At 43.7% G+C, this 72089-nt stretch overlaps 3 protein-coding genes and 1 non-coding gene across 7 annotated transcripts; 2 read left to right on the top strand and 2 right to left on the bottom strand.

Moving 5' to 3' along the window:
* Positions 1 to 13582: 13582 nt before the first annotated feature.
* On the top strand, positions 13583 to 13692 carry LOC136490383 (small nucleolar RNA R71). Its single transcript, XR_010767675.1, has one exon. It is a non-coding gene; the product is annotated as a small nucleolar RNA R71 (small nucleolar RNA).
* A 16373-nt stretch (positions 13693 to 30065) lies between these two features.
* On the top strand, positions 30066 to 30863 carry LOC136488837 (uncharacterized). Its single transcript, XM_066485640.1, has one exon. It carries the CDS (start codon positions 30066 to 30068, stop codon positions 30861 to 30863), a length of 798 nt encoding a protein of 265 aa, XP_066341737.1.
* Positions 30864 to 40820: 9957 nt separating this feature from the next.
* On the bottom strand, positions 40821 to 44378 carry LOC136488836 (uncharacterized). The gene is made up of 4 exons (XM_066485639.1): positions 41860 to 44378; positions 41685 to 41772; positions 41565 to 41597; positions 40821 to 41171 (listed from the first exon to the last, which is right to left on the bottom strand). Exons 1-4 carry the CDS (start codon positions 44376 to 44378, stop codon positions 40821 to 40823), a joined length of 2991 nt encoding a protein of 996 aa, XP_066341736.1.
* Positions 44379 to 47840: 3462 nt separating this feature from the next.
* On the bottom strand, positions 47841 to 54096 carry LOC136486736 (receptor protein-tyrosine kinase CEPR2-like). Of its 4 annotated transcripts, none has more exons than XM_066483705.1 (3): positions 53670 to 54096; positions 48516 to 51161; positions 47841 to 48435 (listed from the first exon to the last, which is right to left on the bottom strand). In XM_066483705.1, exons 2-3 carry the CDS (start codon positions 51073 to 51075, stop codon positions 48059 to 48061), a joined length of 2937 nt encoding a protein of 978 aa, XP_066339802.1. In that variant the 5' UTR covers positions 51076 to 51161; positions 53670 to 54096; the 3' UTR covers positions 47841 to 48058. The 4 variants fall into 4 exon arrangements, with proteins under 4 accessions (XP_066339802.1, XP_066339804.1, XP_066339803.1 ...); XM_066483707.1 differs by lacking the exon at positions 53670 to 54096 and adding an exon at positions 53441 to 53519; XM_066483706.1 differs by lacking the exon at positions 53670 to 54096 and adding an exon at positions 51417 to 51969.
* Between the last annotated feature and the right edge of the window lie 17993 nt (positions 54097 to 72089).

Raw genomic sequence — 72089 nt, 5'->3', positions numbered from 1 at the left:
CTTATCTACATGTAAGATCAAAGCTGCATTGTGTTGCAAGTATATGTTGTTACTGAATTCTAGGGGCATCGACGTACTAGGACTACAACTGGGTGGTAGCCACCGATTCTGATATGGCTGAAGAAATTAAGCCTGAGACAAGCATCATTTTATTGTTATAATAACAAAAGAGGACTGAGTAGCATCATTACCCACTAAAATATTCCAGAGATCTGCTAAGAAGCTTCGTGTACTGAAACTTTGCCTCTGTACTTTTAGCTTTTCTTCACCACGGGTGGCCAACGCTGCTGCTTGTGGGGGGGGAGGGGGGCGGCGTGGCTGCTTGTGAGGGTGGGCGGCGCTGCTGCTGGTGGGGGGGAGGGGGCCGATGAGAGCAGGTGGCGTGCCCGGCCAGGCTCCAGCTGGGGTGGATGGCTAGGCTCCACCATGGGTGGCCGGCACAACACTAGCAAGGGGGCCAGCGTGTCTCCACTCTCCAATAGGGGTCGCTGATGTAGGCTTCATTCTCCAGCATGGGTGGCCAGCGTGGCCCAAGCGAGGGAGCAGCTGTGGTCACTGGCCAGGCTGCCTCTGGGGGCGCCGAGGCTGCTGATGGGGGGGAGGGGGCCGGCGCTACTACAGGTGGCTTGGACAGCCAGGCTCCAGCTAATGAGCCTTGAGTGCCATGTGGTCCAAAGTTTCAATGACATGAGGGCCCAGCATGCTCATTAGCCTCCCATGTGGTGCAAACATCAATTCTTTTTTTGATCTATGGCAAAAACTTCTAACAAGTTTTTCTCCCACATACTAGCTCCAAATCTGATGTTTTTTTCCTAAATTTTTCTAAAATCATGAATCTATCAATGTATAGCATTGATTTTGGCTCCATCATCATGTGTCAAAGTTTGAACAAATCAAAATTTGAATATAAAAAAATTACAACTTTACACCACATTTTGAAACTCCAAATGATTTCAGCTAAAAAATCACAAACATCAAAGTTGAACAACTCATCAAGACCTGCATTTTTTGTATTGGTCATTTGTTCATCCGAGAAAGTGGTAGTAACTTAGTTCATAAATTTTACATTCTCTCTTAGAGTTTCATGAACTATAAGTGATAGATGTAATTTCTGTGAACAAAGTTACTGTCACTTTGTCAGATGAACAAATGACCAAAACAAAAATTGTAGGTCTTGATGACTTGTGCAACCTTTGTGTTCATCACTTTTTAATTTGAAATTATTTAGTACCCCAATTTTTGTTAGAAGTTTGAATATTTTGAAATTCAAATTTCAAACTATCGAAACAAAGTCATACGAAGAAATAACCAAAACCAAATTGGTAGATCTCGACGCGTTGTACAACTTTGTTTTAGAAATTGTTTCCATTTTCAATCGTTTATTAGCCAAAAAATCCATTTGAAGTCCTAATACTACTAAAACGGTCACTGACATAGTGGACCCACTGTGCAAGACAAAAATGTGGCCAATTTTTCAAAGCTGCACCTCACACTCTCCCGCGTTGATTCGCTCGCCAACACATGGGCCCCACCTCGCCTCCCGCTCAAGGCATCCAAGTCCCCCCCCCCCCGCGGCCTTATCCTCTTGCCCGCGGGTCAGACCAAGGGGAAATCCCCAATCTCCTTCTCCTCCCTCCACTCGCTGCCACACCGCTCGCCACCACTCCGCTCACCACTCACCTCCCGCCGCCACTCCGCTACCACCACCCCGCCCGCCGCAACTCTATCACCACCACCCCGCCCGCCACTCACCACCAACCGCCACTCCGCTGCCACCACCTCGCCCACCACTCACCGCTACCGCCACACCTCCCGCTGCCACTCCTACGCCACCCATCCCGGCGCCACACCTCCGCCATGGCCGGATCTACCCATCTCGTGGCCAACGCTTCCGCCGTGGTCGATAAGTAAATGACATTATTTCTTTGCCTTAGGGTTAGGGATGCAGTAAGATTTAGGGATTTTGATTTCTAGGGTCTGGATTTGTGGAAGAATAGAGGCTTCCTCTGGTTCGTCGTCTTCTCATGTGCTCGATTTGATTTTCTAGCCACGGCGCCTCCACTGTGTGGCGCAGCCACACGAGCAGGCCCACGGCGCCTCCTCTTTAACCAGTGCCAAATCTCTATTGGGTTCTTTTTCAAAAGGAAAAGAAGTGTATCTCAAGGTACCTTATAGTTTGCAGCCAACGCTTCCTTCTCCCCTAACTTGTAGCTCCTGTTACCTTTTGGCCTTGCTGTGTTATAGATGGTAAAATGTAAACAATCATTTAAATTTTACGTGTATGACAACACCAGTTGTTAAGCATTAGTGTAGGACTGCTGGTTAGTGCACTGTCGTTTCATACTTGTTTTATTCACCCCGACATGCTAAACAAAAGAATTATGAATTTGTGACATGTTTATTGAAATATGATATTAGCTGCATCTACAGCCCGTAGAAAAAGGCACCCCGACATGCTCTTTGTATCAAGATACACAAAGTAGTAGGATATTAGCTCCATTTTGTTTCATTTACAATTTCAATGGTTTGACAACTATTAGACTGCTCCTTTTGGTTCGTTTACAATTTCTCTACTGATTTGTTAGGTTTTTTTCAACTCTTTTACAGAAACTGAATCTAGTTTCTACCCTTTCTACGTTTGGTCATAATAAGTAATACAAGAAATGACAAAAACCAAGTACGAGCAGGAGACGGATGTGAATGTAAAGGCAGTTTAGGAAGTTTTTAAGTCTTTCGGTATTCCGGTGTTAGCTCAGACTATTAGTGATGTTTTTTCAAAATAGAAAGGGGGCAAAGGGAAGAGACTAGTATCTGACAATCCAGAATCTGACACTGAGTATGATCCTTCATCTAACATTGATAACCAATCTAACAGCGATGATAATTCTGATGATGACCTCAATAATGAGGTCAATACTGAGGTGAGATGGATTACTTGGACAATTAACAAGTTTCTAGGTCTCTCCATTTGAAACATATATACTTCATTGTAGTTAATTAATCTACTTGACACTTCTTTCATAATTAATAAGATGCATTTTCTCTTGCTAGGAAAGACCAATGGTTCTAGGAACTCGCCCGCAGCAGAAGAAGCAAAAGGTGGCAACAATGGCGGCTACGAACCAGCAGCAACCGCGCACTGCCAACTAGAATCACTAGGCAAAGTGCAGCCATGCCTTCACCTGCAGGCCGTCCACCGCCTAGGCCAAGACATCCCTTGCCTCCTAAGAATACTTTGAAAGCCAACCCAAAATCAAATGCCATTTCCAGTAGCAGCCAACTGCAAGGCCACCTCACTACAAGCAGCAGCCACACCACAGAAACTACTAACATAGTGCCTACTCCTCCAAGAGTCACCAGGACCAGTCTAGCCATGTCTTCACCTATTCCAAACACACAGCCTAGTCCTCCTAGATACACCAGGAAAAGTGTAGCCACGTCTATGCCTAGTGCAAACACAGGTACCTAGTCCTCCTAGATTCACCAGGACCAGTGCAGCCATGTTTACGCCTGGTGCAAACACAATACCTAGTGCTCCTAGATTCACTAGGTCCAGTGCAACCATGTCTTCGCCTGGTGCAAACACTGAGCATAGTACTCCTAGAGCCACTGCTACCCTATCTTAGCAACCTACTCCCACAACTAGTGTTAACCAAGCAGTTCCTGTAGACACCTCACCAGGTGGACAGAGCTCTAGGCAAAGCAATGACATCAATGAGTCAGCTGAGCAATTTGATGCCGCTAATTCAGAGGGTCATACATATGAAGGAGAACCAAGAGATGACTTAGTTCTAGGTAAACAATATGAGTTTCTAAGCATTTGTTTCTCCATTCATTATCTACAATTGTTACTGCTTTAATAACACATTTTGATCATTATTTGCTAATGTAGCGCCCCCAAAGAATGTCCTGCAAGAAAACCATGGGTCATGGCTTAGAGAAGATGCTAAATAGAGGAAAGAAGCTGGCTATCCAAGTGGCTAAAGGGAAGAAAAGACCTAATGTCCCACTTCAGGCAGCGAAGCTAGGCATCAGAAACTAGTGTTGCCCTTAGAGATAACATGCCCATCTACACATCATGGAAGCTTTATGACAATGATGCAGGAAAGGCAGAAGTAAAAAAAGTGCTTGACAAAGTGGTGGTGAGACAGCTATTTCACTCCTCCAAATACTCTCTTGCATTACTCTACTCCCATGTGAAAAAATTGTATCTAATAAATGATTTGTGTGGCTTCAATCAAGGTTGGATGTGGATGTTAAGAATGAGGCACCAAGTAAAGCTGCATGTACTGATATCATTGAGAGGGGAGTAAGGTAGACGAGGTATCATCTGAAAAAGAAGTACTTCGATGAGTCACTGATAGAAGAACAGCTACTGGCCAAGCAACCTCCACCTAAAATGAAGAAAGAGGAATGGACCAAGCTGGTAGAGTACTGGTGTGACCCAAAGAATCAGGTCCATGCCTAAATTATCTGCTTTTGTTAATATGCAATGCAAACTGTGCATGTGAATGACAACTCTGTATTGCATGTGGTGCAGGAAAAATGTGCTAAGAATAAAGTAAACCGAGCCCAAGTGTAGCTTCATCAACGGACTGGAGCTAGGTCCTATATTGCCCATCGATATAGCCTAGTATGAATACTATGTCTTTTGTACATTTGTAGCTTAGTAATTACCATGTGCTTTTGAACTGTCAAGTAAGCACGTGCTCCAATTATTTCTGAGATGAGCTCCCATGTTCATAATATTTGTGCGTGTGCCGAGTGAGCTATAATCAATAGGTGTTTAGGCTCCAATTCTTTTATGGTGACCATTTGAAACTGAAATCTACAAGAGGAATTGCTATGTCATCAGAGATGATCATCATCAGTAGTAGGTGTTGTTTAGGCCAAGTTATTATTCTTGATCTATCCAGGTTGCATTGATGCATGTTCCTGTGTTGTTTTTCTTAAACTATCAGTAATTAGTTGACTTTGCTAGTGATTGTATTTGTTGTTGGCATAAAAAATCTAGAGGCAAATACTTGTATGATCTAGTAGTGCATACATATTTTGGCATCTTGTTGTTGGCATGTACAAATAATCTATGGCTAATCTTATATCCCAAGTTTTTAACATGCTACAGAGGACTAAGTACAACAACATGGAGCCTATATGCTATTGATTTCTTTGGGGAATGTATGAGTAGTCCCCAAAATGGTCAGTACTCCTCTTGCAAATGAAATATATGTAAGTTACAAAATCAATGGATACATGCATGTACTGCACTCAAGTAAATGTCTGGTTCAACACTATTGTATGGCCTTGTTATTAAGTGGATTCATTTTATGTAGGAACAAATAGTTGCAGAGAAGGAAAGAGAGCCAGAAGAAGGAGAAGAACAAAAGTCTCCCTCCAAGATTGTTGCTGACTGTCTCAGCCAGATCAGTCGTGCTTCCACCTTCCTTTCCTAACATTGGTGTCCCTCGGCCATCGAAGACTAGCCGGACCACATTGACAGCCGCACAAGCACGCCTGCAAGCTCAGTTTGAGGAAACACTCCAAGCAGAAAGAGAGGAAGCTACTAGGAAGCAGGAAGAGTTGCAAGCACAGCTTCAAGCTCAACAGGCCGCACTTGAAGAAAACCAAAGTTTGCTGCGTCAGACCCAAGAGGAAATGAAGGGGATGCATACCAAGTTTGAAGAGACTAATGCACTGCTACGAGTTGTCCTGAAACTTTAGAAAGATTGAGGTAGGTATGAATGTAGTGCCTGAAGATGATGCCTTTGCCTAAGCTTTTGTTGCCTTGCTAGAACTTAATCTGTGGTTGGAACTTTGTCAGAACTATGTGCAATCTGTTTGTATGTTTGAACCTTTGTGGTGGAACCTCTGTATGTTTGAACCTCTTGTGGTGGAACATGCCTGATGGAACCTAGAACTATGTGGTGGAACAAGTGTGCTGGAACATGTTGACCACTGTCTTCTGGTCTTGAATTTATGTGTATGCATGATGGCTTGACTGAATTGTGTATGATTTATGACTTGTGATGAGAATGTTGTGGATGATGGCTTGGCTGATATATATGTGTATTATGCTTTTATGAGCTGTGATGAAAGATTAGTGTGTCGTCACTGAATATGGCTGCCACTGCTCGTCATGAATGAGAGGACAATTTGTGACACCATACAGTCATCTCAAAATGTCTCTAACTACCATACAAAACAAGACAAAATCTAGGCATCACAAAATCCACATACTTATATATGACTGTTTCTGTGTCGTCAAAAAAACTTATCTGAGACTGTCCTCGCACGTACCATTTATGGCGTTTTGTACATTAGGTGACGCGTTGACTGACCAATATGTGACAGTTACAGTTGTCATAAAATATAACAATATGTGATGGAAAGACACAACCGTCATAAAAGGTCGTAACTATTTTGTGACGGTTCTCAATATTATCAGTCACAAGGTACATTATGTGACGGTCATTATATGACGACTGGCATGACGCTACTTTTTTGTCATAAGACACTTTTTATGACCAATTTTGTACTTACCATGATAAGTGTGCTTATGTCATACAAACCAATTTTTTTGTAGTGTCTTTTTTGAAACTTGGAAATAACTTTGTAAGAAAACATGGGCTATTTTATTCATCTTTTCTTTTTTTAGGCGAGCATCGGAGTACCCTATTGTTTTATATATTTCAGGACACTTGTCCATTTTTTTAAAACTTTTTTTCATGAATAACTTTTGCATAGCCTCATGCTTCTTTTCTGCAACAAAACTTTTGAGAGATAGGAACAAGAACTTTAGAACATTTATTTGGGGATATCCTATAGTGTATATTTTTTGTGTTTACTCCCAGTGAAGGAGTAAAACATTTTTAGGTGGATCTAGATGGAATGGCATGTTTTTGCGCCTACCCCCTAGTGTAGGTGTAGTGCATATGTGGGATGGTGTGTACTGTGATCTTGATTTTAAGAGCATGACAAACCTCTCATAAGGTATCAACAAAGCTTGACTGAACTCAATGCAATGTCAAGTAGCATATATGAGTGGAAGTTTTCCTTGTCTAAATATCATTTATGGCTCTAGGTAGGAATTCAAGCTTTGTCATACAAGGAACTCATCATGAAGCATTTTTATATTTTTTCAAAAAATAAATCTCCAAAACTCTAATATCACTAGGAATAAGATAAACAGTAGCTCAGACCTTCTTATATCGTATCCATCAATTACCTAGACTTAGATCAAGCATATGTTACCCACTGAGTTTCAAGTTTATAGCAAATATTTATATCAAAATAGTCGTATCCAAAACTCAGGAGAATTTAAGGCTGAAAACTAGATACTCGAAAGGAGTTACGATAGAGCAACTATTCATCATTTTCATTGCAAGAGATTATTTCCAGAGTCCTTTTATTTAGCTCTTAAAACTTAAACTTAAAGAAAACTAAACACACCTTTTTCTTTTGTTTTCAAGATTTAAGATCACACCTTACTAATATATATATATATATATATATATATATATATATATATATATATATATATATATATATAACTATCTAAGGTAAATTTTCATTTCATTTTAGTTTGTTATACATCTTTTTATTTTATTATATCTAGCATAAAGCAAACTCAAAATAGTAAAACTAAAGGAAAGAAATACTTAGCTAGATACACAGGGGATGCTCCTCCCCCAAGTTGGATGTTGCTGTGGTCGATTATTGAATGTTGAGTGATCCTTCTCGGAGCGGGTTTGCCAGCTGATGCCCATCTCATTCATCCAAAAGTTGGGTTCCTTATGTGTAGCGAGTACAGCAGTGGTTCTGGAAGATGTACTTTGGGTGGATGAAGATAGCCGGGTAAACTTGCTCTTGATCTTGTGTGTCATCCTACAAAATACACCAATAAGAACACGAAAACCCGTGGCACTGATTTAAGATAAGGGGTTAGCGGTCAGCCATTCAAAGATTTGTTGTCCTTGTGGGTTTAGATAGATTTTCTTTTGGCAGAATTTTAGCAAGATGTCCATTTATGTCACACCCCAAAATTTCTAATTTTGGGTTGTGCATAGAAAACACTAAATAAAATAAATTATTTTAATATTTGGATAAAATTACCAAGTTTAGTTGGAGCTAGCGCAAATTTAGCTATAGAAAAAATATGAATTTTCAAAGTTTTCTAATTTTGACAATTTTGACGGGCGTTTGGATGATGTGATGTTGGCTTGTTGCTTCTTTGTGTGTTGAGAGTGAGCAAAGTCTTTAAAATGCGTTAGTAGGTCGATTTTTCTTCTTCAGCACGCCTTTATCTTTTTTTACAATCAAATTCTTTGTTTTTTGGCTCAAGTTTTCGTTGGGAGCTTTCCTAAAATCTTTTCTTTATAACGCAAATCACTCCTTTCAGTCCCTCGTCCGTCAATCAATCTCTACAAACTTCTCATGGAATTTTTCTAGCTTTTTCTAGAACTTGTTCCTACTTGTCTGTGAGCATAATTTAATTTTTAGATGCTCCAAATTATCTTATCATGGGATCCAAATACTTTATTTGGGTTCCTCATGTTCCATAATATCTCTGAGAATTTTCCCTAAATTTTTAGAGCTTTCGGAGTATTTTTCGTGGCTTAAATAATAATTCTAGCCTTTCAGGAAATATTTTATCCACGAAATTAATTAATTCCTAAAAATAATAAATCTCTCATTTTTTTCCAACTGCTCAAAGCCCATGTGCAATAATCCTAATAAATCTCAAAGGCCCATGCATTTATTTACCTAATGGGCTTTAATGATTATTTAGGCCCATTAGTAAATGTGGAGGGTGCAACATTAATTAGTACCATATTGCTAGTTGATGTAGATGTGGGGAGTTTTTCTCCCTATAAATATGTACCAACCCCTTTAGCAAAGCATAATAAAACTACCATAAGGGGAGCCCCTAGTTTAGGAAATCCTTCGTGTAGTAAATTAGATTTTTTCTCCTCCTTCTCTTGCTGTCGCTTGTCGCCGCCACGCTGCCCAGCCTGGCCATCCTATCCTTCATGCAACTAAGTCGAGCCCACCCCTACACAGCTGTTGTTGCCATGGCATGTGGTGGCTATACAGGAGGCCAAAGGATGAAGATGAGGTAATTACAAAATTACCACCAGTTCGTAATATCATTGTCGTATATTCAGTTTTAAGTCTGTTTCGAGTCGTTCCAATTACGTTAGATTCATATCGATGTGATCTACATACTAGTGTCGTCGTTTTTCATGTCAAGTGACTTATATATATATGCTTAAATATTAATTTGATTAATACTGCATGCAACTAGTTTTTATAAATAAAAGCAACATAATTATATACAATGTACTTTTGCAAATAAGTTTTAACATGACTAGTTGCTAACATAAATATGTTTCTAAATTATAATATGTTTAGTCTAAACGCACATATCAAATTTGATTAGATGTTCTCACATGTCAGTTTGTATTTGCAAGTTAAAGTTGAATTGGCATAAATGATATCAAAATATTTATAAATAAAATATGATTAGCTTCAACTCAGTTTTTAAGTATAAATATGATTTGTTTAATCTAAATTAATGCTACTCACATAGTTTTTCCTAATTAACATAAATCAAGCTTATAGTCTTCTCTTTTCTTTTATAATATAAAACCCTATAGTCGTTTCTTTACAATCAGTAGTTCTGATTAGCGTACTTTTTGTGTCTATGTATTCATAGCGACGTGTAGAACATCTTTAAAAACATTTTTACTTGTTGTTTCATATGTTTGCTTGTACTGTTCTAATTTAGTTCTATTGTTTGCTTCGTGTATGATTGCATGGATGCTTGTGTGGTGCTTTATGATCTTGTCCAGTCGGTGAGTTATACGTGGTGAATCAAGAAGCAGATCTTTGAAGTTTTAGACTTGAAGAAGGATCTAAGTTTAAGGCAAGTATAGCACTGGGACCATCCTTGTTATCTATTCACCTTTAATCATTTAATTCATGCTGCATGTGTCTGCCTTGACTACCACTAAGGATATCCTAGTCTTTTATACTTGTACCTTGATACCTATGGGGTATTGCATTGAGTAGTATGATGCTAGTGCTCAACTACAACCATGATCTTGTAACTTGACTAATGGTATATTCAATAAACTCTAAAAGATGCTTTTTAGCAACATGGAACAAGAGGGCTAGAGCATTGGGTTGTTTTATGGTGCTCTAGATTCCACTCCCTAAGGACTTATCTATAAGTGATCATCCGAGACTTACAGTACAACTGTGAGGGCTATATGGCTCTGGCTTTACCTCAATATGAGGACCTTTTTTAGCTTGTTAGTGGTTACCTATATTGACGTAAGAATGGCTTGCCAAATCGGATATAGTGCGGCCTCTATCCCCTTGTGTATAGGCTACGCGTCATTGTGCCATCGGGAAGGGAGGCTCTACATCTATTTGGCGAGTGAATCTAATGGCCCTAAATTGTTAGACAAACCTTTGAAAGGCTTCATAGTGAACCCTACCGACCTTCCTTGGTAGTGGGTCAAGAGGCTGATCACCTCGGGCGAAAGGGTAAATCACAACTCACAGTGAAAGTATACAACCTTTGTAGAGAGTAAAACTGGTATATCAGCCATGCTCACGGTCATGAGCGGCCAACATTTATAGAATAGATGATGAACACTGATGATATAGATGATGAAGATGCTCATTAATAATTATTGTTTATGCTATTCATTATTCATGTTTACCTGATCATGTGTTTATATGGGCTTGCGATAAACTTGTTGCTACTCCTATGCTAAAAGAAGACTCATTAAAAGCTAATTGCAGTTAAACCAGTCTCAGCCTTTTGAGCCTTATGAATCTCATGTTATATTTGTTGAGTACGACATGTACTTATGCTTGTTTTATTTTTTAATTATTTGGATAAAAATCCTGGATGGGTACTAGATTGCTAGAGTTTGGAGGAATTAGGCTTATGATCAACCAGTTAGTTGTCCTTGTGGAATTGGAGTCTTCATCCTGAAGATTGGAGTTGTCTTTCCGCTATTTGCTATCTAAGGTTATATTCTTTATACTAAGTATGTTATATATTGAGCATTGTCTATTGATATTACCCTTATTTGTAGCTATATGTGAGATTTGACTTCCTAGGCTCACATATGGTGTGTTATCTGGTTTTGTTCTTAAAACCTGGGTGCTACAATTTAATATTTTTTTACAACAGTAGAACAAAAAATATGCACACTCAGTATTTTTATTTTTATGCCACCACAGTGAATACTTCCGTAGGTGTTTACACACCGTAGATTTATTCACATAGGGCTTTAAGATTTTATATGCAGTAATGAAACTTTTTCTTTTATTAGTGCAAGGCAAATACAGAAAAGTAAATATGCTAAAGTGAAAAATAATTTATGCAATGCTAGAAAGTAAATATAGATAACTACCAGTTATTACCTCACTGGTGAGGGTTTTGGATTTTTAAGTCCTTCAGGACAAGGACTTGGACTGGAGAGAAGTCCTTCATTCCTTGGGTGCATTCATCCGATCTCAACGGTGGAGACCCAGATGGCTTGCACATCTTGTGATGGTGACTTTGATGATGATGTCACCTTTTCTTTCCACACCTTCCTGGACTGTGGACTTGCCTTAGGCGGAGTAGGTTCATCTCTCATAGGCGCTTTAGGTTCTTCATCTTCCCATTCATTCCATTAGGGTTGGTTCCTTTGACATTGGGATGATCGACATCTCCTCCTAGGAGTGGCTCTTCTTTAGCTATTCATAAGTAGTATAACTATTAAAATAATAGCATACCTTTTCTCTAAGGAATTGGAAGTGAACTTGTCCAGATCCGACGTAGATGATCATGTTGGTGGTGTTGAGGAACGGTCTTCCAAGGATGATGGGGTATCATCTTCTTCTTCTCCCATGTCTAGGACCATGAAATCAGTAGGGGCATAGTGATCTTGTATTCTTACCATAACGCCTTTAGCTATCCCCTTCGGAAATTGGATTGATTGGTCTGCCATCTGTAATTGCATGTACATAGGGAACAAAGGCTCATTACTGAATAAATATTCATATGTTACCTTGGACACTTATATTGATGCTCGATCCAATATCGCCAAAGGTCTTGTGGAAGATTCCTTTTCCAATGGTACACTCAATCGTCGATACGCCAGCATCATCCTTCTTAGCTAGGAATGGTGAAGCGAGAAGGTGGTCGTACTCAGATCAGAGTGTGTTGATCATGTTGACCATTTCTTCTTGTGGCTGACTAGTCTTGTTCTTCCTCCTTCTTTAGTTATTCTTCTTCTTGGTCACTGTTATCTCTTTAGACAGGTATGCCTTTTGTGGATGACTAGGAGATTGTAAGATGCGGTTCTTGAAAGAGAACTTCTCCTTCTTATCCTTGATTGTGAAATAGATCTTTCCACTATCCATGTAGATGATGGCTTTTGCGGTGCTCAAGAAAGGTCAGCCTAGGATAATGGGTGCCCTTTCATCTCCACCTAGTTTCCAACACCATAAAGTCTACAGGAAAATATGATTGTCCCACTCTGATGATGGCATCTTCAAGAACTCCCTTGGGGTAGCAGAGTGACTGATCTGCAAGCTACAAACGCATATTTGTGTATAAAAAAGTATCTCCATTAATTTTATCATAGATTATCCTTAGGCATGATGTTGACACTTGCTCCGAAGTCATAGACAGATTCTTGGAATATGTGAGGTCCAATGGCGATAGGGATGACAGGTCTCCCTAGATCACCTTTCTTGTCGGGTAGGGCTGTAATCTATCCACCTTCCCTCTGATGGTTGAGTGTAGTAGACAGATGCATTGTGAATATCGACAAGATTTATAGTTTCTAAATCTTTCCGGCTGCCCTGGAATCTTACCTTTGTCGGACAGAGGAACACTAGCCGCTAGCTGAGCTATTTGTGATTCTATCATTTTATTAAAGCTATACTGGTTCTTAATGGTAGAAGCAAAGCTATCCATTCTGTTACTTATATTTTCTAGAATTTTATCATTGGTAGCTACCTTCTTAGATAATCCTTTCATAAGTCTAGATTGGCTAGCAACTAATTCTCTCAAGGGTGGTTGATTAAAATTATTGACATTATTACCTTGAGGATTACCTTGGTAGTTTCGGCCTCTATTGTTGGTTCCATCCTTGATTCTATTGAGGATGATAGTAGCTGTCGTTGACAAAGTTCACATCCTCTTAAATTTTAGGGCAACTATTCCCTAAATGCCTAGTGTTTCCACACTCTTCACATGTCATGCGAGAATCATGAATGTGCATGACTTCTTTCTTCTCATTAACTCGGTCTTCGAGCTTCTTCATTAGTAGGTCCTATCTTGGTAGATAGCATGTCTACCTCCTTGAGTTGATGCATACCTCCACCTCTCTTGTGGGTCTGAACACATTCTTCATTCCTAGCCTTGGTTGGAGGCCATCTTTTCCACAAGAGTGGTCACAGCTAGAAGTGTAAGTGACAAGAATGCACCTCTAGTAGCAGCAGCCATGGTCTCACGGGTATTGTTGGTCAACCCTGTGGTAGAAGCATCTGCATGAGTAGCCAATTCTCCATCCAATGATGAGGACATTTTGATATATAGTCTTGAAAGCAGTTCCCATGCCTCAGGGATAGATTCATCATGTTGCTGCTGAAAACTTGAAATTCTCCCATGCATAGCATTGGTCTTGCCCATGGGAAAAAACTTTGCTAGGAAGGTAGTGGAGCAGTTATCCCATGTAGTGTTTCTATCTTTGTTGGCGTAGAACCACTGCTTTGCCTTCCCCAAAAGTGAAAATGGGAAGAGGTGAAAGTGCTGCAGATCTCTAGGAAGTGTTGGAGATGAGCACTAGCATCTTCATGTGCCTTTCCACAAAATTGGCTCAGCTTGCACCATGTTGATGAGAGCCGGCTTGAGCTCAAATCCATTGTCTCCCACATTGATTGTGGGCCTAGTTCGGATGTTGGCAGTGGTTGGAGCAGAGAATTCATGAAGAGTCCTGTCAGCCATGGCTTCAAATTTTGGTATTAAGCTTCATCTTATATGGTTGTCTTCCGACTCTAAAGCTGAAATTTTTTTGAGTTTAGCCTTAGTCCCCTTAAGTAGTGCTTCTGGATCATCAACGTAGTTTGGTCGAAAGGTCAAAACCGGTCATACATTACCCTACATAAGATACACAAGTAAACAAAACAAGGGTAAGCCTGTTTGAGCAGGGGTCAATGGTTATTTCGATCACATCAATAAGTATAAGTTTATCAATACTTCATTTGTCTAGCTACCTTCCCTAATAACAGCACCAAAAATGCTTGTTAACATTTCTTAGCGTCGCTACTAAGAACATAGTTTTAAATCTAGTCCCTAGCAACAGTGCCAGAAAAGCTTGTTGGTATTTATTAATGTGTCACTTGTTTTTAAATAGCCACCTATTATAAACCTATATCTCCTAACTTTACTAGGTTGTCATCCCTAGTGATGATATCAGAGATACTTGTTGGTACTACATAGCATTACTACTAGAATAATACTAAGCAATTCTTTATTAATTATGTGACTAGGAAGAATAAATAAATATATGAATGAAAAGGAATCAGCAAGCGCACAGATAATATACCATTGTAGCATTTTACCCGAGAGTATTCCAAGTATCCTTATTTATATTTTTACCATAGGGAAGGTCTAGCATGGACATGGATTGATAACTTATACTATTGATGGAGAAGTAAACCATAATCAATATTCTACATATAACAGGGGTAAGTCATAAGATAAGATATATATATATGATAAGTATTGATCAATGATAATGATAAATCACTCAGAGTACTCCTTTCTATGGAATTAGCATGGTCAGGTAGAATATTAGAGGAATAATTCCTAAGTCATTCTTAATTATAAATCAAAGCATACACTGATTAGTACAATTACACCTAATAGTCATTGCTAAGATAATCTTCATATCTACACATAAGGGATATTACTAAGGGAGATTAAGAACAGAGCTTGTCCCCCTTCATAACCAGATCCTACGTGCTACCTACATCGAGAAGTGGACTACAAAGGACTCAATGGGAGTGTCACATCCGCGATCTACCATATGACCCAGAATATAGGGTGTATCCATAGGTAAACAACATAGAAGCACCACGCTTACACAATGTAGACCACCCACCCATGGATCCTTAGGGTGAGCGCTATACGAACAAATGCATTAATATGATGATAATCCAACTATACTAGGTATATAATCAAAGTAGACAATGAACATTATAACGAAGAACATGAATAAGATGAATACTAATATTGTCATAACAATTGTAGCAAAGCATATAAAAGTAATGGAGATACAAAAGAGAGAGGGGGTACAAAGATTATACCAAACCACGCTCTTGACACGATTGGGAATCCAAGCAAAGCATGCTTGCCTCCCTCTAGACCTAGCCTAACTAGCTATGCCCTAGAATATGCTAGAGCTCTGAGGATGATTAGGGTTTTTGTCTTCTCAAATGACTTTGAAAGCATCTAGGTCCCTAGTTGGGTTTCGGTGATTAATGGCAATACTGTGATTACTGTGACTAACGTGTGTTTTGCAGAGGCAATTAAGTTAGGTCAAGTAATGGAGATCGATTGGGCTATCATGGTGGTCATGCCCCTACGATGGAAATCATTTCGATTTTCAAAGGATGGACTAACAAGGTTAAGGATGGACTAGTTCTAAGTGTCGATTGGAGTTGAAGAGACACTTAGAGTAGTTTAGGACTTTGTTTTTCCTTTGGTCCATACTATTAAAGGGCGGTATGGACAGGTAGCTTGACCTAGGTGAGTCTAGTGGGTTAGGTGTGGTGTACACTTGCTAAATCTAGCACTAGGTAGCTTCTAAAAAGCTCTTAGATCCATTGGAGCAAACTTCATTCACGTATGATCGAGAGTTGGAAGTGAATGGAGGGTTAAATACTGATCGGATGCTGGTTCTAATGTGACCGGACGTTGGCGCAAAGTCTGGTCAGTTCATTTGATTAAGGTGATTTCTTCTAGTGCGACCGGACGCTGAGAAGTGAGCGACCAGACGCTAGCACCCAGCATCCAGTCGACTCCAGTAAGGTTCCAGAGAGGGAAAATCGTGACCGGACGCGTCCAGTCAGTGCTGACTGGACACTGTCCAGCGTTTGTTCACAACTTAAACACTAGAGTTCAGGGAGAACTGACCGAAGCGTCCGGTCACCCCTCAGAGGCACATAACGGTTTGTTTTTCAACCAAGGTTATAAATACTTCCTCCATTCGTGTGAGGGGGTACTTTTGCTCATTCCAACAGCTGAGAAACACCTTTGAGGGTGCTAAGAAGAGCAAGGTCCTAGTGAGATGATTGAGATTTGAGAATCCCAAAGAGAGCCCTCATTAGTGAAAGCAAGAGTAGCAAAGTGTGCATCCACCCTTCTCATTAGGCTTGTCATGGTCAAGTGAGAGTTCGTGCTTGTTACTCTTGGTGATCGCCATCACCTAGACGGCTTGGTGGTGATTGGGAGTTTGGTGATCATCCGACGGAGCTTGTGGATGACCCAACTCAAGTTGTGAGTGGTTGTGGGTGATTCACCGCGGACGGAGTGTCAAAGAATCAACCCATAGAGAGCACTTGATCCTTGCACGGATCAAGGGGGAGCTACACCCTTGTGCAGGGTGCTCCAACGAGGACTAGTGGGGAGTGGGCAACTCTCCGATACCTCGGCAAAACATCGTCCTGTTCCTCCTTCTCTCTTTACTTTGAGCATTTACTTGGAGCAATTCAATTCTTGTCATTTACATTCATAGAATTGCCATGCTAGAGTAGGATTGGAACATAGGTTGCTAAACTTTTGTGTGGTAGATCAATAGAAACACTTTTTAGGCACAACGGGTTAATTAGGGCTAACCTGTAGGACTTAATTATTGCAAAGAAATTTAGAATTAGCCCAATTCACCCCCCCCCCCTCTTGGGCATCTTGATCCTTTCAATTGGTATCGAAGCCTCAGGCTCACGTATTTAGGCATAACTGCCTAGTGAAAGAATGTCTGACAGGGATGGACCTCCTCCTATCTTTGAGGGGGATGATTTTCCTTATTGGAAAATCCACATGGAGGCGTATTTAGAAGCTCTAGACATTGGAATACTTAGAGCCACCTCACAAGGCTTCCCAAAACCTCGGGATGCTACACACCTACAAGGCGATGAGGTGAATTATGAGAAATGGAATGCAAAGGCTCGAAACACCATCTTTAGAGGTCTTTGCAAAGATGTGTTTAACCAGGTGAGGAACCACAAGGACTGCCCATGCACTATGGTCGGACGTTTATGCGCTCCATGAGGGAACAAAGAGTGAGTGTGAGGAACGCTATCATCTTGTCATGAAAAAGCTTAACTCTTTTGAGATGCTTCCTAAAGAATATGCTAATGAGATGTACTCAGCATTTGAATGTTCTTGTAGAGGAAGTCAATGGGCTTGGACTCACTCAAATGCAACCATCTGATGTTGTAAGAGAAATCTTGAGTGTCCTCCCCATTGATAAATATGGGCATATTGTGACCAGTGCTTCATCAAGGTGATCTTTCTACCGCTACACCTACACAAATCTTGGGAAAGATCAATGCTCATGAGATGTACATGCACATCACACCATAAGATGGCTCATCCTCTACTAAGAAGAAAGAAAAAGACTTAGCATTCAAAGCTAGCCAAGAGAAGGGCAAAGCAAGGCTTGAGTATGAGAGCTCAAGTGATGATGAAATTGATGACGCAAGTCTTGCTCTCATGGTGAGCAGAACCGCCAAGATGCTAAAGAAGCTCAACAAGAGTGGCATCAAGTTTGATAGGCAAGAACAATAAGTTCTTCACTAGCTCTAGAAGGAAGCCAATCTCCGAGATGGATTGCTACAATTGTGGAGAACTTGGTCATCTAGCACACCAATGCACCAAGCCCAAGAAAGACAAGTTCAAGAACAAGTACAAGGGCAAGAAAGATGACTTCAAGCAATGAAGAAGAAGAAAAACAAGCCATACAAGAAGAGAGATGGCAAGAAGGACTTCCACAAGAAGAAGAAAAGTGGAAAGGCATACATCAGTCGGTGATTGGCTCACGGACATTGATTCATCTAGTGGCTCATCCTGATGATGATAGTGACAACGAGAAGGTGGCCGCCATTGTTATTGAACTCTTCACCATCTTCACCACCACCACCACCATCATCCTCTACACACCTATGCCTTATGGCCAAGGGTGATCGCAAGATTGATATAGCTACATCATGTGATGATTTGATCATTGAGAGCATTGAGCAAAGTTCTAGTAGCAAGGGCAAGCAAGTGGTTGAGACTGAAGATTATGATGAGTTTGTCAAGCTCAAGAATGACAATGAAAAGCTCAAGAAAGATCTTGAAGAGATCAAAAGCCACAACACTATTGTGCTAGAAACTCTTGATCATGATAGTGATTTGATTCCTGAGAATGAGAAGCTCGAAGAAGAGAACTAAGAAGCTCAAGGAAGAGAAAAATAATGATGCTCTCAAGGAAGAGAACAAGAAGCTCAAGTTGGAGAAAGAGCATCTCAAGATTGGATTGAGCAAGTTCACAAGAGGCAAGCATCTTCAAAGTGAGCTACTAATAAACATCAGTCATGAAGATTGATAGAAGTGGCATTGGATATTTGGCAAACCAAGAAAAGAAGGCTCAAGCTCAACAATAACACAAAGCCAAAGCCAAAGAGATGTTTTGAGTGTGGACAAGAAGGCCACTTTGCCCATGAGTGCCAAACTCCACCACCACAACCCTTGCCCAAGCATGCTAGATCTTTTGCCTTCAATGCTCATTACATGCTTAGAAAGGATTCTAGTGGAAAGATGAAAGTCATGTTCTTAGGACCTCCAAACAAGAATAGGCCTAAGAAAATTTAGGTTGCAAAGTCACTTGTTGAGAAGGTGAAGGGCCCTCAACAAGTTTGGGTTCCTAAAGCTTGATCTCTTGTGTGTAGGTGAACTACAAGACCGGTGGAAGTCATTGGGTTATTGATTAGTGGTTGCACACAACATACGATCGGTGATCCTCGTATGTTCACCTCACTAGATGAAGAAGTAGATGGACAAGAAAGGATCACATTTAGATATAATTCAAAGGGCAAGGTTAAAGGATTGGGTAAAGTGGCAATATCAAATGATCATTCAATCTCAAATGTGCTATATGTTGCTTCATTGAGCTTTCAACTTGCTATCCGTTGGACAATTGTGTGATCTTGGCTTCCAATGCTTGTTTACCGAGAAGGAAGTTGTTGTATCTAAGAAGGATGATGATCAAGTGATATTCAAAGGATTTAGATACAACAACCTATATCTAGTGGACTTCACCTCTGAAGATGCTAACTTGAAGACTTGCCTATTCACCAAAACAACACTTGGGTGGCTATGGCATAGAAGACTTGCTCATGTTGGGATGAGCTCACTCAAGAATCTTATGAAGAATGATTTGGTGAGAGGATTGAAGGATGTGAAGTTTGAGAAGAACAAGCTTTGTAGTGCATGTCAAGCCGGCAAGCAAGTTGCAAATACTCATCCAACAAAAGCTTTCATGTCAACCACAAGAGTGCTAGAACTTCTTCATATGGACTTATTTGGACCTAACAACATACAAGAGTTTTGGAGGAAATCTTTATTGTCTTAGTGATTGTTGATGACTATTCAAGATACATATAGGGTATTCTTCCTTCATGACAAATCTAAAGTTGTATCTTGTTTCAAGAAGTTTGCCAAGAGAGCACAAAATGAGTTTGAAGTGAAGCTAAAGAAGATAAGAAGCGACAATGAGAAAGAATTTGACAACACAAACATAGAAGCCTATTGTGATGAAGTTGGGATCAAGCATGAGGTCTCCGCAACATATACTCCTCAACAAAATGGTGTAGTTGAGAGAAAGAACCGGACATTTATCACTCTTGCAAGAACAATGCTAGATGAGTACAACACCCCCAAAGCTCTATGGGCGAAAGCTATCAACACCGCATGCTATGCATCCAACCGCCTATTCCTTTAAAAGTTCCTTAGGCAAGACACCTTATGAGTTGCTCAATGGGAAGAAGCCGGACGTCGCCTTCTTTAGGGTGTTTCGTTGCAAATGCTACATCTACAAGAAGCGGCAACACCTAGGGAAGTTTCAAAGATGTTGTGATATTGGTTTTCTTGTTGGTTACTCATCAAAGTCCAAAGCATATAGAGTATTTAATCATGCCACTGGCTTGATTGAAGAAACATATGATGTGGAATTTGATGAATCTAACAGGCTCCCAAGGAGCACATGAGAATCTTGATGATGTAGGTGATGAACCATTAAGGGAGGCTATGAAGAACATTCTAGTTGGAGACATCAAGTCCTCAAGATGATGAAGATAATGTACAAGTGATCAATCCACCTTCTTCATCAAATGTGCCACAAGATGATGAAAAGATGGGAGAGTAGAAAATGAAGACACTCATGTCTCCCATAATCAAATGGTGGTACAAGCACAAGATGTTGATGCTCCACAATCTCCTCCTCAAGTGGTCAATAGAAGAAACACACCTCTACTACAAGATCATCCACAAGATCTCATCATAGGGAGTCCATCAAAGGGTGTAATGACTCACTCACAAAAACTTGCTTCATTTATTACACATCACTCTTTTGTCTCTTGCTTTGAGCCTACTAAGGTAGAAGAAGCTCTTCAAGATCCTGGATTGGAAAAATGCCATGCATGAAGAGTTGAACAACTTCACCCACAATGAAGTTTGGACTCTTGAAGAGCAGCCAAAAGGTGCAAGAGTCATTGGAACAAAGTGGGTATTCCGCAACAAGCAAGATGATCAAGGCATAGTTGTGAGGAATAAGGCAAGGCTAGTTGCAAAGGGGTTCTCTCAAGTTGAAGGTTTGGATTTTGGAGAGACCTTTGCACCGGTTGCAAGACTAGAAGCCATTTCATATCCTTCTTGCATATGCATCACATCATGAAATGAAATTATATCAAATGATGTGAAAAGTGCATTTTTAAATGGCTTTATTAATGAACTAGTCTATGTTGATCAACCTCCTAGGTTTGAAGACCCTACATATCATAATTATGTTTATAGGTTGTCCAAGGTGTTATATGGGCTTAAGCAAGCCCCAAGACCTTGGTATAAGCACCTTCGGGACTTCCTCATTAAGAAGGGCTTCACCATTGGGAAGGTCGACACCACACTATTCATCAAGAAGCTTGATGGACATATCTTCATCTGTCAAGTGTATGTTGATGATATTATCTTTGGATCATCAAATGAAGATTCTTGCAAAGAGTTTGGTGAATTGATGTCGAAGGAGTTTGAGATGTCAATGATTGGAGAGCTTACATTCTTTCTTGGTTTTCAAGTCAAGCAAATGAGAGAAGGGATTTTCATCTCTCAAGAGAAATATACAAATGATCTTCTCAAGAGATTCAAGATGGATGAATATAAGCCAATCAAGACACCAATGCCAACTAATGGACATCTCGACCTAGATGAGGGAGGTAACACGGTCGATCAAACTCTCTACCATTCTATGATTGGTAGCTTGTTATATTTAACTGCATCTAGGCTCGACATCATGTTTAGTGTGTATATGTGTGCTAGATTTCAAGCTAATCCTAAGGAAACCCATTTGATTGCCGTTAAAAGAATTCTTAGGTATCTTAAGCACACACCAAGCATTGGCCTTTGGTATCCCAAAGGAGCTATATTTGAATTAGTTGGCTATTCCGATTCGGATTATGCCGGTTGCAAAGTTGATAGAAAAAGCACATCCAGGAGGGTGCCATTTGCTTGGTAGATCACTTGTGTCTTGGTCCTCTAAGAAACAAAATAGTGTGGCTTTGTCCATCGCCGAAGCAGAATACATTGCCGCGGGTGCTTGTTGTGCACAAATACTTTACATGAAACAAACTTTGGCTAGACTATGGTGTAGTTCAAGAAAAAGTACCTCTTTTGTGCGACAATGAAAGTGAGGTAAAACTTGTAAATAATCTAGTTCAACACTCTCGCACCAAGCACATAGATATCCGTCATCACTTTCTTAGAGATCATGTTGCAAAGAATGATATATCATTAGAAGGTGTAAGGACCGAGGATCAATTGGCGGATATCTTCACTAAACCGCTAGATGAGGCGACATTTTGTCGATTGCGGAATGAGCTCAATGTGCTTGATTTTAGTAACTTCACTAAAAAATGAGCTTGTGTTGTCCCTTGCATTGCATTATAATATACAACATGTTTACTTTATGGTATTGCACTTAGGGCTTGTCTAACATGGTTAAGATAACCATCGTAAAGCGTGTGAAGAAGCTTAACCTTAGATCAAACTTGACAAGCAACTAGATTTACTTTCAAGTATTGCATTAATATGCATGAATGTTGCTTTGTCGTTTATCTTCAATTGCCCTCTTATTGTCCTATTTTCTTAAAAAAATTATAGCCTAAGGCAAAATATTTTGAAATTTTTTAGGGTTTGAGAGAGGTCACTCACATCAGTCTCAATTGGTGTTTATTTGGATCTTATTGAAGTTGGGACTTGATTGGGAACAGGCAGCACGAAGGACTTTGAAGATTTGCTGGAAAAAGAGTGACCGGACGCTGCACCAGACTCTAAAGTCCAGCGTCTGGTCAGTTCATAGGAGGTGAACCTACTGCGAGGGAGTGACCGGACTCTACTGTTCAGCATCCGATCATATGGTGGTCCAGCATCTGGTCAGTAGAAATCGTGCGGCATCCGGATTCTTCTTTGTTTCCTTTTCTATTCCATGGGAGCCACCATATAATCGCACGCGCAGTTTGACCTAATCCTCATCTCAGCTGCGCCGACATCGCCACCCTGCTCCCGTGCATGATTCGTCGCTGCGCTCCTGTGTCCTAGCGTCACTGCGCCATCTTCTCCTACACCACCTCCCACACCGCTGTGCTGCTTCGCTCATGCCCACGCCACTGCTTAGCGCCACGCCGCATTGCCTCGCTGCCGTGCCTGCGCATAGCCGCTCCAGCGTGCTGGCTCCAGTCCACGCCTCAACCGCAGTGCCGCCATAGTGCCCGTGCCTCTACCCTAGCACTGCAGTGCCCCTACCCTGCTTCAACGCCGCATCCAGAGCCCTGCCAAAACCCTAGCCTCGCATTGCCAATCCAGTGGTTCCCCGATTCGTTCCTCTTCTCGTCGATTCACCGGTTTGTAAGGTAGCAAGCCCTCATTTTCAATTTCATACCAAATGCTTGCTTCTTAGGGTTTCGTATCTCTAGATATGTTTTAATTATTTATAAATCTGATCTATTCTATCGTGCAGCGAGTCGGTGTCATTGTGGTCCCTTTGGTAGTTGTCAGTCAACTCGGGGCCAAGCTCGTGAGTACGGATCGAGGCCAAGCCTCGAAAGTGACAATTGACCAATGATCTTTGTCAGCGATAGTTATTCTTCTTAGCTTCATCAGATGGCTCATGTCAAGAATGTCGGAGGTGGTCTCGGTGATGACGATCCAAGGCCCCCGCCTCGCCAGCCTGTAGATACAAAAGCCAAGGCGACAAAGAAGCTAGAGACGAAGAAGTGCAAGTACCCTGATGTAGATACATCGAGAGCGGCCACAGTTGTAGAGGCCGCAGAGCACGTAGAGAGAGGAGGTGCTAGGAGTGGTGTTGTTATTGCAGATCAGCTTTCTCCATCTACAAGGGCTGCACTTGAGCAGGTTGAGCGCCATCATGGTGGTCCAGCTAGGACTACCATGGTTGGAGGACGACATGTGGCTATTGATGAGAGTCAGCCTCAAGGGGAGTCATAGCAGCAACCATAGCCAGTAGAACAGACTCAAGAGGGAGAGCAGGCCGAGGAGATAGAGCAGTCACCTCAGCCACAGCTTCGCCGCTCTGGTCGTACCCGTGCTCCAGTCACATCGAGGCCAAAGACACAGCGGAGGGGTTCTTGTCCGCCTCCTAGACCACAGGGTCCACCTTGAGTGACTCACTTGGATTTATGAGCCGCCACGGCCAAGCAAGTGCAGTAGCTCAGATTTGTGGACTTTGAGCAATGGTTCCCACCTAGGAGAGATGACCGAGCTTTAGAGGGTTTCTACACACCACTGTAGGAAGATTTTTATAATGCATATCTTAACAATGGGGCAGTATACAAATCTCAGAGGGTGTGCAATATTGGGTCCATTCTAGCAGCAGTAGGAGAGCATATTCACCCTTACCTATCTTACTTGCTAGGGCTGATAGACTTACTTGGATGGACAGGCTTATATGTTCCATCTTGGGTCCGTGAGTTCTATGCTACACTCTGGATTGACCCGCAGCATAGATTTATACCCTTTGCATTCAGAGGCAGAGATTGCAGGCTGATGAGCTCTAGGGTTAGAGAGATACTCAGGCTTCAGGAGCAGCCAGTCCAGCTACATTAGGTTTGCTATGGATAGACAGCACCTCCCAGGCGCCCTCATGGCGGTATGGTGCCTCCTACAGATTTGGTCCACCATTGCTTCACAGAGCCTTTTGGTGAGAGGTCGAGCAGGACACCCTAGTGATCTCACTCCTACTGCTAGAGTGCTTGATGCTATTATGAGGAGGACACTACTTCTAATGATGGGGTATCATGAGGGCTTGACTCGCATACAGCTATGGCTACTGAACTCTCTGATGCAGCAGACTGTGTTTGACATTTGGGATCTCCTTCTATCAGAGATGGAGGATACTATTATAGAAGGGTTTAGGGGGTCATAGGTAGCTGTAAGGCCACTTGAGATGCTGGCAGAGTATAGTGGTGCTACAATATGACTCAGATGATCTGCCATAGTGCTATGAGGACACCTAGCCAGCCACACCATCATCCAGAGGTGCCAGAGACTATAGACCAATAGCATGACACCATCAGGGGCATAGCAGCTATAGAGGAGGTGCAGCTTGATGCTCAGTAGGAGGGGATGGTCGAGAGCGACCCCAGCGACTGTTTAGATGATGACTACCGGGATATTCCTCAGATGCCTTCTTGATGACATGACCATGAGGCTGGTAGCTCCAGTTTAGCTCCACATGCACCATAGACAGACCCCGCTCTACTTGCTATACTTGAGCGGATGAGGCAGGATCAGGCTCGCTAGGCTCAGGAGACAACTGCTACATTTGCATAGTTTCAGACTCGACAGGATGAGTTCCAGCGATAGTAGCAGGCAATCCAGCAGTAGCAGCAGGCTATACAGCAGCAGCAGTAGGCCATGCATCAACAGCAGCTTCTCATGCTACAGCAGCTACTTGGATTTATGCAGCATGTAGTCACTGCTATTGGGGCTCCACCGCCATAGCCTTCACCCTAGCTTGGTCAGCCTGCCACCACTTCTATGACTCTAGCTTTATAGCCTAATGGGCTTTAGAGTCAGGGACTGCTAGCACCACAGTTTGCTTCGCCAGTGCTAGCCCCATAGTTCATACCTCTTCATACGGGCTTTACTCCGCCTCAGAGTTCGTCAGTGCTCACCCTAGTTTCTAGGAGCCTTGGTGCTTCATTTAGTGAGTTGACAGGGTAGCCTACACCGCCAGAGCTACATGTCCCTAGGTCCTTCCACAGTTGCACCTATTATCAGGGACTACAGAGACGCTCCCTTCTTCAGTTGCATCATTAGAGCAGGCAGTGCCAGTTCTAGATCCAACCTAGACCGCTTCAGCATCGTTTCTAGCTACAGAGGGTCAGACTGCTCAGAGCTCAGGATCAGATGATGATGGCACACAGTTCTAGCTCGCTCCTCGCACCTCAGCGCCCGACTCGTCCGCTGCAGCCCCACTGACCGACCCTTAGGTTTTGGTGTTTGACGCCAAAGGGGGAGAGGGATCGAGTATGTTAGTCTTAGGGGGAGCGATTCATTTAGGGGGAGTCTATCTATTAGCTTAACTATTGCATTTGGAGTTTTATGTGTGATACATTATGCATTCATGTTTACTATTATGCATTGAACTACTTAAGTGTGATCGTAGCTGATATTAATGTGATCGTGATATTTATGTGATATGTGACATGTGTGCTCTCTACTTTGAATTATTTATATGTCATATCACTTGTGTTATGCTCATTTGCTTTGCTTCCATGTTTTACTCCGATGCAAATGAGCTTTATAACTTGTACTCATGCTAATTTCATATCTTTGGAGTACATTATGTTGGCTTGAGTCATATAAGCTTGCCTAACTCTTTTGTTCTTATTGACAAAAGCTTATATGAACCAAGCATGTTAAAAACCTCATCTCTTTCACATACTCGAGGTTGTATTGTCATCAATCACCAAAAAGGGGGAGATTGAAAGCATCTAGGCCCCTAGTTGGGTTTCGGTGATTAATGACAATACGTGATTACTGTGACTAACGTGTGTTTTGTAGAGGCAATTAAGTTAGGTCACGGTAATGGAGATCGATTGGGCTATCATGGTGGTCATGCCCCTATGATGGAAATCATGTTCGGTTTTCAAAGGATGGACGACAAGGTTAAGGATGGACTAGTTCTAAGTGTCAATTGGAGTTGAAGAGACACTTAGAGTAGTTTAGGACTTTGTTTTTCCTTTGGTCATACTATTAAGGGGGGTTTGGATTGGTAGCTTGACCTAGGTGAGTCTACTGGGTTAGGTGTGGTGCACACTTACTAAATCTAGCACTAGGTAGCTCCTAAAAAGCCCTTAGATCCATTGGAGCAAACTTCATTCATGTATGATCAAGAGTTGGAAGTGAATGGAGGGTCAAATACTGACCGGATGCTGGTTCTGGTGTGACCGGATGCTGGCGCAAAGTTCGATCAGTTCATTTGATCGAGGTGATTTTGTCTAGTGCAACCGGGCGCTGAGAAGTGAGCGACCAGACGCTAGGGTGCCAGCGTCCGGTCGACTCTAGTAAGGTTCCAGAGAGGAAAAATCATGACCGAACACATCCAGTCAGTGTTGATCGAACAATGTCCAGCGTTCGGTCACAACTTAAACACTGGAGTTCGAGGAGAACTGATCGGAGCGTCCAGTCAACAAGACCGGAGAGTCCAGTCAACATGACCAGAGCATCCGGTCACCCCGCAGAGGCACATAATGGTTTGTTTTTCAACCAAGGTTATAAATACTTCCTCCATTCGTGTGAGGGGGTACTTTTGCCCATTCCAACAGCTGAGAAACACCTTTGAGGGTGCTAAGAAGAGCAAGGTCCTAGTGAGGTGATTGAGATTTGAGAATCCCAAAGAGAGCCCTCATTAGTGAAAGCAAGAGTAGCAAAGTGTGCATCCACCCTTCTCATTAGGCTTGTCGTGGTCAAGTGAGAGTTCGTGCTTGTTACTCTTGGTGATCGCCATCACCTAGACGGCTTGGTGGTGATTGGGAGTTTGGTGATCATCCAGCGGAGCTTGTGGATGACCCAACTCAAGTTGTGAGCGGTTGTGGGTGATTCACCTCGACGGAGTGTCAAAGAATCAACCCATAGAGAGCACTTGATCCTTGCATGGATCAAGGGGGAGCTACACCCTTGCGTGGGTGCTCCAACAAGGACTAGTGGGGAGTGGCGACTCTCCGATACCTTGGCAAAACATTGCCGTGTTCCTCCTTCTCTCTTTACTTTGAGCAATTCAATTCTTGTCATTTACATTCATAGAATTGCCATGCTAGAGTAGGATTGGAACATAGGTTGCTAAACTTTTGTACGGTAGATCAATAGAAACACTTTCTAGGCACAAGGGGTTAATTGGGCTAACCTTAGGACTTAATTATTGCAAAGAAATTTAGAATTAGCCCAATTCGCCCCCCCTCTTGGGCATCTTGATCCTTTCAGACTTCATGCCATAGGGGGGGCAGGGGCTGGTTTATATAGGCTAGAGCATCCAACATGAGCCCTTCGATCAAACTGACTTATAGAACAGCGTAGATGCAACCTAGGAGGCGGTGGAGAATCGACATTGAAACACGGAGGCTGATAGGTGGGCCCAGGGGCCGAGCGGCCTCCAGGTGGGGCCGAGCGGCCTCCAGGTGGGGCCGAGTGGCCCCACCTGGTAGCCTCTACCTCTCTGCCTCGGCGTGGTGTCTTCTAGTGTCCTCTAGAACCTTTTAGTGTCCATTTTGCGGTGGATAAGCACAATTAAATCTGACATATAGGTCCACCTTGATGGTTTTCTATTTAAACCCTGCAGAAATATAAATTCACCAAAACTCATGGAATTTATTAGTTTAAACCACTAGACCTTTGTTGGTGATCATATTTATGCCCTTATTCATGTTTCTTTGGTGGTTTATAATGGTTGTTAACTACCATCAACAACAGTCAAGGTCCATGACATCCATGGCCACCCACGCGATTCACAGGCGACGGAGCGGTGAACATAATGCGGTTCAAATTCCCTGGCACATTTGATTCCCTGCCACATTTCATCCTCATCTAAAACTGGACTTAATGACATCATGTACTCAAGCGTATGATACGACACGAGCGGGAAAGGCAACAGACAAGGTCCGTGACATCCACGGCCACCCACGCGAGTCACACGGGCGACTGGAGCAAGGCGGATGGTGTGGACCATTTGATTCCTTGCCACATTTGAGGCGCATCTATAATGCGGGGTGCATTGTAGTGCTTTTGAGGTGTCATTTTTATGTAGCATTTTAGGAGTGCTCTCATCAGCACTCCCCATGTACCCATAACATTAGAAATCGATATAAGTATTCTACTACTACAGTGCTTCTTCCTTCTTCATTATCACGTGTCATGTGGGGTCGGCATTACAGTTGGTAGCCTAGGAAGCAACAAGCAGCCAGCAAGGCCTTGACCAGCCAGGAGCACCCTAAAGGGCCTGTAGTGTGAAAGGGTCATGAGTGTGAACAAGTGATTTAGGTGTGAAAGTGAATCAGAGGGTGATCAGCCGGCCAGGCTATCTCCTATATATATGTAAGCCAGACCTTTGATTGGGATTAAGAAAGAAGAAGTTATCTAAAACCCTCACCTCTCTCAAACTCTAAACCTCATCTCTTCTTCAGGCAGCCAGGCAACAACCCTGGCACCACCCCTACCTAGATCCTACGAGCTATGAAGTCAGGGAGCTCCTAGCCTTGGAGTGGAGGTCCTTAACAACCTAGTATCAAGTTTCTAGTGATCCTCTGGCCATCGTTCCTCAGCTTCCGCTGCTGCATCCCAATCCTCCACCCCCAATTCACCCACCCACTCCACTGACTCTTCCTCGATCCCCATGGTCAAGCCCACCATTGGCGATCTGGCCAAACTCATCGGGGACCTCTCCAAGAACATGGCAGCGATGCAACAGTAGATCATCATGCTACAGTAGTCCCAGCTGCCGCCATCAACCTCCATGGGATCCCAAGGGTTAGGTTTTGATGACCATCAGGGTGCCCGTCCCCCACGGTTCCAGAAGCTGGACTTTCCAAAGTTTGATGGCAAGTCCGATCCACTCGCCTTCCTCAACCGATGCGAGTCATACTTCCATCAACAGCGGATCACGGCCGAAGAACAAGTTTGGATGGCTTCTTACAATCTAGAGGGAGGAGCCTAGATGTGGTACCTACAAGTCCAAACCGACGAGGGCACCCCGTCCTGGCGGCAATTCTCTGAGCTACTCAATCTTCGTTATGGGCCTCCGATCCGCTCCAACCCGATGGCCGAGCTGATGGAGTGCAAACGCACCTCGATGGTGGCGGAGTACCAGGATCACTTTGAGTCTCTGCTTCCACGTGTTGGGCCGCTCGATGAGCGCCAGCGGGTCTAGGCATTCATAGCTGGACTGGGCCCTCCGCTCAGCATCGACGTACAAATGCAGAACCCGTAGACGCTGATCATGGCGATGAATCTCGCGTGCACCCAGGAGCAACACGAACAATACTACGCCATGCCAACGCGCACGTCGTCCCTTGCTTCGGGGCAAGTCACCTACAAGGCCACGGTGCGCGGGATCCTGCCAGGCGGTCCTCCGCCGTTGGCCCTTCTGGCACCATCGTCCAGCACGCCCGGTGCGCTGGTCTCCTTCGCGGGCTGTCCCCTCCGATGACTATCAGAGTCGGAGATGGAGTCGCAGAAAAGACTTGGGCTCTATTTTAACTGTGACGAAAAATTTGAGCACAGCCACAATCGGGTGTGCAAGCGCATCTTCTTCCTGGAGCTCTTAGAGGCCAATGACGCAGAGGACACAGCCACCGCCGACGACCCCCACATCTCCCTCCTCGCCATGGCGGGCGTGCGCACACCGGAGACGATGCAGGTCCGCATTCAGATGGGTGGCACTACTCTACTCGCCTTGCTGGACTCAGGGACCACACACAATTTTGTGTCTGAGGAGGCCACGGCGCGCACATCCCTCCAACTCCAATCCTGGGCCAGCATGAAGGTCACCGTGGCTAATGGCGACTGGGTGCCCTACCCTGGTGCCTACCGTGTCGTCCCCTTCTCCATCGACGGCGAGCGCTTCACCACCGATTTCTTTGCCCTACCCCTCGCCGGGTACGACGTCGTCCTAGGGACCGACTGGCTGGCCATGCTAGGGCCTATACTCTGGGATTTTGGCACCCTGACCATGTCATTTTGGCATGGTGACCACCGTGTCTGCAGGTCAGGGGTGGCCAGCTCTCCGGCTCCATCCTTGCGCGCCTGCAGCGCTGATGACTTGCTTCCGGCGCTCCTGGAGGAGTTTGCACCGGTGTTCGTAGAACCATCCGGAATGCCGCCACCGCGTTCTCAAGACCACAGCATCACCTTGCGCCTAGGCTCCACACCAGTGGTGGTCAGGCCCTACCACTACCCCGCCACCCACAAAGATGAGCTTGAACGCCAGTGCACTGCTATGCTGAATCAGGGCATCATCTAGCGCAGCACGTCGGCCTTCTCCTCCCCTGTTCTATTGGTCAAGAAGGCCGATGGGATGTGGCGCTTTTGCATGGACTACCGTGCATTGAACGCCATCACCGTGAAGGATGCATGCCCCATCCCGGTCATCGATGAGCTCCTCGATGAGCTGCATGGCGCCCGATACTTCACCAAGCTCGATTTGCGCTCAGGGTACCACCAAGTGCGCATGAACCCGGGGGACATGGCGAAGACGGCGTTCCGAACCCATGACGAACTCTATGAGTTCCTCGTCATGCCGTTCGGCCTCTACAATGCCCCGGCAACATTTCAAGCATTGATGAACGATGTGCTGCGACCCTTCCTCCGTCGCTTTGTCCTCGTCTTCTTCGACGACATCCTGATCTACAGCAACTCCCTCGCCGCACACCTACGTCATCTTCGTGCCATTCTCCAGGTACTCCAGCAGCACCAGCTGTTCATCAAGTGCTCCAAATGCACGTTCGCCGTCAGCTCAATCTCCTACCTGGGGCACATCATCTCGATCGACGGAGTGGCCATGGATCCAGAGAAGGTTCAAGCTGTGGTAGACTGGCCACAACCGCGCTCGGCCGGGCTGTGCGTGGCTTCTTAGGGCTTGCGGGATACTACCGCAAGTTCGTCAAGAACTTCGGCGCCATCGCCGCCCCTTTGACAGCTCTGCTAAAAAAGGACGGCTTCACTTAGACTGACGCCGTCGGTGCCGCCTTCAAAGCTCTCAAGACAACCATCACCTCCGCGCCGGTGCTGGCCATGCCTGACTTCGGGCAACCGTTTGTGGTTGAATGTGATGCGTCCACCTATGGGTTCGGAGCTGTTCTCCTCCAGGCAGGCCACCCAGTGGCGTTCTTCAATAGACCAGCAGCACCACGTCATCAATCTCTTGCGGCTTATGAGTGGGAACTGATCGGTTTGGTTTTGGCTATTCGCCACTGGCAACCATATCTCTGGGGGCACCAATTTCTAGTACGTACTGATCATTTCAGCTTGAAATTCTTGCTAGACTAGCGCTTGGCCACGATCCCACAGCATCACTGGGTCAGCAAGCTGCTGGGGTTCGATTTCACAGTGGAGTACAAAGCCAGCAGCTCCAACATCGTGGCCGACGCTCTATCTCAGAGAGACACGGAGGTGGGTGCCATCCTAGCCATCTCTAGCCCACACTTTGACTTCGTCGATCGACTATGGCAAGCCCACGAGCTAGAACCCGCCTTGGTTGTCATCAAGGAAGCAATCACCGCCAACCAGCACGGCGCTCCTTGGTCCCTCGTCGATGGCCTGGTCGCATTCCAGGGGCGCCTCTACATCCCACCGGGCGCCCCCCTGCTGCAGGAACTCCTCGCCGCCATCCACGAGGACAGCCACGAAGGCGTCCAGCGCACACTGCACCGCATCTGCCGAGATTTCCACTCACCGAATCTCAGGCGGGTGGTCCAGGACTTCATCAAGGCGTGCGCCACCTATCAACGCTACAAGTCTAAGCATCTACATCCTACAGGACTGCTCCTTCCTCTGCCCGTACCGACGACAATCTGGGCCGACATTGGGATGGACTTCGTCGAAGCTCTGCCTCGTGTGGGCGGCAAATCTGTGATCCTCACCGTCGTTGGTCGCCTCAACAAGTATGCCCACTTCATTCCCTTGGCGCACCCGTACTCCGCCGAGTCAGTGGCCCAGAGCTTCTTCTCCGACATCGTGCGACTGCATGGCATTCCCCAGTCGATCGTCTCCGACCGCGACCCGGTGTTCACGTCGCTGTTCTGGAAGGAGCTCATGCGGCTCACGGGTGCCAAGCTCCACATGTCAACTGCTTTCCACCCCCAGTCTGATGGGCAGACCGAGGCTACCAACAAAGTCATCATCATGTACCTTCGGTGCTTCACTGGTGACCGGCCCCGTCAATGGGTGCGCTGGCTGCCCTGGGCGGAGTTCATCTACAACACCGCCTTCCAGTCCGCTCTCAAGACGACACCCTTCAAGCTTGTGTATGGCCGTGACCCTCCAACCATCAGGTCATACGAGCCAGGTGAAACATGGGTGGCGGTGGTGGCCAAGACCATGGTGGACCGCGACGAGTTCCTAGACGACGCCCGTGCCCGCCTGGAACTAGCCCAGGCTGTCTACAAGCGCTACTACGACAAATGGCATCGCGACATCAACTTCAACGCCGGGGACAGGGTATGGCTCCGCCTACGCCACCATGCCACGGCCTCGCTCCAGGGGGCTGCCCATGGCAAGCTACGGCCCAGGTTCTATGGACCGTACCGCATCGCCGCTGCAATCAACGACGTCGCCTACCACCTCGAGCTCCCTCCTCACGCTCGCCTGCATGATGTGTTCCATGTGGGCCTACTCAAGAAGTTCATTGGCACTCCCCCATCGTCGCCTCTGGCTCTACCCCTCATGCATCATGGCACGTCCCAGCCGGTCCCTGAACGCGCTTCCCGCACCCGGCTAGCCTACGGCGTCCGTCAAGTCCTCATCCATTGGCAAGGTGAACCAGCAGCATCAGCAACCTAGGAAGACCTCGATTCCTTCCAGGATCGCTACCCAAGCTTCCAGCTCGAGGACGAGCTGCTCCTTGAGGGCGGGAGAGAAGTCATATGGGGCCAACATTACAGTAGGCAGCCTAGGAAGCAGCAAGCAGCCAGCAAGGCCTTGACCGACTAGGAGCACCCTAAAGGGCCTGTAGTGTGAAAGGGTCATGAGTGTGAACAAGTGATTTAGGTGTGAAAGTGAATCAGAGGGTGATCAGCTGGCTAGGCTATCTCCTATATATATGTAAGCTAGACCTTTGATTGGGATTAAGAAAGAAGAAGTTATCTAAAACCCTCACCTCTCTCAAACTCTAAACCTCATCTCTTCTTTAGGCAGCCAAGCAACAACCCTGGTGCCACCCCTACCTAGATCCTACGAGCTACGAAGTCAGGGAGCTCCTAGCCTTGGAGTGGAGGTCCTTGACATCACGTAGGCCTTCCTCCTCTCAGAGTAGGGCGATGTCACACTAACGCTGAATCATCGTATGAAACGGTGAGGGGAGCTATAACACCACCATAACATACTGTTCACGCCAGAAAAATAAACCAATTTGGAAACACAACAAATTAAGATGGCACACTAGTTTAGCTGCAATAATGACAACATCCATCCTAGACGAAATTAACATGGCCACAGACAATCAAACAACGTTGGTCCATTTGAACATGTCGTGACACAGAGATACATCAAATGGAGCTTTATTCGCTACTCCACTAATGACTCCAAGAAAAAGAACAAGGGAACATAAGGAAGAAAGTAAGGTCTGCTCATGAACCGTGCTAGGACTTTACATCTACCATAGCTATGGTTGACACTGGCAGGGATGACATAAACTTTTCTTCAGTCCATGTCATATGTGATGATTGTTCTTTCCGCCCCAACAAAGAAAATCAAATTCCATTCTGGGTGAACTGTAATCGCTGTGTAGGCTGAATCATAATCCACGTAACCAAATTTAATATTAGTTTTTCCAAACACCTTTAGTGTGCTGACAGTATGCTTCAGTGTCCATTTATTAGTAGCATAGTCTTCAAGGATCCAGACTGAAAGCTAGGACATATTGTGACCACTAACACCACCAATAGTACATACACACAAGTGTCCCTGAGCTTGATGGATAGAGGGTAGAGTACCACGAGGCCTAGGAATTTTCCTCCATGTTTTTTCCTTCATATCCACAACAAGTATCAGAGAGTACCCCATAATGTGCAGACAAACCGTTAAGAAACACACTTGTTGATCTTGAACATATCGCATCATCAATGTCCTGGCCCTATTCACACTACTAAAAAAGTCCACATCCAAGACAATCCACTTTTGTCATAGTAAAGGCCAAAAACGTCATGGACATATATTTGTGACGATGCTATGACGAAATCGTCTTTGTCATCTTTGTAGCGTCATAGCTGTTGCACCTTGACGATTTTGTGTATTTTGTCATAGATATCGTTACATCCATGACAACTTTTCCCCCGTCACTAAACTGTTTCAGCCGGCTTGCAGCGTACACGTGTATGGTCACAAGGTTGACACGTGTACGTCTGGTAGATTGACACGTGTTGGGCTCTTTGATTGAAACGTGTTGGGCTCGTAGGTTGACACGTGTTGGGCTCGTAGGTTGATAGGTGTTGGGCTAGTAGGCGTTCTGTGGGCGTTGACGTGGCAGCACGTGGGCACTGAAGTGGTAGCACGTGACATAATGACGTTTTTTTCGTCATAGAAATTTGCATAGGCATTTGACGAATTTGAAATAATGCATAGGTACCATACATGGCCAGCCTCAGCAAACATAGAACATAGGTTCATACATCACAGTCAGACTTATTGTTCATACAACCAAAGTTCCCAAACACAGGGGAACCACAAGTTCACACACATCATTGGAACCACCACTTCACACACAAATTCGTTCACAAGTGACATAACCAACCTGCTCAGCACCAGGGAACTACAGGCAACTACAGAGGTACCTAGCAAGCGCATGAACAAGCTAAGTAGCTCTGTTACCTGTGTTGATGTTCAAGATGCGCTGAAGTAGTAGATCATTGGCTTCTTGTTTCTTCTTGAATTCCTCCATCTCCTGCTGGGTCCTGAGCACTACTTCTTGGGTCTTGGCCAATGCATCTTCTGTTTCTTCACCTTTCTTCTTCAAGGTGTCCAGTTCTTGTTGAAGTAGATCAGCCCGCGTCTTCTCTGCCTGTAGCTGTTCCTGAAGTTGTGCTTCTCTTGCAACTGATCCAGCAGATTTTGACCCTGGTGTTTGAAGACCAGCATTCTTCAGGAATGTAGAAGCAGCACTGGTTTGTGAGAGGACCTTGGAAACAATTTCAGTACTAGATCTTGGTGTCTCTAAACCTTCAGCAGGTTGGGCCAACATATTTTCCATGGCACTCTACATCAGAGAGATGCAAATTTGATAAGTTACTTATACAGAAACCATGTTTCAAGAAAAGAAATGGAAAACATCAGATAATCCATGTTACAAGATAAGACAATCATTAGAGAACATCAGATAATCCATGTTACAAGAATGTATGTGTACACAACCATGTTACATATGAGAATATAAATTGCATATATGTGTATGCAAGCACTTTCCATTTCAGCAAGCATATAACTGGATATATAGGTGTAAGCATGTATGACCATGTTTTCTATGTATTTTAATCCCAGCCAGCAATCAATTTTAGTCCCTTCAAGCAATTTCACAAGTAAAGATAGGACCATCCAGACACATCATACAAATTGTGGCATATGATAATCGCACCCAGCAACCAATTCTGAATATAAACTGACATATGTACACAACCCATCCATCAATGAGGTGTAGGGACTTACAAGTGTCTCTTTGACTTGATCTGTCATACCATTCTTCTTACTAGTATGGCATTCCTTGAACATCTCCACGGCATTGACATCATGATCCTTGTTTTTCTCCATCTGTATGTAGTTTGAGAAAGAAATGCAGAAAAATTAGCTTCTGTATCTACACACAAATAGAAAACATATTGTACTAGATTTTTAGCACTTACATATGTGTACAAGTGCGAGATGTAGCTGTGAGATCCCGTCGACTGATGGTGTTTGACCTTAGTACGGTTGGTCTTGTTCTTCTCAGCTACTTCCTGAAATGAAAACAAGTAAGTTGCAGATAAAGTAGACAAAACAGAGAAGTTGTTGTCTTATGGCACATCATACCCTCCCTTTTGGACTAGACCACTTTGCCACAAGGGCCAGCCACTGTTCATCAGTTATAGTTGGAATAGGGGAAGTTGTTCTGATTTGATCAGCTGGGACACCGATGAAGTACTTCTTCTTCAATAAATATCTAGTTTGTCGTACCCCAGATTGGAGTAGATTGGTGCAGGCTTGCTTTGTTGGGTCATCATTTTCATCAACTGCCAACCTATTCTGTGGAAGTCAATAAGTCATGAGATTTAGCTATTAGCATTTGATACAATGACTTATGGAAAGTACCAAATAGATATTGAAGGTATTTACTTACAGATAAGTGGCCAACGAATTCTTTCATATAGTTGTCTTCATCCTTCTTGCATTCTTTCCAGTGAGTTAGGACAGGCATGCTGGACCTAATGACAAGTCCAGCCTCTGAAGCTAGCTTAGCAGCTTGTAATGGCTTCTCAGGCCTTTTCTTCCCTGGAGCAATTTCAATTGGCAACCTTCTTCCCATCGCCTTTGTCATGTTGTCTAGCAATTTGCCCTTTGTTGGTGGTCTTGGTCGCCTTGGAGCACGTTGTCGACCTACAAAGTATCCGCTGAGAGTGTTAGACTAGTCCACCATTAAATCAAAGAATGTGAGAATGCATGATCTGTTACTTGCCTTCAGGAACAGTCTCTAACTGTTTAGAGACATCTGCATTGGTTTGCTCAGAGACAGCATGTTCATCTACATTCGTTTGCTCATCAAAAACAGACCAGTCCAGAACAGGATCTTGTTCTTCAACTTGCTTCATAGGGTCTGTGTTAGTGTTCTCAGACTCTGGGAAGGTGGTGCTGTACTTTTTCCTAGACCTTGTGGTAACTCCAGGAACTGAATCGCCCTGTCTAGTTGCCCTAACCCTTTTCATTCCACCTATAGGCATCCTGGTGTTCTTCTTTGGTCGACCCCGCTTGGTCTGCTTGTTCTTGTTGTCAATTTCCTAACACATAATGGAAAATATGTTATTATAATATATATCGGACAGCGTGATGCTAGAACCCCCAACCAAGATTGAGAAGAGACCTTTTCTACGCTAGTATTATCAAAATCATCATCTTCTTCCTGGCCCTCTTCAGCTCCAGGAAGATATTCGGATGAATCTGACCGCTCATCAGTTACATTGTTGTGTTTTTGCTTGTTCGGATTCTGAGAACTAACAAGTCCCGAAGCCAAGGTACGAAGACGCAAGGATTCCATCTTCTTGAGGTTCTCCGTGACTTGCAAGTCCCAAAGCCATTCATAGTACCCTATTTGTAAACAAATTTCAGTGGAATTGATTGCTAAACCCTAAACCCTAAACCCTATCTAGTGGAATTGCCCTACAACTAGAAGACGGCGCTACACAAGGGAACCAAATACAAAGAACAAAACCCTAAAATGAGGAGCACAGCAGAGAGGAACCTGGGCTCGAGGGGCAGAGCACTTTTGTGGCCCGTTTAGGCATCGTCGTTGCGTGGCTCGATGAAGTGGCCGACGTCGAGGTGCAGCTCGATGAAGTGGCCGACGTCGAGGTGCGGCTCGATGAAGTGGCCGACGTCCTACTTCTCCATCTCTGGTGGGGTGGACATCGCAGGTCACGGCTCCTCCGTCTCCATCTGTGTTGCGGCGGAGTGGATCTAGGGGGCGGAGTGGCTATATGAGAGGGCAGCGGAGTGGGTTTGGGTGGCGGAGTGGATCTGGGCGGCGAAGTGGCTGTATGAGAGGACGGCGGAGTGGATCTAGGGCGGCGGCGGCGGAGTGGATGCGGAGTGGGTGCGGCGGAGTGAAACGAAATGAGGCCAGAAGAGATGCGGGAGGGGATTGACCAATGTATAGTCCTCGGTGAAATTACTATGTTGTCCCTATGTACTTTCAATGGAGCGGATGCCGAAGGAGGGCAGTAGGGGGTTTTCGGAGGCACCAAAATTGGGCAGGGATAAGCGCGCAAATGCCAGAACCCCTAGGCGGGAGCTGGAAAGCATTTTTCTTTTTTTTAGAATAAAATTAAATGGTTTTTTCTTTTATGTCTGTTTATTTTATTGAATTGTAAATTGATATTTGCTTCAAAAAAATGTGACAACAATTTCTACATGATTGGGATAAAAAGTAAGTTTGTATATAATGATATTACCATGTTATTATAATGCTTTACAATGTTGTTTTTAGTATTTGTAACCTATTTTGATATATGAAGGACATGATTCCAATGTTTTGTTTTTTTAGTATTTATAATATCTGATGTACGCATAAAATTTTTAGTATGATAATATTTTAGGTCTCAAATTATAGGGAGACATACATGATCCCTTTTTTGTATATATATACACATGTAACATACATTCTACTTAACTATAATGTGTGTGCTTCAATGAATTTAAACATTTAGTAAGTTGATTAGCACTTCATAAGATGACATACTATGTGAGCATATGAGAATGACTTGATTAGCACTTCATAAGATCATATACATGCAAGGTGTGCTTTGTTACTATATAACATACATACACACATATATGCTATAATATGCACTTCACATATAACTAAGCACTTGATAAGGTAAGGTCTACATGCTTGCTTATATCAACACATATAATTATGCACTTGAGTTGAAAAGATCATACACATGCTTGGTTATATCAATACACATAGGTATATGATGTGTGAGATCATATAGCTATACATGCTTGGTGTACTTATACACTTAACATGGACCATACAATGACCATTAGAGTGCGAGTTGGACAATTAGTGTACATTGATGAAGGTCTTGAACAGTACATTGAAAATCCAGTTCAAATTCGATTCAAAATTAGCTTGAATCATTGATTTGACCACTGTTTGACCATAATGGACCCACCAGTCAGCCTCATCCCATGGTGAACCGAGTCCAGCCATATGGAAGGCTCACTCCACTGGACCAACCCTATCAGCCTCTTACCCCAATGGTCTGATACCCCCCAATCCGTCCCCAAATCCCCGAATTCCCCAAATCGCCACAGCCGAAGTTCCTTCGACGCCTCGCCACCGGGACCACTACCAGGTGCCACCACCGCTCGCACTACCAACCGCCGCCGCCGCTGCCAGCCGACTAGGGTTACACCTCAATGGCAACCTTTGCTGGCTCAAGCTCGTCACGGAGCTCCATGGAGTAGTCCAGGGCGCGGTCCCCATACTCCTCTCCAATTCCATACCGCCACCTCCCCTACTCGTACACACTGGCTCTGGAGTGCTACTGTGGTCAGAAGACTCCCAGGTGGATCTCATGGAGCAATGCAAATCCTGGAAGGAGGTACAATGCATGCCCCAAATACAAGGTGAGTTCAATTTGCATTGTGATGTGTTGATTTCAATCTAGGTAATAGTCTACCTGACAATCTGAATGTCTGTGGGTGCTAGGCTGGTGGATGCCCTTTCTGGGAGTGGTTTGATCCCAAGCCAATAGAGTATCAGGTTGAAATTCTTGTTGATTTGCGAGATGCAGTTAGGGTCTTGCGTAGCAAGAATGAAACTCTAGAGCTGGAGAAGAACGAACTCAGTTTTCTGCTAGATGAAGCACATTTGGAGATGGCCAAACTGGTGAAGGAAAAGGAGGAGGCCATGGCACTTGTGAAGGAGCTTGAGGCCAAGGCACTTGCCAAGCCACAGAAGAAGCTGAAGGCAGTGTGTTGTGGTTCACTGATCTTTCTTGCTATTTTTTTGGCACTGATGGTGGCAATGTTTAGTAAAGGTGCTCAGCCCATGAAGCTACAACTACCTACTATGAATGTCTGAATTGGCAATGTCTGAATGTTAACTGAATGTATGAGTTAACTGAATGTATGAGTTAACTAAATGTATCAGTTAACTGAATGTATGAATTACTAAATGTATGTTGATGTCTGAATTGTCATAGTTATTGAATGAGTTAATGTATGAATGAGTTATTGTATGAATGAAAAATTGTTTGAGTTAACTTAACTATATGAGTGAATTTGTTGTATAGACAGATTTTGCTAGAATCTAGAGACAACAACATCCCAAAAATGACAGCTAATCAACATATCCCAGAAATGACAGAATTTGTTACAATCCCAAAAAAAGAGCCACTGTTCAAATATTTGTGCTCCATCAACATCCCAGAAGTATACATCCCAAAAATGACAGAATTTGTTACAATATTTGTGCTCCAAAAATGGCAGCTAATCAACATCTAAAAAATGACAGCTAATCATCATCATTACATTCCATGGGATCCCTATCATTGTCACTACAATACTCTAAGATGGTGTCATCTACATAGTCATCATCCTCATCACTGTTCTCAGCCATGTCTTCTTCTCTTCTATTGATAAGAGCTTGTAAGTTACCAACAACAGAAGATTTCTGTCCATCTACATGTCGCTGCACTGGTGTAGGTTCATCGGTGCCATCATCTTGATCATCTTGCACCTCAAGCTCATTATCAGACCCAGTTTCATCTTGGTGAACAGTGCTGGCTTCTGTTTCATTGACATCATACATGCTCCTATGCTCAAATTTTTGGACAACACGCCAATTGTCGCCAAATTGTGTGTCCTGCACATAGAAGACCTTTGTTGATTGACTTGCTAATATAAATGGGTCTGACTTGTACCAAAACCTCTCTATATTGATGGATCTAAAATGGCCATCATCTCTAATGTTTCTAGCTTTGCCATCTTGACTGAACCACTCACACCGAAAAAGTACCACAGTTCGAATCATTTGTAAATTGGAGTTGTAGCTCAATTGAACTATCTCCTTGAGCTGACCATAAAATTCAGTCGACACTCCATTGTGTGTTCCTTCTGCCAGCACACCACTGTTTTGTGTCTACCTTTGTCTTTCATGGTCAATAGTGTTGTATCGAACACCATTCACACTACATGATGACCATAATCTGACCCTAAGGTCAGGTCGACATGATATTGCATAAAGCCCTTCACTGACCTCTTCACGATTATCCTTCCATAGCATCTTGATCTAAAAAGACAACAGATTAAGTGAAAAATGTGGAACTCAGATTAAGAAGACAACATGATATATTGCATAAATTATGGAACCACTTACATGACTCCTAAACCAAGCAGGAAATTCCTTTTCTAACCTACTCTCAATATCATGGCCACCCTCTTTCTCTAACTCTTCTCTAAACTTGCTACACAGACAGTTCACAATATGAGTATTGGTCATGCAGGTTTAGCATAGTTTTTAGTAGCACACAAAATTTAGAAAAAACACTCACCTCAAATATGGCTCCACATCATCACAGTTGTTTAGCACATACCAACAAAGCTTGTCAAATTCTTTGTTTTCAAGATATGTTTCCCTGTTGGCTCCCAAGAGTTTAACACCATGCTGGAAGACAGAGAGGTCACCATTTGGTGGATCCCATTTGTCATCATCACGATTAAATCTAGTGACAACATCTTCCATGTACCTTGAACAAAAGGTCAATGCCTCATTAGCTATGTATGCCTCAGCGATGGATCCTTCAGGTCTAGCTCTATTCCTCACGTACCCCTTCAAAGTGCCCAATTGGCGTTCGATCGGGTACATCCATCCATATTGGACAGGGCCTCTTAACAGTGCTTCATCAGGAAGGTGGACAGCCAAGTGGACCATCACATCAAAAAAAGCAGGAGGAAATATTTTTTCAAGCTTGCACAGTATCACAGGGATTTCTGCTTTTAGACGTTTCACAACATCAACCTTTAGTTTCCTACTGCAAAGCTCCCAAAAAAATTTACCCAACTCAGCAACTGCTTCATATATGTCCTTGTGCACTAATCCTCGGAGACCGGTTGGTAAAATTCTTTGGAGTAGGATGTGGCAATCATGGGTTTTGAGGCCCTGCACCTTCAAACCATCTGCACTAATGCATCTTGTCAGGTTGGAAGCATACCCATATGGAAACCGAATACTTTTCATAAATCCACAAAATGCAGTCCTTTCTTCTTTCTCCATGGCATACCATGCTGCTGGCATTGAAACTGAATCACCATCTTCTTGTTCTAAATGCAACTCAGGTCGTATGCCCATATCCTGCAAATCAAGTCTCGCATTAACTGTATCCTTATTCTTGCCATCAAGACGGAGAATTATGCCGAGAAGGGCATCACATATATTCTTCTCTATATGCATCACATCAAGATTATGTGGCAGCTTCAAGTGTTTCCAATAAGGTAGTTTCCATAGGGCCGACTTTCGACTGAACAATTTTGGCTCCTGATCCTTCTGTCCACGCTTCCTTTTCTTGCTACCCTCAGGCTTACCAGGACTAACATCTTTTACCCTCTCTAGAGCCTCCAAAGTTTCATCCACAGTCAACTTTGCTGGCTCTATCTGATTTTCTCGGTGTCCATCAAAGGCCAAGCTTCTTCTCCATTTGTGAGTTTTTGGGAGGTAGCGACGGTGTCCAATGTAGCATATCTTTTTCCTAAGACTCCTTGACAATGGATCTCTATTGCAATAAATACATGCATAGTAACCTTTAGTAATTCGCCCTAACAATACACCCAAAGCTGGATAATCATGTATGCACCATAGTACTGCAGCACAAAGGTCAAACTTCAAACCAGTTAATGCATCATAAGTCCTGACACCTTCCCAGAGTTTTAACAAATCCTCAATGAGAGGTTCTAAGAATACGTCAAAGTCCTTGCCTGGAGACTTTGGTCCTGGGATGAGTAATGCCATGATGCAGTTGGATGCATCAGTGCATGACCATGGAGGTAGATTGTACACCTTTACAAGTACAGGCCACATGCTATAACTTGTGTTCATGTTCCCGAATGGATTGAAGCCATCTATAGCTAAACTAAGCCTTAGGTTTCTTGCATCTTTAGCGAAGCTAGGATACATATCATCAAAGTCTTTCCAGGCTTCACCATCGGCTGGATGGGTCATTTCATTTTCCACAGCCACCCTCTTCTCCTTGTGCCACCAGGTCTCCTCAGATGTTGCTTTGTTTGCAAACATCCTCTTTAGCCTAGGTATAAGAGGAAAGTATCTCAAAACCTTTTTTGGAACCCGTTTGGCACCATCAGCATCTACCCACCTAGATTCCTTGCATTTTGGGCAAATGTCCGCTTTGGCAAGATTCTTCCGAAACAACACACAATTGTTGTCACAAACATGGATTAACTCATATCCAAGGCCCAATTCTTTGAGATATGTCTTTGCTTTGTCATATGAATCTGGAAGACAACTATTAGGGAATGACCTTGCCAATAACTTCAATATAACACTGATTGCTGTGTTGCTAATCCTGTAGAAGGACTTGATGTGTAGCAATCTAACTAGAAAAGAGAACCTAGAATGAACAGAACCTGGCCAAAGAGCACATTTTGCATCTTCAAGAACTTTCACAAACATAGGCTGTTCTCCATCTTCTTCTACAGCTGTGTACAAGTCTGCAAGCATCTCTATAGTACCCAGATCATCTTCATTGTCAGCCTCATCCTCATTGACCACATCACCTAGATGATCAGGGTCATCTGCATCCTCTGCAATTTCAATAATCTTAGCATCAAAAGCTTCTCCATGCTGTACCCACCGAGTATATGTAGCTGACCATCCATAGAGGTACACATGGTTATGCACATCTTTCTGACTCAGCGAAGACTGATTCAGACAATGGCGACAGGGGCAAAGTATAACATCATCTGCATTGAATCTATCCCGAACATATGACATAAATTGATCAACGCCGTCTGTGAACTTATCACTGAACCGAGTAGCACGAATCCATGTCCTGTCCATCTAATCAATGTAACAACAATTACCTCTAATAAGCCATGTCTAAACAGCTATGAAATGCTATGAATTGCAGGCAATGAAAGATGACAGTACCTCTAAGTAGTTGAAGTAGCAGCAGGTTGAACACGGAGCAGAGAAGCCGCAGCAGCTGCCCGCCGCTGGAGCTTCCTGCCGGAGAAGCACGCCGCCAGAGCAGAGAAGCCGCAGCAGCTGCCCGCCGGAGAAGCGCGTTGCAGCAGCTGCCCGCCATTAGAAGCCCGCCGCCGGAGCTGCCCGCCACCAGAGCTGCCCGCCGCCAGAGCAGAGAAGTCGCAGCAGCTACCCGCCGCCGGAGCTGCCCGCTGGAGAAGCACGCCGCGCCGCAGCAGCTACCTGCCGCCAGAGCTGCTCGCCGGAGAAGCGCGTCGTTCCGCAGCAGCTACCCGCCGCCGGAGAAGCGCACCGCGCCGCAGCAGCTACCCGCCGCCGGAGCACCTCCTCCCACCCCCTGCCCGATTCGATTTAGATCTGGGTGGATTGGATTGGATTGGGTTCGGTTGGGTTGGGTTTATGATTGATTCAATAATCGAATAAGAAAAAAACTTCCAATCTCTAAACATGACCGAAGTCTTGTTCTGATGGTAAGCCAACTTGGCTCTGAGAGAAGAGGTGGTGGGTTCGATTCTAAGGCACCACCAATTTTTTTTATAAATTCTACTTTTATGACGAAATAATTATCTAACAGGTGGGACCTGAACGGTGAAACTATTCTCTTTCACTTCTATGACGAATCACAGAACACTTGTATGATGATTCTTTCAAATTCGTCACAGTTAAACAAAGGGGTTGACGGCCAAACCAATCATCTATGACCATCTACGTAATTTCGTCACTAATGAACCTTATTCCATGACCAAAACTATTATCGTCATTCTGAAATCGTCATAGATGAAAGGATTTCTAGTAGTGTCAGATTCTAGATAGATCCATGCTGCAGCTTGAGATGAGTAGATCTCCACACCTAGGCACTCAATATCCTCCTCCTCCACAAATTCAATCACATGGAAACAAATTCAATCACATGGAAGTGCGAGGAGGCTGTCGGATCGAACCCCAATCTAGCCTAACCAATAGCATGGATGCTAGGCGACAGTACCCGCAAATTCTTGGTTACCAGATTGCAGACGACATAGTAGGATCCAGCAACCTCAATGCACAAGTATAGGATGACGCCATTGCAGCAATCTAAGACAGACTTTGTCAATGGGGAAGGGCAAGAAGGACAAGTCGGGGCGTTCACCGGTGACACTGGTGAAGTTTCGCTCGCCTTTCTCACCATCGTAGAAGAAGCCGGCCATAGTCTGGGGCAGCACCTTACGGTTGTTGGAGATGAGGCGGTTCCTAGAGCGACAGACACATTTGCAGCACAACAACGAGCGGGCGAGGAGGCGGCGGAGGATCTCTAGAACAACATCCTCTGTGAGGCTGGCCAGTGCGTTCCTGTTGTTGGGAGCCACCTCCATTTCGAAGAGCCTATGATCGTCATTGTGCAGTAGGATGAGAGCTTCCTTAGTAATGAGATCACTAAAGAGGAAAATAATCCGACAAAGATCCATCAGTGCAGTGCGAAAGCACTACCCTTGCCTTTGGATCTAGCGGCGGCATGGCGTAAGGCGTGCAATGGTTCACACAAATTGCGAGAGAAACAATGCGCTGGTCGTGCGGGAGGTGGCGGTGGCGCTGCGTGAGGCGTGCAATGGTTCACATAAACTGGGAGAGAGGAACAATGCGCCAACCTTGAAGATGGAGAAGTGGAATGGTGATGCAACTATGTTGTGGGTAGTTAGGAAAAAACTCGCTAAATTTACTACCGCCGGTAGACCGAACAGTCGTTTAGGGCCAGCGCCTAGAACGCCTATCCTAGTCGGCTCGGCTTTTCATGCGACGGAGAAAATACCACTACCGCATCTATTGTTAACCCGTGGGTGGTAGAAGTTTCAACTGCCGGTTTTCTTCCTCAGGAGGCTTCGCTATTGGTCCAACCGGCGGTGGAAGCATAATACAGTCGCTTCTATCGCTACGGCAGTGAAAGTGGCGATAGTGATAAGTCAATCTGTAGCAGTGCCGTGTTGTTCATGTTTAGGTGTGTGTGTGCGCGCTGTGGGCTAGGGTTTATGGCCGGGTCTTTTGACCTCTCCTGTGTTGCCCATTAGCTGTTGTTGGAGTTTTTGGTTATGGTCTCCTGACCTTCCCTTGTAGCCCGCTACTTCTTCTTAATGAAATGACACGTAGCTCTCCTGCGTTGTTCAAAAAAAGACTTTTGACCATTTATCTTATCTCATTGTTACTTTTGTTTTTTTTCATTTACAGTACCTGTCCCAAGGCACTGGTCCCAAACGCACAAAGTTCTTGCAGGTTTGTGACTTCCAACTTCGCTCATATTTGTTGAAATTAGGTTTGTGTTTTCCATGCTCTTCTTAGAGAGCAATTGAAGGGGTGGTGTTTGGGAGCGCAATGTGCATATGTTTGTTTTTTTTGGAAAAATCAATGTGAATATGGTTTCATGCCATACAGATACATAATTCTTCCAGGGGTGGCTGTAACTAATTTCACCAAATAGGAACGAAGGTGGAGAAGTTGAGTGACAATGATGAGATCCATTTCAAATTTGATTTTTTAGGTCCATAACAATGATGTAACCAATTGTGTCCTACTTTTTTTGGCTCTTAATTAAAGAAATAAAACTTACTTATTATGAAGGATGGACCTATATTTGCTTTATAAAACATTCAAAGGAACGTATACCAATACTCTTATCTTACAGATGTTTGAGCTGCTGCCCTGATGAACTCAAGATATGCTGACCATTGTTATTTGCTCCAAAAGATGTTGAAAGGTTTTATTCGGACCTGTAGACATATATACCATGAAGTATTCTTGTATTTTGTTAGCATGTTATTTTTTGGAACTTGGAAGAGATGTTATCTCAGTGTAAATTTTGTGTGACTGTACCCATTGCAATGCATGGGCCAATACCGTAAGATCAAAAGCATCTTATACCACTCTCCAAATGAATCAGCAAAATGACAATTTGCTGTGATTAAAAAAGGACAATTTGTGGTATTGTTTCAATTAGATCATACAAGTAACGTTTCACATTACCTTTCTATTACCTCGTAGCTAAATTATCTTTTGTTAGGACGAGTCCTTTTTGTAGATACCACCAACATTGAGAGGAAGCTTTTTCTTGGAATGACAATAAGGTCTATCAAAGCTCTATACATAGATTGGACTACGAATTGTCTGTGCTTATGTTATTGTTATGCAAAAATCATCTAAAGGCATTTTTATTGAAAAATAATTAATCAAATTATATGCATCTTCACAAAAGTGGTATTTGCCTCACTTTTAAAATATTTTTTTCTGATGATATTACTATTCTGTAGCAATTATAGCATATTATTATAACATATAAGAGAAACAAAAGGTGATAATACAGCTTTCAAATATTTTTGACCAAAATATGGCTTACATTAATGAGGATTAAGGAGTACTTCAGTTTAATCATTGTACAAAATACCTGCAAGTACATGATCCTATGAATTGTCCTATCACATAGCGCAGATGGCACCAGGGATTCAACGAAGAAGCAGAGGCATATCTATCGGTGGCAAGAGCCAAGAGGCAGAGCCTGCTCCAAAAATTCAGCAACAGCTCTTGTTGCTGCAGACCCTTGACGGCGGCTGGCCGCGCGGGCTGCAGGGGCCCGCGCCGGCGTCGGTGAGCATCTTCACCACGTCCCTCATGGTCGGCCGGCCCGCCGGCAGCTTGGCGGTGCAGAGCACGGCGATCTTGAGCACCTTGAGCATGTCGTCCCTCTCCCTGGCCAGCACGGCGACCCGCGGGTCCAGGACGTCGTCGAGGCTCTCCGAGGCGAGCTTGCTGGACAGCCAGGAGACGATGTCCCTGCCCTCGCCGAAGCGCGGGTCGATCGGGCTCCGGCCGGTGACCAGCTCCAGCAGCACCACGCCGAAGCTGTACACGTCCGTCTTCTCCGTCACTTTGAACGAGTAGGCCAGCTCTGCGAACGTGAACACCGCAGCCGATCAGTACGTGGCACAAATAATTGTGTAAGGCCAGTGTCAGATGAAGAAGACTCACCGGGCGCGAGGTAGCCATGGGTTCCGGCGAAGCAGCTGAACTCGGAGTCGGAGGAATCCTCGGCGACCTTGGCAATGCCGAAGTCGGCGATCTTGGCCTCGTAGTCCTCGTCGAGCAGGATGTTTGTGGACTTGATGTCGCGGTGGATGACGGCCGGCGTGCAGTCGTGGTGGAGGTACATGATCCCCTTGGCCGCGCCGAGCGCGATCTTGCACCGGCGCGGCCAGTCCAGCTCCGGGCGCCCGCTGCCCTTGGCCTCCCGCCGGAGCGCCTGGTGCAGGTTGCCTCGCGGCATGTACTCGTAGACGATGAAGTTGAGCTCGCCGCGCGACAGGCACGCGTGCAGCTTGAGGATGTTCCGGTGCCGGACCTTGCCGAGGATGGCCATCTCGGCAGCCATCACCTGCGCCGCGTTGCCCTTCCACAGCCGCTTCACGGCCACCACGCCGCCGCCGCCGCCGCGGCCCCTGAGCTCCAGCCGGTACACGCGCCCCGTGCCGCCCGACCCGATCAGGTTCTCCTCCCCGACGGCGCAGATCTCGTCGGCGTCCAGCTCCAGCGGGTGGAACGACTCCAGCTTCCACTGCCCGCACCCGTCGCCGTGCTCCAGGTCCCTCTTCTTGAGCTCCTCGAGCTTGAAGCTCCGGTAGCTCACAAACAGGATGCCGGCCACGAGCAGCAGCATCGCCGAGACAAGGACCAGCACCAGCACAAGCTGCGACTTCGTGGCGAGGCCGTCCTTGTGGCCGCCGTCCACGTTGCAGACGCCGAGGTCGGACCTGCCGTCAACGCAGAGGCCGGGGTTTCGGGCAAACGCCTGGCTGCCGCCGGCGAGCACCAGAAGCCCCGGCGGAACGTTCCCGGTGAGCTGGTTCGAGGAAAAGTCGATGGAGCTGAGCTTGAGCGCCTGGAGGCTCGTCGGGATCGGCCCGCTGAGCTCGTTGTTGGAGAGGTTGAGCGAGTTGAGCGACGACAGCAGCGACAGCGAGGCCGGAATCGGCCCGGACAGCGCGTTCTGGGAGACGTCGATCTCGACGAGCCTGATGCAGCCGCCGATGTCGTCCGGCAAGGCGCCGCTGAACTTGTTGTCCTCCAGGTGCAGCGCCGTCAGCTGCGATAGGCTGCCGATCTCCGCCGGTATGGAGCCCGAGAAGGTGTTGTTGGACAGGTAGAGCCTCTGCACCTGGGCGAGCCGGCCGATTTCTGGCGGTATTGCCCCGCCGAGCTTGTTGTTCTGCAGCCACAGCTGGTTGAGGCTCTGCGACTGCCCGATCAGCGGCGACATGGCTCCGGTGAATCCGTTGTCGGACACGTCGATGATCGTCACCGCCGGGAGCCCCCAGAGGCCTTCCGAGAGGTCGCCAGTGAACCGGTTCTTGTTGATCCGGAAGCGTTGCAGGCTCCTGCACGCCGCGTACTCCTCCGGGAACTCACCGGAGAAGCCGTTCTGGAGAGCGAGAAGGAACTGGAGGTTGTTGCCGCGGCACAGGTACCTCGGGAAAGGCCCGACGAAGGCGTTCTCAGAGATGTCGACGCTGTTGAGCGGTGAGAATCGGCCGAAGTTGGCCGGGAACTCGCCGGAGAACCGGTTCTCGTAGATGGAGAAGCTCGTGAGGTACCGCAGGTCGCCCCACTCGTCCGGGATCGGCCCGGACAGGTTGTTGTGGTAGAGCTGGATCACCGTGAACCCCGTGAGCGCCGCGAAAGCCGGCGGGATCCCACCGCTGATCTGGTTCTGGGACACGTCGATCTCCCGCAGCTTGGTCAGTTCCCCGAGCTCCGGCGGGAGCTCGCCAGCGAGGTTGTTCTTGTACAGCTCGATCTTCCACAGGTTCCGGAGGTTTCCGATGGCCGGCGGGATCACGCCGGCGAGATTGTTCATGGACATGTCCAGCGTCTCCAGCGCGGTGAGCCCGAAGATGGAGTCCGGTATCACCCCCGTCAAGCTGCTGCCGGCCAGGAACAGGTACGTCAGGTTCCTGAGGTTGCCGATGCTCGGCGGCGTGTCCCCAGGGTCGTAGCTGTTCATGCCGACGCCGAGCGTGGTGAGGCCGGACAGGTTGCCGACCCACGCCGGGAAGCGCCCGGTGAAGGCATTGTTCTCGACGTCGAGGGCCTGGAGCGCCGTCAGCGCGGACAGGTCCGGCAGCTCCCCGGCGAGGCTGTTGTAGGACAGGTTCAGGAACCGGAGCTGCGTGCATTTGGCCAGCTCAGGCGACACGGGCCCCGACAGCGAGTTGGAGTCGAGCTGCAGCCGCGCCAGGCCATGCAGCGCCCCGATGGAGGGCGAGATCCCGCCGGAGAGGTTCATGCTCGACAGCGAGATCTCGGTGACCGTGCCGGAGCCGGTGCCGTCGTCGTCGTCGCACCGGACGCCGAAGAAGCGGCACTTGGAGGTGGCGTTCGTCCATGACACGAGGTGGTTCAGAGGGTCGTTTAGCCCAGCCTTGAACTGGAGGAGGGCTTGTGTTTGGGAGTCGATTTGGCTGGTGCAGCTCAGGAAGAGCGAGAGGAGTGTGATCAGGTTCAGAGGGAGGCAGGCAAGGATTTGTCCTCTCATGGCAAGCAGATGGTGTTGGCTGATTCTCTGAAGAAATGGATCACATGGGTTCTTGTGCTGTCCTGAATGTCTGAGATCCAGAAGACCTGAAAATGGAAAACAAGAGATATGAGTCATGGTTATAGTTCATTAACCATCCAATTTCTTGGTGATAAAGTATTAGATGAGTTGAAGTGACAAAAAAAAATTCAAAACTTCTGTTCATCTTTTTTGGACTAGGCTAATGTCAGCCTCAAAAACTGCATAGGTGGCCACAACTATATGCACAAACTGGTAGGTGATTTGGACACCCCCAAGGCCCCAAGTTGGTTTCCTATGTAAACATGTTCAGAGACGATGACCTGCCAGCTACCACCTTCCACTGCCTCTGTTATGGACCTTAGTTCATTTGGGGTAGTGAGGATAACAATTGCTAGGAGGAAGGCCGGGCAAAGTCGGCGTGGAGGGGGACTAGAGTATTTGGGGGAATTGGGTTGATTGTTTGTTCTTCATTGCTTGCCCATCCAGAGATGCCAATCGGCTTACATAGCCTCACGGCTAGCTATTCCACCGACTAAGCTCCTTCACTCACTGCTAACCGCTCATTCACTCGCTGCTAGCCATTCACCGCTAACCCTGCTAACCATTCACTAACTAAACCTCCGGCTGGACTCAGCCACCATGCGCTGGCCGCTGGATGTGGTCACCATGCACTCCTCAGATTGAGGACAGCAAGCTGGACTCAGCCACCAGCGCTGGACGCATGCGCCTACAGCAGCCCCACATGACATCGGCCCCACATGACAGCCTCTACCCTGTTCTGTTGCCTTCATTTCACCACAAACACCAGGAAATGCAATAGATTGCCTCATGGAAGCCACACCACACATTCACCTCCACCAAGTTAACCGGGGCGAAAAGGCAGAGCACTCACCAGAGATGTATAATGGGATCAGATGATGGAATCCACACACAAGGATAAAAAGAAGATGGTCAAAGCAATTTCAGTGGGAGCATACGTTGGCACTTACTATTTTAGTGAGCCATCAGTGTCTAACATGGGAAATGGCCCCAAAATCATGGTGCTTCGCTGGATAACTAGTGAAACCTAGAAGCGACACGTTTTGAGGGACCTGTGTAAAAGAGAGAGTTATTGGGGGGAGGATTTGATCCAATTTTGGTATCAGTTCTTGGCGGTGTGGCCAAGAAAAGAAGAAATTGACCTAACATGTTTTGCCCCTATGACTGAATTCTAAAATGATAACGGTAAAGAATAATGATCGGTGGTAGCTTTTGATCTTGCTAAAGAAATGTTTTTAGGTTCTAGCTCCACTGACTAATTCTCCAGAGCATCATGTACTCTCTCATTGCTGCATAAAAACGTGGCAACTAGTCTGCAACTTTTTTTGTGGTATGACTGTGGTTAATGCATTTCGGAATCCCCATTCAGTATCTATAGATTGATTCTTACTTATCATGTCAAATAAATACTAAATTGTTGGTGTACTTAGAAGGCTAATTCAAGAAAATAAACCATCCTTTTCACTAAAACTAATTGAAAAGTATGTATTCACTTTTCATGAATACTGAAACTCAAAATTTCTCAGAGATAGCTTTGGGAAGAGTTTGAACCTCACCTATCAATTTTACTATTTCTGTACATTTTATTTTACTAAAATTCCCACAAATAAGAGCTTCTGAACTAATATAGTTTTGGCAGCATAGTCAACTAGTCATAATTCCAACAGGTTCCTATATCCCCTATCTGAGAGTGAGATATTGGACTGTTAGAACGGCATATGCCAGAAAATCATCAGGAGTCACCAAATCAGTACGTATCATGCAACCACACAGCAACAAACAGGTTTCTTCCTCATCGTCTTTACTAACATATAATGACAGCTCTTCTGCCTGGTTTGTTATAAAAATAGCTCATATTAATTTTAGGTACAGAAACACTAGCTATTATCTTCATCAACGATCATGTATATTTGTTCTCTTTTTCTGAAAGAGGACAGATGTATATTTTTCAATCAGATTATTTCACTCAAGTTAAAAGCCCACAAAGGAAAAAAGGAAATAAATAGAAATTCAATTTACCAAGTAAAATGAAAAAATATGTATGGCAGAGGAAAACTGGTGCTTCCTTAATTGGAGCCTGCAAATATTCAGCATGCTGGCAAAGGAAATACACTTTGCAGGAGCAGGACTACTGGCCGGGAGATGCTGGAATGTGTGGGTGCAGGAAGCCCAAGGTACTTACCGTTCACCTTCTACAAGCTACGTACACTCTAGTGTATCCAGAAATGATTGGAATGGAAGCTTCCACAGGGAAGATACAACTCTCACAAAAAAACCACAAGTGACACAGGGTTTATATGGTAACCCTGCAGAGCACGAAGAGCGAGGTACGAAGCGCATCAGCTAGCATCTCTTGCAAGAACTAGGTAGGTAGAAGCTACCAGCTAGAAAGGGAATCCATGGAAGGAAATTAAACACCCGTATAGACTAACTACAGCATCAACAACAAAGGCTATTGCCCACAGGATGCAGAGCCATCAATCAGAACAGAGAGGATCATAGAAAGAGTAGCTCAGTTACAGGGATTTATATACCTTCCGATCCAGCACCTTCCTTCCTCCCCCTAGCTCTTGATCAGCTCCTTCTTCGACCGCACCGATCGAGCGACTGACGTCGAGCGAGGAGGACTAGAAGGGAGAAAGCTGCTGGTTTGGGAGCAGATACTCAGAGCAGAGCAGAGGATGCAGCTATTGCAGGGTTAACTGGCCAGCTAGTGTGGGCTTAGCTCGTGGTAACTGGGGATCAGGCTATGCGTTTGACTCTCGTGTGGGAGGCTCAGATTCAGCGATGATATACGCGGCCGGCGGTCACGGGATGTGCACCGGAGCCGGAGCGGAGATATGTACACGGAGACATGGCCATGGAGATAGCTAGAGAGAGAGAGAGGGAGATAGGCAAGAGGCTGTATCAAATTGGTGGCCGGTGGCGGGACAAAAGGGACTGCAATGCAAGAGCCGATGCTGTTGCTTGCGGGACTGCCGTTTCAGCCGTGGCATCCGGCCCCCCCTGCCGGCCTGCTTTGGCTGCCCGCGCTGGTGGCTTCGGAGTTGGACGGATCGGAGGACCCACAGGATCCTCTGTGCCGTAACTGAGGTGCAGGGCAGAGCGGCGCGCTAGTTGACGGTGCTTAGGCCTAGTCTAGCATTACATGTTATAATTCAGCATGTTTACCTCTTATTTCGATTTTTAATCCAAGTTTTGGCCAGTACTCACTCCGTTCCCAAATAAGTGATGTTTTTAGGTTTATCCTAAGTCAAACCATTTTAAGTTTGACCGAATTTATACGAAAAAATACTAATATTTTATGATACCAAATTTATATTATTATATTTATCGTGAAATATATTTTTATATTCTACCTGTTTAGTGCAATAGATATTAAAATGTTCTTTCCTTTAAATTTGGTCAAACTTAAAGTTGTTCGACTTAGGACAAACCTGAAACATTATTTATTTTAGGACGGAAGGGAGTATCTATTGTGAGCCGTTTCCCGTAATTGGCTATTGATGTTTGGCTAAGAGCATTTCCACTGGATCGGTAAAACAATCACATTTGCCTAAAACTTGTTATATAAGGGAATGAAGTAAAAAAACGTGTTGATCCCTTTTCTTATTTTCTTTCCTTAATTTTTATCTCAATTCCTCAAAAGTCAAAAACATACCCCATCCTCTCAAAGAAAGGGGACATCCCTTTCCGCCGGGGCAACAACTACAAGCCCGGCAAGCAAGCCATGCGGCCATTGCCTTGCCGGCCGCTACGTCGAGGAGCCAAGTAGGAGAGCCTGCCACATTGGCCACCAAGCTCGACGAGCAAGCTATGTCGTCGCTGCCGTTCCGGCCATGGGAGAGAAGAGAGTGTAAGGGCGCTGCCGCTGAATGAGAGAGAGAATAGATGGATGAAATGGTTGGAGTCTAGAGTGTGAGGTAGAGAGGAGATCAAGGAGAAACAAAGGAAACAATTGACCAGCTGGCATTTGGTCCCATATGCCAGAGAGGTAAAGGATGTGTGTATTTTTCTCAATCTGCTAAAGCACGGTGTCCTTTTTAAAATGATAAATTGTGTTTTCTCAATCTCCTATACAAGATTTTAAGAGAAAGGAGAAAGAAAATCTGGTGGAGATTCTTAAAACAAAGAAAGGAAGCCCCCAATATTTTCTCTATGAACTCTGCATTACCTTTTTAGAGAATCTAGCTAAGCCTTCTTCTTTTTTACCTAGGTTAGGTATTGTGTATGGTAGCTGTCCACCCTTTGTGATGTGTGTAGAATGGTGAATTTTAGCTTTCTTTCGTGCGATGGTTATTGTATATATTTTATATTAAAATTATAGATTTATTTGTTGTAATTTGTGTAGGTATAATATACAATTTTTTAGTCTGAAAATAAAAACATGTTAGACAAAACCACAAACTCTGACAAAATCTGATATATACTAAATTGTTTCTACAATTAGACAAGGACAAAATTTGATATGTTATTCGATCAAGCTCACTGAAGCAGTACTATTTGCTCATAACAAAGTGAGATACATTCTCCTCTCCTAGTTAGATGAAATTTCTTCTCGTATTGAAGACCATGGTCTTCATCATTTTTGTTCCCAAACTGAAACCTTTGTTTGGATCACGATCGATACACGTGGACATACACGACAAGATCCTCCCACTTAATTAGCTGCACAAGTTAAACAGTTTCCTGAAAATATCTTCTATACTTACTGTATTTAGCAAACAATGTATGTACACTAATACAGAAACAAACTGTACTTCTGGTTGGGAAACCCCTTCAGTCCCGATTTTCTAACCAGGAGCACGAATCCGGGACTAAAGGGTCCCTCCTTTAGTCCCGGTTTCTCGCCCGGGACTAAAGGTTAGTCCCGGTTGGTAATACCAACCGGGGCTAAAGAGGCGTCCCGGCTTGGCCACGTGGGCCGGCCCTTTAGTCCCGGTTGGTATTACCAACCGAGACTAAAGGTTTTCTTTTTTTTGTTTCTATTTTCAATTGATGATTTGTTTTAGTTTTCGAATAGGTTTCGAACACGCATTCTACGCTGCTAATAATATATGTATTCTACACGCTTATAATGTTCGAACATTTTGTACAAACTAAAGTATGAAACTAACGTATATATTACATGCATATACATATATTGTACGTTATTTTATATACATATAATATGTATATATATATATATATATATATATATATTACAAATAAAGCTTGTATTGTATATTCTATCATATCTTTGGGATAACAAATTCACTACATCTGGTTTGGCTTCCATGTTTCGTTCATGTCATTGTAGAACTCGTCGACGGGGTTTAAGACCTGGTCATTAAGAAATCCTGCTATGGTCTCTTAAATTGCTTTCAGTTGGTCACGTCGTATGACTTTTTCCTTCAACCATAGAGTCTTCAATAAAAGTTAAAGAAAAAGTATTAATATATATATATATATATATATATATATATGTGTGTGTGTGTGTGTGTGTGTTGGTCACGTGATTACTTATATATATGAGCAATAAAAGAAATTGTGAATAGATGAATATATTTGTATAACATACTATGAGGATCTCTTCAAGAGTTCTTTTTGCGTACGCCATGATGAACTCGCAAACATAGTATCCACAATAGTTGTTCCCCTGTTCTTGCCTCATAACCCACTTTTACGAGAAAAAAGATCCGGTGAATTGAAAGCATGCATGGTGTTAATTGAATTATATATATAAATGTAGCTAGTACTTACTTTGTGTGTGATTACATCTAGTGGCGCTTTGTAATGTTTCATGTGGTGTTCCTCAATGAAACTTTTCCAAACACTATACCCAATAAAATAAAAAATTAATTTGGCCTTTAATAATTGTTGTAGTTAAGAGATCGGGGTATATATAGTTGCTAGAGAGACCAAATTACCCTTGGATAATATCTATCATGTCTTGGTACTCTGTTTGCTCTTTTCTTAACGAGTCTAAGATGCTCAACAGACTATTGGCCATATCGATGACCATCAATATCCAGTGATTGCTGCATATGTTTTTATACACAAATATGATCGACATTAACTAGAGTCAACATATATATATATGGGAGATAGCTTAGCTAGTAAGTAAATAATTGAACAAATGTCCATATGATCGACATTAATTATTCAACACTCACTTGAAGTTGTAGGGGAAGAGTATGTACTTATTTTGTTGGTTCACTAAGAACCTTATGAGATTTTTCTCGAGTTCAGCTTTCCATTGAGGCGGGGGATTAGGGTGTTTGAATACGACATTTGGATCAACGAAACCAACATCATTATCCTTTCTCTTTCTGAGTTCTGTCATCTCATATCTGCATATATAAAAATATAGTGTGAGGATATATAATTTATATATATGCATGTAGCATTATATATATACACTTTAATAGTAGAAAATAATCACACTTACAGACAATAGCAGCTAATGAGACTTTTGTCGAGAGAGTCCAGGTAGCATAGTTGGTGTAATTCTAAAAACTCGACATATATAATGTCATCGTTACAGAAGTAATGTTGGTTTCTAACTCTGACAGAAACAAAGGTATCTCCCCGTTCACACGCCGCCATGTACCACTTGTTTAGCAGGTACATTTGCATACCCAGTTCACCTAAGGCCTCAGGGTTGTATAGACTCTTTTTATGTTCAAATTTCTTTCAAGGATCCACTTTCGGAGCAGATGGTCCTTCAGTGAGCACTTGGGCAAGGTCCAAACCAGTATCCTCGTAAAACCGAACCAAGTCCTCAAAATCGACGTCCAATAAGTCTAAGTTTGAACCATATTCATTATGAATGACAGAGGGGGGACTGATTGTTGCGATTGTTGTCCGAGTTGTGCAACACCTTTCCCTGCTCTAATCTTTTTCTGCGCCGCCTCAAATGACTTGGTGAGAGAGCGGTCGTAGTCCGATTTTGGCAGGGTCTTTTGAGATTCCCGCTTTTTCTGGTCCACCTTCTTTCTTAGAAGATCTCGAGGTAGGTAGAAGTACGGTTTCTCCGGGTTCTCCCTCGCTTCTCGTTGCTTTCTTACTTTTTCAAAGAAACTGTTCACATCTTTTTATACTGTAGCATTTAATTTCTTTTCACTTTTCTCGTAAGACAGTTTTTGGGGAATAACTGGATTAGAGGAGGCTTTCTTCTTTATCGACTGGTGGGCCAACGGCTTTGTTTGCGGGGCAAACCTCTTAGGAGTTGGTTGCTTCTTGGTCATCAAGGGAGGCGGGGCAGCCATTGGAGACCTCCTTGGAGGTGGCGGCGGTGGCGGCGTTGCATAATCATTGCCCGGAGCACTATGATGATCTAGAGATTGAATAATTGGACTTAGGTTGGTGGAGGCCCTGCTATGTGAGTACAAAAAAGAATAATTAGGTATAAGAAATTATTATTATTAATCATGCATGTCAATAGAAAATTAGTGAAAAATTATTTCGTTCACTTTTGTCCGTGCCTATTGTCTGGTAGTTGAGGAAGCGGCGGTGGACTAGAGACCCTAGGAATAATGATGTAGCGCTTGCGCCATAGTATGAATGTCTTCTCTGCTTCTCCTAGTGTCTTCTCCCCATCACCTCGTGGAATGTCAAGAGCCAGATCACTAAAACCTTTGTTAACTCTATCCACTGAGACGCTAACATATCTAGGTGGTATTATTGCCCCATGGATTCTTGGTGTCTTGGTAGGATCTGGAGGAGAAAAAACACCGAGAGCCACCATGATTGTGGCATTCCCTTTTGGAATATGTAGCTCACATGATGTAAACAGTGCAGTGATGTCATCCACGGAGAAACATAGCATTGTGTCATCTTGATTTGGCAACTCCATGGAAGCGTAGCTGCTTTTCAACTGATCAGGGGGCTAATATTAATGTTGATTCCTGGATGTGATGCCTGCCTTTGGGCACTCATTGCTATTTGCACTTGCTTTATGATTTCATCCTGTATTCTAGCTTGCATGTCTTTTTCGTGCTCCTGTGCTTGAAGCAACGTCTCCCGTGACTCACGAACATATTCCTCCAACCTGCTGATCCGCGCTGCTTCCACATCCTTCCTTCTCTGTCGGCTTCTGTAGGTATCTCTGTCGTTAGGGAAACCATGCTCCTAAGAAATGTTCTGTCCTAAACCTCTCGTTCGGCTACTATGTTCAGCAGTCCCGATGGCATACGTCAGTTCATCCTTCTCTCTATTGGGCCTGAACGCACCAATAGCTTTAGCTTGTAGAGCATAAGAAAATCTTTGTGTTGCTCTTTCGAGTTTTGGGCCATGAACCAGCTTCCCGGTCTCTAGGTCCATCTTCCCCCATGAGCGAAAAAATAATTCTTCGCGCGTTTGGGCCAATTGAGTGATTCTGGTGTGATACCCTTGGCAAGAATGTCTGCTTCCATTTTTTCTCACTTGGGAATGGCAGTCGCGTGGCCACTTGATCCCATGCCATGGTGGTATACCTTTTGTCGGGCATTCTCTTGGTTCCTTCTCACCCGTTCCTCACCCTCTTCCGATGTCTTATACTGTACAAAATTATTCCAGTAGGGCCTCAACTTCACGAGCGGGCCCCTAGTATTGAAATTGGGCGTTAGGTTTTTCTTGACGTATTTCGTGTATAGGGATTTCTTCCAAGTCTGGAATTGTATGGCAATCTTCTTCATAGCCCACTTTTAAACTAGCTTCTTTAATTCATCATCGTTGATATCATCATAATCGTCTGCTTGCAACATGAAATGTTGAAGGATATCATCCCAAATTAAATTCTTATCAAGATCAGAGACAAAACTAACATGAGTCTCGTTGATCTTTTGCTTCCATTCACGGACACTGATCAAAAGTCTAACCCTTACAAGGTACCCACAGTGTTGCACGAATTTCCTTGCATGTGGACCAAGTGGTTCGCCTGTCTCGATATTGAATTCCGATATTATGTAGCGCCCCTCCAATGGCTTTTTCGCGCCGTTGTGGTCGTCGATTCAGAGGGCTACGTATAAAAAAGAATAAATAAATATCATGTGTACACATAATAGATGATAGATATTCAAATATATATATATATATATAATATTCAAATATATATATATAAATATATATACCTCGCTAGTATTTTCTTGCATAATATTTTCTTGATTATTTTCAAGAGCCGAGTATTGACTCCCGTCATCTACATCCTCTGGTCACCATCGGCAAATTGAGTGCTGATGTTGATAATATCCATCATTTTTTCATCCATGTTGTCTCTCGGGGCAGCCATCTAGCTTTTACACCACTAGATATATCTATAAAAAATAAAAACCATATATCTATAAAATGGATCGAGTCATGTGCTTAAAATTAATTAAATAACTATACTCGAAATTCAAGTCTCCAAAGCATAACTTTGATTTCTTATTTTCTAGAAATATTTATTGGCAAGTGATATATATATAACAAATTTATATATATAACAATATAAATTTAAAACTCTCTAATATGTATAACAAATATATATATAACAATACAAATTTATAACTCTTTAATATGTATGTATAACAAATTTATATATATAACAATAAAAACCATATGGTAGTCATGCATATGCTATTTAATGGATAGAGCTAGGGGATTAAACTTAAATAATTATAGAATTTAGGGTTATTATTTACGTCGAGCTCTGGTTAGAGTTTGCATGCGCAGAACTTGATTAGGATATATATAAGAGTTTGGAGTGGAGCTCGGCCGAGTTAGGATTAGGAGCGAGTTCATGATATTGGGTTATATATATCCTGATCTATATTGGTGTATATAAATATATCAAAATTCATGTCACCCTAATTATGAAGAATCAAATATATATAACTATAGAATTCAAGGTTATTATTTACGTCTTTGTTAGGGTTTAGAGCGGAGCTCTACCGGGTTAGGGTTTGGAGCGGAGCTTAGGATATATATCAACATTAATGTCAATATATCAAAATTCAGATATATATACCAAAAAATTCATAGCACTAATAAAAACAATCTTTTCAATTATGACGAAGATTCTAATATATTTCTACAACTATATATTGTAGTACACTACTACATTTTTTCTACAATTCATGCACTCAACATTTTTTTCTATATATATATATTATATTTAAGTAAACTACTATATTTTTCTATTTTATCTACAAATAAAATCTATCTATTTTTTCTATATTTTTTCTATGTGCACACACTCATACACACACTGTTGCTCACATATAGCACGGCGAGCACAAGCACGATGGTGAGGACGAGCACGAGCACAAGCACGGTGAGAAGATCAAGGATGACGAGCGTGGAGGATGACGAGCGCGTGGAGCCGGCCAGGACGAGGCACGCGTGCGCATAGAGCCAGCCGCCGGGGATGAAGGACGAGCTCGAGGCGCGGTGCTGGCCGAAGGTGATCTCTCTGACAAAGGGGACGACGACGAGCACTTTGGTGAAGGGGACGATGAGCGCATGGCGAGGCATGTGAGCGCGTGGAGCCGGGGACAAAGCTGGCGATGACGAGGACGAGGATCGACGATGGCGATGAGGGCATGGCAGATCCAAATCAGATCTGGGTGAGGGCGAGGATGATGGCAATGGATCTGGGTCTGGGCGCCACGCATGAACAGGAGAGGCGCAAGCCAGGCCACCAGCGGAGACGGCGAGAGATGGGAGAGGCGCATGGAGCCAGTTGGAGCCGATGAGGAGCGACGACGGCGTGGTGGCTCTCGGGCGATGGATGAAGATGATGGAGGCAGAGAAGAAGACAAGGCAATATATATTTAGGGGATCTTTAGTCCTGGGTGAAGCCATGGCCCAGGACTAAAGGACATTTAGTCCTGGGTTATGGTAAGAACCAGGACTAAAGGCGCGAAAACGTAGCCCACCTTTAGTCCCGGGTGGTTGATCCACCCGAGAGTAAAGGTGAGCTACAGTTGGCTTTCTCCCAGTTTCCAAAAGTTTTTCCTTTTTTATACATTTTTTATATAAATATGCAGAGAGTTATTAATTACCTAATAAATAAAATATTATCCAAAAAATTATAAAAAAATTCATGGACTTGGTTTTGCATTATTATACACAACAAAAATTTGTAACCTAAACTCTTTTGTTTTACTATATAAATATTTAACATAGTATAAACAATAATTACAATTTGTACCATGCAAAAATATACTACTTGATTAAAATCATTAAAACTATTGTTTTTCGACAAGAAATTAGTTTTCACATCTTATAAACGTTGATCATTTGGTTTTTCATCACACATTCTTCACTGGAAATCCATCGTCAAGTAGAAAATTCATTTAAACCGTAGAAAATATGAAAGCACGACAAAAAAATCTGAAGTCATAATTAATACATAATAGGTCTAATACATCACCATATCAAGCCGGGACTAAAACAATTTTTTCACTAATTTTGTCACATCAGATGCATTGCTTTTGCTTTTTGCTTTGTGCGACATGGAAATCCCACCATCAAACACAAATTTAATCTGAACATAGAAAAAAAGGAAACACCTAATAAACATCTCTAAATTCACAATTATTATATAATATCTCTAATACACACTATTAAACATCACTATATATATCAAGCGGGCACAGTAGTGAACTTCTTCTTAACATATATCCCTTGGTTATGATCACGCCGTAACCACGGAGTGTCCTCATCATTTAGCTGGATGCTTGGGTCTTTGTTCACTGTGAAGGGTGGAATTCGGTCATCCTTTTCATAATCTTCTGATATGTCTGACTTGTTTTCAATTCCGACGATGTTTCTTTTCCCTAAAAGAACTATGTGGCGCTTTGGCTCATTAATTGGGTCGTTGTTGTTTTTCCCTCTCTTCGGTTTTGTAGACATGTCCTTGACATAGAATACCTGATTCACATCCTTGGTAAGGACGAACGGTTTGTCTTTGTACCCAATATTATTGAGGTCCACGGTTGTCATTCCATACTGGTTGTCAACTGCTACCCCACCTCCAGTCGTCTTTACCCATTGGCACTTGAACAAAGGTACCTTAAAAGTAGGTGCATAGTTTAATTCTCATATCTCCTCTATGCGGTCATAATATGTTTGCTTATTTCTATTAGGGTCGGTGGCATCTATGCAAACACCACTATTTTGGTTAGTGCTCCTTTTATCTTGGGCTACTGTGTAAAATATATTCTCATTTATCTCGTACCCTTTATATATGAGGATATGCCACGATTGCTGCCTAGCCAACAAATACAATTGCTCATCAGTACTCTCATCACCCTAACATTCTTTTCGCAACCAGTCACTGAAAGTTTCCATGTGCTGACGTGTAATCCAAGCTTCAGACCTCTCTGGAAACTCGGATCGGAGCAACTCTTTATGTGTCTTGATATACGGATCCACCAAGGAGGAGTTTTCTAGAACTATGTAGTGTGCTTTATTAAAATAGTTGTCCTACGTACCAATATATGGGTTCTTCCCTAGTGTTCCCTTTCCACTTAGTCTCCCCTCATGTCGTAATTCAGGAACACCAATCGGGTCAAGGTCGGGAATAAAGTCAACACAAAACTCGATGACCTCCTCTGTTCCATAGCCCTTGGCGATGCTTCCTTCTGGCCGAGCCTGGTTGTGAACATATTTCTTTAGGACTCCCATGAACCTCTCAAAGGGGGACATGTGAAAGGTCCTAATATGGCTAAAGGGGGGTGAATAGCCTATTTAAAAATCTACAAATCAACTAGCGCAATTTGATTAGTATGACAAATAGCGTAATACAAACTTGCTCTAGCTCTACAAGGGTTGCAAGCCACCTATCTAACAATTCTAGTTGCAATGATTACTAAGGCACCCAAACTTGCTATGTAACTACTCACTAAGAGCTCTCAATTCTAATTACACTAAAGAGCTTGTATCAACTAGTTTGCAAGAATGTATATAGGTGAGTGGGGTGATTATACCGCCGTGTAGGGGATGAACCAATCACAAGATGAAGATTAAGCCAATCATCGGGAGAATGCAAATGACAAGAGACAACCAATTTTTCTCTCGAGGTTCACGTGCTTGCCAACACGCTAGTCCCCATTGTGTCAACCAACACTTAGTAGTTCGGTGGCTAAGAGATGTTTCACAAACCTCGTCCACTCGATAGGACACCGCAAGAACCGACCCACAAGTGAGGTAACTCAATGACACGAGCAATTTACTAGAGTTACCTTTCGGCACTCCGCCGGGGAAGGTATAACTCCCCTCACAATCACCGGAGATGGCCACGAACAATCACCAACTTGTGCCGATCCTCCACTACTGCTCCAATCGTCTAGGTGGTGGCAACCACCAAGAGAAACAAGCAAAATCCATAGCGCAACACAAATACCAAGTGCCTCTAGATGCAATCACTCAAGCAATGCACTTGGATTCTCTCCCAATCTCACAAAGATGATGAATCAATGATGAAGATGAGTGGGAGGGCTTTGGCTAAGCTCACAAGGTTGCTATGTCAATGAAAATGTGCAAGAGAGTGAGCTTGAGCTGGCCATGGGGCTTAAATAGAAGCTCCCACGAAATAGAGCCGTTGTACCCCTTCACTGGGACACTACGCTCTAACCGGACGCTCCGGTCATACTGACCGGACCATGGACTCAGCGTCCGATCCACTAATTTATGCCACGTGTCACTCTGAGTTAAAACTAAACCGTTAGATCACAACGGCTAAGTGTTGATCGGACGCTCCGGCTAAACTGACCAGACGCTGTAGCCTCAGCGTCTGGTCGAGTACAGTAAGGGTCCAAATCCATTTTTCTTCGACCAGACGCGTCCGGTCCACCTCGATCGGACACAGCCCAGCGTCCGATGGTATACCCTAGCTACTGTACCACCAAGTCAGCGTGATCGGACACAGGCAGTCAGCGTCCGGTGCATTTAGATCCAGCGTCCAGTCACTTGATCGACGCTGGCATCTCCTCTGTCTTTTTTACCCTTGCTCAAATGTGCTAACCACCAAGTGTATCACCTTATGCACATGTGTTAGCATATTTTCATAAATGTTTTCAAGGGTGTTAGCACTCCACTAGATCCTAAATGCATATGCAATGAGTTAGAGCATCTAGTGGCACTTTGATAACCGCATTTTGATACGAGTTTCACTCCTCTTAATAGTATGGCTATCTATCCTAAATGTGATCACACTCACTAAGTGTCTTGATCACTAAAACAAAATGGCTCCTACATTTTATACCTTTGACTTGAGCCTTTTGTTTTTCTCTTTCTTCTTTTTCAAGTTCAAGCATTTTATCATCACCAATGTCATGATCTTCATCATAGCTTCATCACTTGGAGTAGTGCTACCTATCTCATGATCATCTTGATAAACTAGGTTAGCACTTAGGGTTTCATCAATTAACCAAAACCAAACTAGAGCTTTCAATCTCCCCCTTTTTGGTAATTGATGACAACCCTTATACAAAGATATGAATTAAAGTTTATTTGAATCCATGTTGCTTGCCCAAGCATATTTACCATGTGTAAAGGATATGGACAAGTTTCATGAACTCCATATGATAGCAATTGCTCCCCCTACATATGTGCTAAGAGTTTTGATTGAAGCTTTGCACATATGATTAGATAGGAAATATAGGAGACAATTTCAACCAAATGATGCTAAGGTATAAGAGATGGACCTTTGAAGCGTGACACTAATCGGAGTGCACCATTATACCATCCTTAGCACCATTAGTAACTAGACATACATAAAAACTAGAATACCCCATGAGATCAATATTACAAATAAGGGTCTAGTTTTCATAGAATGAACATAGGTCTTGTTACTTTAGCCTATGTATGCTAGTTTTTCATTTCAATATTCAAACCGACAACTAGCATACACCACACAAGCATGAATATTAAAAATTTATGCCATGCAAGTAGCCATATGTAATGCACATACAAATTTACCATACAAGTTCATGAGCTTGCTCCCCCTATTTGTATGCTCAAAATTTTAATTGATCCCCTTCCTTTGTCATATATTATTTCTCCCCCTTTGTTTCACTATCTTTGTACACTATTTCTCCCCCTTTGTCATCAATGACCACAAAGGCTTAAAGTATAGATAGGGTAGGATTATTAATGTCAACAATTTTCCCAGAAGGTGGCCTCAAATTATGGATATGTTGGGGTGAAACCATGTGAAATGAGGATCATTTTCCCAATTTGGTTCAATCTAGATTACTTGCAAGAGATATTTAACTCGGTTTGATCCAAGGACAAGCTTCTTCACACCTCCAAATAAGGGTTATCTTGTACCATGTTGAGTTAAACACTTATAGCTCATTTTCTAAATCAAACACTGGGTTTACAAGCCCACAAACATGTCATATGCTACCACTAGATCATTTCAAACATACAAGCAATAGTGGTACCATATAAGCATCAAATTCATTTGATTTTCGTGAATGAGCCTAGTCAAATGTGAAATATGTCTAGATGCACTAATCATGTCCTTAGCAAGGATGTATGCCATGCCAATCAACTTTACCGTGCTTGGCTCGAAGGAGAGGCATGTCATATAGTGGGGGTGCATCAACACATATTGGAGAAGTCAAGTATGTTCAATTCATTCTTTAGCTTGCAAAACCTCTTCTCATCAAGTGGCTTGGTGAATATGTCGGCAAGTTGATCTTCGGTGCCCACACTCTCTATGCAAATGTCCCCTTTTTGTTGGTGATCTCTTATGAAGTGATGATGGACATCTATATGTTTTGTTCTTGAGTGTTGAATCGGGTTGTTGGTGAGCTTTACAGCACTTTCATTGTCACATAGTAATGGCACTTGCTTGAACTTGATTCCAAAGTCACTCAAAGTAGCCTTCATCCAAAGTAATTGAGCACAACAACTACCGGACAAAATATACTCTGCTTCGGCGGTTGAAAGTGCTACACTATTTTACTTCTTTGATGACCAAGATACAAGTGATCTTCCCAATAGTTGACATGTGCCCGATGTGCTCTTTCTCTCAACTTTACATCCCGCATAATCAGAATCTGAATATCCAATCAACTCAAATCTTGCTCCTTTGGGATACCATAATCCAACATGTTGTGTATGCTTCAAGTACCTCAATATTCTCTTAGTTGCCTTCAAATGACTTTCTCTTGGTGAGGCTTGAAATCTATCACACATGCATACACTAAACATCACATCCGGCCTTGATGCGGTCACATAGAGTAGACTTCCAATCATAGACCGATACATCTTTTGATCTACCATGTTACCACTAGCATCACTATCCAAGCTTCCACTTATCCCCATTGGTGTACTAATAGTTTTAGCATCATCCATTCCAAACTTCTTGAGCATGTCCTTGATATACTTGCCTTGACTCACAAATGTGCCATTCTTTATTTGCTTGATTTGAAGACTAAGGAAGTAACTAAGTTCTCCAATCATAGACATCTCAAACTCACTTGTCATCATCTTACCAAACTCCTCACAAAATTCTTGATTTGTTGATCCAAAGATGATATCATCAACATAGATTTGCATTACAAACAAGTCATTTCCAAGCTTCTTGGTGAAGAGAGTGGTGTCAACCTTTCCCATCTTGAATCCCTTAGAGAGTAGGAAATCCCTCAATCTCTCATACCATGCTCTAGGTGCTTGTTTCAATCCATGCAAAGCCTTTCTCAACTTGAACACATGGTTGGGTTTCTTTTCATCTTCAAAACCGGAAGGTTGCTCAACATACACAAGCTCATTGATGTACCCATTGAGAACAGCACTTTTCACATCCATTTAGTACAACTTAATGTTGTGGGCACAAGCATAAGCTAGCAAGATCCTAATTGCTTCTAATCTTGCAACCAGGGCATATGTTTCTCCAAAGTCAAGACCTTCGACTTGAGTGTAACCTTGAGCTACTAATCTTGCTTTGTTCCTTATTACTATCCTATCTTGATCTTGCTTGTTTCGAAAGACCCACTTAGTTCCAATCATATTATGATCCTTAGGCCTCTCAACTAAATCCCATACTTGGTTTCTTGTGAAGTTGTTTAGCTCTTCATGCATAGCATTGATCCAATCAACATCCCTCAAAGCTTCATCTATCTTCTTAGGTTCAATGGATGACACAAATGAGAAATGCTCGTAAAATGAGGCCAATCTTGATCTTTTGCACACCTCTTGAAATATCACCAATGATAGTGTCCAATGGATGATCTCTTGCAACATTGGTTGGTTGAAGCATTTGCACTTGATTGCTAGCATTTGATTGATCACTTGGTTGAGATGATGAACTAGCCATTTGTTGATCTTGCACATTGCCATTACTAGTGCTTGCTTGGATTTGATCATGAGAACCACTAGCTTGCACATTTGAGTTAGAGAGCACTTGATTCTTATCATCTTCAACATCAATCACCTCTCTAGGCCTTAACTCACCAATGTCTATGTTCTTCATTGCATTGACCAATTGAGTACCTCTTACATCATCTAGATTCTCATCTTCCTCTTAGGAACCATTTGTTTCATCAAACTCCACATCATGAACCTCCTCAAGAGTACCACTAGCCAAATTCCAAACTCTATAAGTTTTGCTAGTAGTGGAGTAACCAAGCAAGAAACCTTCATCACATTTCTTTTCAAACTTGCTCAATCTAGTGCCTTTCTTTAATATATAGCATTTACAACCAAAGACCCGAAAGTATGCTATGTTAGGCTTTCTTCCATTCAAAAGCTCATAAGGTGTCTTCTCCACCATGGGGTGATAATAGAGTCAGTTGCTATAGTAGCAAGCCATGTTGATTGCTTTGGCCCAAAATGAATGACTCACATTGTACTCACTCAACATTGATCTTGCCATATCAATCAAGGTTCTATTCTTTCTTTCAACTAGCCCATTTGATTGAGGAGTATACTTGGTCGAGAATTGATGTCTAATTCCAAAATCATCACATAACTCATCAATTCTAGTGTTCTTGAACTCACTTCCATTGTCACTTCTAACTTTCTTGATTGTTGTTTCAAACTCATTGTGAATGCCTTTGACAAATGATTTGAATGTTGCAAACACATCACTCTTATCAACAAGAAAGAATACCCATGTGTATATAGTGAAATCATCCACAATCACAAATTCATATTTGTTTCCACCAATGCTAGTGTATGTGGTTGGTCCAAACAAGTCCATGTGCATCAACTCAAATGCCTTAGATGTGCTCATCATGCTCTTCTTAGGATATGTATTACCAACTTGCTTTCCGGCTTGACATGCACTGCATAGCTTATCCTTCTCAAATGTGACATCTTTCAAGCCTCTAACTAAGTCATGCTTAATCAATTTGTTCAATTATTTCATTCCAATATGACCAAGCCTTCTATGCCATAACCAACACATGCTAGACTTAGTGATCAAACATGTTGACAATTGAGCTTCTCTAGCATTGAAATCAACCAAGTATAGATTCTCATATCTAAATCCTTTGAATATCAAGTTAGAGCCATCTACACTTATGATCTCTACATCATCCACACCAAATATGCACTTGAAACCAAGATCACACAATTGAGCTACCGACAATAAGTTGAAGTTCAAGCTCTCTACTAATAGCACATTGGAAATGCTCATATCATTGGATATTGCAATCTTACCAAGCTCTTTGACCTTGCCTTTGCCATTGTCACCAAATGTGATACTATCAATCCCATTGCTCTTGCTTTCATTGATTGAATTGAACATTCTTGAATCACCGGTCATGTGTTGTGTGCACCCACTATCAAGCACCCAATGCCTTCCTCTGGCTTTATAATTGACCTACAAAATAAAATCAATTCTTTTTAGGTACCCAAACTTGCTTGGGTCCTTGTAGGTTAGTTACCAAGGTCTTTGGTACCCAAATGGCCTTCTTCTTTGGGCCCACAATTGGTGTACCAATGAACTTAGCCTTCACACCATTGGCACCCTTATAAAGCATGTAACAAGAATCAAATTTGATTGAGGATACATTAGGTAGCTTGTTCTTGTTAGTCTTGCAATTTTGCTCTATATGCCCAACTTGCTTGCATCTATTGCAAAACCGACCATTGCCCTTCATAAAGCTAGCTTTGGGAGTGACAAAGGCTGCCTTGCCCTTCTTGGGGGTATAGCCTAATCCCACTTTGTTGAGAGAAAATCTTTGGCTACCCAAGCACTTTAGCAAGTGGGCTTCTCCACCATAGGCATTGCCTAAGGCACGAGTGAGCTCATTCACCTCCTTCTTGAGGGTTTCATTTTCCACCATAAGTGAGGCATCACAAGTGAGACCATCACTCAAGGGTGAAGTGGAAGTAGTAGTGCTACAAGAACTGTTAGTGGGAGCAATAAAAATAGATTCATCAATAAGATCACATGTTAGTCCCACATCACATGATATGATCACTTGCTCCTTCTTGGCTTCCTCCACTTTGACTTGCTCAATGAGAGAGGAGTGAGCCTTTTCAAGCTTAGAGTGAGCTTTCCCAAGCTTCTCATGGGCTTCCATTAGCCTCTCATGAGTGGCATTGAGCTCATCAAGGGATTGCTCAAGAAATTTGACTTTCTTGTTCAATTCTTTGCACTCCTTTCTCTTCATCTCAAAGCAAGTATGCACTTGCTCACACATGTCCATGAGCTCCTCCTTGGAGTACTCATCATCATCATCACTCCTACAAGCATCACTTTCACATTTATCATCATCACTCACATCATATTTTACCTTGGTAGGTTTTGCCATGAGGCACGTCGATGAAGTGTTGAAGATGGAGGGCTTGTTGTTGATGGCGATGCTTGCTAGTGCTCTCTTGATAGATTTCTTGTCATCATCACTAGAGCTATCACTATCCGAAGAGCCATCACTATCCCATGTGACCACATAGCCTCCACCCTTCTTCTTCTTTTGGAAGGTCATTCTCTTCTTCTTCTTCTCCTTCTTTTCTTTCTTATCCTCCTTGTGCTTCTTCTTCTCATCCTCATCATTGTCACTATTGTATAGACAATTTGCTACTATATGATCGGGGCTTTTGCAATTGTAGCATCTTCTCACATACTCTTTCCTCTTGGTGTGATCTCTTCTCTTTCTTGCACCATAGCCCTTCTTCTTCATAAATTTTCCCATCTTGCGCACAAAGAGAGCCATAGCTTCATCATCAATATCACTAAGATCATCATCATCACTTGACTCTTTCTTGAACTTGCCCTTGTTCTTTGATGATGATGAGCTAGCCTTGAATGCTATGCTTTTCTTCTTCTTGTCTTCTTCTTCCTTATCATCCTTGTCATCCCCCTCCCTTTCCACACGGTATGTCTCTTGTGTCATGACATCACCTAGTACTTGGTTAGGGGTAATATTCTTCAATCCTCCTCTTATGATGAGCAATCTCAACATCTCAAATCTTGGAGGTAAGCACATCAAGAATTGATGGGAGACATCATCATCCTTGATCTTTTCTCCCAAAGCCTTCAAGTCATTGACAATTACTTGTAGCCGATGGAACATCTCTGGAATGCTCTCATCATCTTGAAACTTATCAACTTGTCCTTGAGGATGTACAACTTGGCACTCTTCACCACCGGTGTGCCCTCATATGTTTCCTCCAATCTCTTCCACACCTCATTTGCTCTTTCACAATCCTTGATTTGCTCAAACACCTTGGAATCAATAGCATTGTATATGGTGTTGAGAGCCATTGTATTGCATTGCTTGTTGATCTTATCTTGGTTGGTTGGATCATCGGGATCAATGATAGCATAGTCATTCTCGGTCACTTCCCATACTTGATCATTGATTGAACTAAGATACATCCTCATCTTTCTCTTCCAATAATCATAGCATGTGCCATCAAAGAACGGTGGTTTACCCCCCACATGGTTGAACACAACTTGAGCCATAATTTGACACTGAGGTTGTTAAGCCTTCAATCAAATGGTGACCACGGCTCTGATACCACTTGAAAGGTCCTAATATAGCTAG

The sequence above is a fragment of the Miscanthus floridulus genome, chromosome 10 (genome assembly GCF_019320115.1).
Source record: "Miscanthus floridulus cultivar M001 chromosome 10, ASM1932011v1, whole genome shotgun sequence".
Classification (NCBI taxonomy): Eukaryota; Viridiplantae; Streptophyta; class Magnoliopsida; order Poales; family Poaceae; genus Miscanthus; species Miscanthus floridulus.
This window is presented reverse-complemented; position numbering and strand designations above follow the sequence as displayed.

Coding starts and splice junctions, on each gene's coding strand:
- LOC136488837 (XM_066485640.1), top strand. CDS start 30,066: ATGGAGTCGCAGAAAAGACTTGGGCTCTATTTTAACTGTGACGAAAAA.
- LOC136488836 (XM_066485639.1), bottom strand. CDS start 44,378: ATGGACAGGACATGGATTCGTGCTACTCGGTTCAGTGATAAGTTCACA. Junction 41,598..41,684: donor CTGCTTGGTTTAGGAGTCAT/GTAAGTGGTTCC, acceptor TTGTCTTTTTAG/ATCAAGATGCTATGGAAGGA. Junction 41,172..41,564: donor GGAAGGATAATCGTGAAGAG/GTCAGTGAAGGG, acceptor TTCTATGTGCAG/GACACACAATTTGGCGACAA.
- LOC136486736 (XM_066483704.1), bottom strand. CDS start 51,192: ATGACTCATATCTCTTGTTTTCCATTTTCAGGTCTTCTGGATCTCAGA. Junction 48,436..48,515: donor CCATGGCTACCTCGCGCCCG/GTGAGTCTTCTT, acceptor TCACGTTCGCAG/AGCTGGCCTACTCGTTCAAA.